At 46.2% G+C, this 71,727-nt stretch overlaps 1 protein-coding gene across 4 annotated transcripts; it reads left to right on the top strand.

Moving 5' to 3' along the window:
- The first annotated feature begins 28,331 nt into the window (after positions 1-28,331).
- On the top strand, positions 28,332-62,725 carry AQP1 (aquaporin 1 (Colton blood group)). Of its 4 annotated transcripts, XR_014556503.1 has the most exons (6): positions 28,332-28,564; positions 28,662-29,114; positions 58,355-58,519; positions 60,317-60,397; positions 61,270-62,087; positions 62,171-62,725. XR_014556503.1 is itself a non-coding variant. In XM_083704306.1 (5 exons), exons 2-5 carry the CDS (start codon positions 28,722-28,724, stop codon positions 61,441-61,443), a joined length of 813 nt encoding a protein of 270 aa, XP_083560432.1. In that variant the 5' UTR covers positions 28,440-28,564; positions 28,662-28,721; the 3' UTR covers positions 61,444-62,725. The 4 variants fall into 4 exon arrangements, 2 of the variants coding, with proteins under 2 accessions (XP_083560432.1, XP_083560433.1); XM_083704306.1 differs by having other exon boundaries at positions 28,440-28,564; positions 61,270-62,725; XR_014556504.1 differs by having other exon boundaries at positions 28,504-29,114.
- The last annotated feature ends 9,002 nt before the right edge of the window (positions 62,726-71,727 follow it).

Genomic DNA, 71,727 nt, shown 5'->3' with positions numbered 1-71,727 from the left:
CAAAGGGCCTTAAAGGTCAAGACCAGCAACTTGAACCTGACCCTATACTCCACCGGGAGCCAGTGCAACTGGTAAAGCAGTGGGTGAATATGTTCCCATGGCAGAGACCCCGTGAGGAGCCTCGCTGCAGCATTCTGCACCTGCTGGAGTTTCTGGGACAGCTTCAAGGGCAGCCCTGCGTAGAGCGAATTACAGTAGTGAAGCCTGGAGGTGACCGTCGCATGGATCACTGTGGCCAGGTCGGGGCGGGAAAGGTAAGGGACCAACTGCTTAATGTGGCGAAGATGGAAAAACGTTGCCTTAGCTGTTGCTGCAACCTGCACCTCCATGGAAAGGGAGGCAGCAAATATTACACCCAAACTCTTAACGGAAGGCACTGGCACTAATTGGGGCCCCGCAATAGAAGGAAGAAGGGAGCTAGATAGTTCTTATTTAATAGAGCCAGATTATGCTGGTTCCGAGGGTTAACCGTGCGGCAAGGTCCGTGTCCAGTCCGAGGCCAAGGAGGCTGTCCGTCAAAGCTGAAGCGGGGTCCGAGGCAGGGAGTCGGGTGAGGTCAGGAACTCTGGCGGAAGAGCAGGACAGCGTACAGGCAGGAACAGGCCACCAACAATGTTGCTCCCACAACCTGGGACTGGGGCTGGCTGGCTTTTATCTGCCCCAAGGCACAGGGCGGCCCCGGTCCACAGGTGACTCGCCTCTCCTGGCCTGGAGGCGAGCACTCCTCCTGCGGGAACCCTCCGCCTCTCTGCCCTGAGCTTCTCCATCTCAGGAGAGGCTGGAGGGTTACCGGACCCAGAGGAAACCTCAGCTTCCTCTGACGGGGCTGAGAGTGGAGCACCTGCAGGCAATGGGTCCTCCATCACCTCAGGAGCCAGGTGGAGGAGGGAGGCCAAGAGGCCGAGATGAGCCAATCTGGTGAAGATTCACAGGTCTCTCCCTCTCTTGCTGTGACTTTCTCCCCTTGTCTTCCAGAACCAGAAGGGGTATGAAAAGGGCGGGAGAAAAGTTGGCTGCACAAAGGCACAGTCTCCGATTGCTTGGAAGAGGCCCTAGAGAGGAGGGGAGGCACTGGCCGAGAAAGATGATAGTGGGGGGGTGCACTGCCCTGGGCAGCGTGATCCCGGTGGGGTGCAATCACGGCTGCCCCCTGCCAGCGCTGGGTGTCACGCCCCCACAGGTGGGGCGCCACACCCCCAGGACACACGTCACGCCCCTGTGGGTGGCACGCCATGCCCCCAGGATGTGACCACACCCCCAGGACATGCACCACGCCCCCAGGACGCATGTTAGCCACGCCCCCGCCTGATCTCCGCCCCCCGGTGCCAGAACATGAAGCTCCACCACTGAGGAGAGGCAGGGACTTTCAGTCTTGGCAACCGATTCATGAGGCCAGACTCTCAACCAAGTCTGTGAAGATCACGCTTTTGCTAATAAAGAGTTAACTCCAACCATGAATGGTGAGATGTACCGCTCGAATGCTAACAGCTGCCACCTGTGGCAATGACTGCATGTGCAGGAGTCCAGAAAGCCCTACCTTCCAGTAGCTAGTTTTGGGTTGTTCCCTAAGGTCTTAGCACCAGGCCCAGACTGTTCTCTCTTACAACATAATGTGAAGGAACCACCCTCTGAGCATTATACAACGCCATAGAACAGGACGTTAAAACTACTGATAAAAACACAGTTGAAAACAGGTATTGAACATATCCAGCTGACGATTAAAAATAAGCACCAGCTAAGAAGTACTGAAACATGTGTAACTTCCACGTGGCATGATATGCTTGCCTAAACAAAACATGTTTTAAGCAGGTGCAGAAAATAGTACAGCGTAGGAGCCTGTCTGTTGTCAATAAGCAAGGGGTTTCAAAGTGTAGGGGCTGCCACATTAAAAGACTGGATTCTTACAACTGCAGAACAAGTTGGGAACTGCAGTTTAAGAAGGATTTTTTTCTATATTTTTTATTAATTTTTCTCTTTTACATTATAGAATATTCATTTAAACAACCTTAAAAGATCAACGACTTCCCTTCTTCTCTTTCCATGGTTCATTTTGCATATCATAAATCCCTGCATATTTTACATAAACAAAACCATTCAGTATTCCATTATTACATTCATCAAAACTTGTTTACACTGTTGAATTTACAGTGGTACCTCGGGTTACATACGCTTCAGGTTACAGACGCTTCAGGTTACAGACTCTGCTAACCCAGAAATATTACCTCGGGTTAAGAACTTTGCTTCAGGATGAGAGCAGAAATCGTGCTCCAGTGGTGCGGCAGCAGCAGGAGGCCCCATTAGCTAAAGTGGTGCTTCAGGTTAAGAACAGTTTCAGGTTAAGAACGGACCTCTGGAACGAATTAAGTACTTAACCTGAGGTACCACTGTATTCCATTATTACATTCATCAAAACCTGCTTACACTGTTGAATTTATCTTAATGCTGCCAACGTTTTCAATTCTACACAACTTCCCCCATATAATCAATAAATATTTTCCAATTTCCTTTAAATGTATGTTCTTCTTGTTCTGCACTTAGCACAGTTTCCAAATCAAGCACAAGGGAAGCCTCACTTAGAGTGCATTGCAGTAATCCAACCTTGAATAAATGCTTTGGCATTTAGTTTAGCTCTGATAGGTACCTGTGGGGTGGTTTTTGTGTAGGTGTCCAGCATATGGGAGCAACGGGTGTGTGTGTGTGTGTGTGTGACCTCATGTCCTGTCTTTATCTATTTCCTATTCATCTATTTAAGCCAACACATGGACAGCAACATCTGAAAAGAACTGTAAGCCAATAGCTTACATTTATTTATCTCTTGTGTTTATATCTCACCTTTTTCTCTAAGGTTGGTATCCATGGTTCTCCCTCACAACAGCCGTGTCACGTAGGTTGGGCTGAGAGGCCGTGGCTGTCCCAAGTTCACCCAAGGAGCTTCTGGGCCAAGTGAGAATTTGAACCTCAGTCTCCAAAGTCCTTGGACGCAGGTGGCACTGAGGTCTAAACCTAGGGCTTGCCGATCAGAAGGTCGGCAGTTCGAATCCCTGCGACGGGGTGAGCTCTTGTTGCTCGGTCCCTGCTCCTGCTAACCTAGCAGTTTGAAAGCACGTCAAAGTGCAAGTAGATAAATAAGTACCACTCTAGCGGGAAGGTAAACGGCGTTTCCATGCGCTGGTCTGGTTTGCCAGAAGCGGCTTAGTCATGCTGGCCGCATGACCCGGAAGCTGTATGCCGGCTCCCTTGGCCAATAAAGCGAGATGAGCGCCGCAACCCCAGAGTCGGCCATGACTGGACCTAATGGTCAGGGGTCCCTTTACCTTTACCTCCAAAGTCCTAGTCCAGCACTCTAACCACAACACCGCACTGGCTCAACAATGGTTGCACAGACTTGCACTGCACCTCAAATATTGGCAAACGTTAAAATGAAATCTGGATGTCAAATGCAGACATTCTGTAGATCTTGAGTATCAATATGTCCGATTCCAAAAAGTGCTCCATTTCCAAATAACACTCAACGTACTCGTTTGCCATAATGGGAAGCTGTTGACCTGGAAGGGGAAAGTGGGCAAAAAGCGTGGGATTTTCATCCCCGTGAAAATATTTATGCTTTGGAGATCTGGGTGGTTGAAGGGCTCAGGAATAGGAAATGGAATCTTTCATCTCAGGGGTTATCTGAGGAACTGAGATGCCAGACCACTTGCAATCAAAGAAATTTGGTATTTCAGTATGTTTATAGATGTTCATCAGCTGTACGTGTGAGAAAGGAAATCCTTTTGTTAACATCTTTCATGTCTGAAATATACCGTTGGCCAGCACTTATCTCTTGATGCTGCTGAACCAAGGGAGATTTCCCCCCTCTAAATCTTTGTCCTAAACTGACTTCCCTGCAGTCTTTGCTTCTTGCCTTGATGTTGGTGGATAACGCAACCAAATGTTTCCTTTTCGTGTGAGCTTTGAGCGCTTCCAAAATCCGCTCTCATCCAACTTTCAGGGGTTTTAAATTCCAGATCATCCATTTTTATTTATTTGCTATATATTTGTGGGTATGGGGAATCTGCCCTGAGTCCCTTCCAATTCTTGGGCTCCTATATCTGTGGGGGTAGAACGCATGGGAGCATGCTTGCCAAACCAGTGCCTTTGTCTAGGTGATGACTTTGGCTGGCTAGTTAAGAGCCACGATTATTGTAACCAAAGAAGTTACACTTCTTTTCTTCTATGTTCTGGTGTTCCTTTGGTGTTTTCCTTTTTCTTTCTCCCTCTGTATTTGTTTTTATTTAGATTAGTTTCTTTTATCTTATCTTTTATTGTATTATGAAAAAGCTTTAATAAAATCTAAAGAGAGAGAGAGAGAGAGAGAGAGAGAGAGAGAGAGAGAAGGCGTATGCTGAAACTCTTCTGGGACAGTAATATTACAGGCTTGGTTCTTTGTTGTTGTTGAATGAACTGGGTATACGGTCTGTGTACATGATCATTGAGCTTAACGAATCAACAAGTGTACGCTGTTTCACACAAACGTTTGTACATGGGTGAAGGCAGCTGGTACAGTGGTACCTCGGGTTACATACGCTTCAGGTTACATTCACTTCAGGTTAAAGACTCCGCTAATCCAGAAATAGTACCTCGGGTTCAGAACTTTGCTTCAGGATGAGAACAGAAATTGTGCTCCGGCAGCACGGCGGCAGCGGGAGGCCCCATTAGCTAAAGTGGTGCTTCAGGTTAAGAAAAGTTTCAGGTTAAGAACGGACCTCCAGAACGAATTAAGTTCTTAAACCGAGGTACGACTGGACAGTCATACCTCGGGTTACAGATGCTTGAGGTTGCGGTTTTTTTGGGTTACGGACCTGCTGAAACCCAGAAATACCGGAACGGGTTACTTCCGGGTTTGGGGGGTCATGCATGTGCAGAAGCGCTAAATCGTGGTTGCGCAGAAGCGCTGAATCACAACCCGTGTGTGCGCAGACACACCGCTGTGGCTTGCGAATACTGCGGGTTGCGAATGTGCATCCCGCACGGATCACGTTTGCAACCCGAGCGTCCACTGTATTCAGTTTAATGTGTGAACCAGCTGATAGTCACATCAAGGTTTGCAAAGCCATTTCCGAGCCTTGGGGAGGAGAGGGGGTTGCGGGCTGACCCCTCCCACATTCGCGGGGGCTGGATTTTGGCCCCCGCAAGATCTAGGGAATCCCCGGGCGTGCCTTCGCTCCCTACCCGCCAATCGGCGGGCAGGGGAGGCGTGGCCTACTGTATTTAGGGCCAGGCACGCCCCGGGACCGCCCTCTTCACACCTCGGCAGCTGAGAGGTTTTCCCACCCCACCCACCCTCAGGTTAGGTAGACTTGACCTAGCTATGGACTTCGGTTGGTCGCCACAAGGGGCCTGGTAGGAATTTTTCCAAGTTGGCAAATTTCCAGCCTTTTGGTTTTTTCGCCTACCTCGTAGCAAACGTCACAACTTTCGCGGTATTGGCGGTTAGGCATTGGCAGGGGTCAATTGTTATGCAAATGGATGGGGGGGAAGGAAACGCCATCACCTTCCCCCAAGGAAAAAGGGTAGTCCGGTAGAGGACTCCGGGGGGCGTTGCCTTGTCCGAGACCTAGTAAGGTAAGGGCCTCTGGCACGCCCACGAGCGGTGACACCCGTGGGGTCCTAGTTGGCGTACTTCAACAGGACCCCCACGGTTAGTGTTTAACCCTTCCCGGTCACCATGCCGGGTAGTTGATAGGAGCCAATGCCTAAGGCCAATACCTTCAATTCTGTAATCAATAAAGTTGTGGCCTTTTACGCCCATTAACCTTAAATAACGTGTCCTATGTCTTCATTTCATATGGGGGAGGGAACTTGCCACGCCATGTAGTTTGAGCCAAGAGAGAGCGATACAAAGGAAACAGAAACAGACAAACTCGGCCTGCTCCCATTCCAGAATGCATTTCAGAATTCATCCGAGGAATTCAGGAATTGTGGGATGCCGAGCAAAAGAGTAAACCAGAGGAACAGGGGATAGAAGAGAACAAAGCAAGCCCCTCACCCCTACCTCTTTCTGATATAACATTACATATACAAGGGACGCGGGTGGCGCTGTGGGTTAAACCACAGAGCCTAGGACTTGCCGATCAGAAGGTCGGCGGTTCGAATCCCCGCAACGGGGTGAGCTCCTGTTGCTCGGTCCCTGCTCCTGCCAACCTAGCAGTTTGAAAGCACGTCAAAGTGCAAGTAGATAAATAAGTACTGCTCTGGCGGGAAGGTAAATGGCGTTTCCGTGCGCTGCTCTGGTTCGCCAGAAGCGGCTTAGTCCACATGACCCGGAAGCTGTACGCCGGCTCCTTTGGCCAGTAAAGCAAGATGAGCGCCGCAACCCCAGAGTCGGCCACGACTGAACCTAATGGTCAGGGGTCCCTTTACCTTTACGTACATATACAAAGTCCATTCCTAACTGCAGAGCTCCACCAAAAAGTATACCTCTTCCTGGGCTTTTTCTTCAGTTCCAGTATCTCTCTGGTGGGCGCCATTGCCATTCTAAGAGAACGAGGGACGTGTTCATGGTGAGTTCTGGCCCCTCTTTTTCTAGATAGCACCGCCTCTTCCTATCTGCCTTCTAGATCCTTCACAACCTCTCCAAGATTCATCCAGCCAATGGTAATGGAAAATCCGCTGGGAACTCTGAGTGTGCAGTTTATTTGCAGGCAGTTATTTCATTCTGCTTTTAGCAAGGAGTGGGAATTCTGAGTTCACCAAGTTTTATATATCTATATAATTCATGGTTAAGAATAGTCGGGGGGTTCATATTTGCCAAGTGGTACTGTAATGCCTTGATGGGTGACTAAAAAGGAGGAACTTTTTTTTTTTGCCGTGCTTGGTGACTCCCCAAGACAGAATCTGCTGGATCAGATCTTTCCTGCCTCGACTTGGAAACAGAAACAGCCACCTATTGTTCAAATGATGAAGTATTCTGCCGCTGTATTCTGTTGAAAGCGACAGCCACATTTTTATTTTTAACCAACAGGATTATCCATTTTGACGGATTTCTCCCTAAATGCACCGCGTTCCTTCTGATCGTTAATCAGAACCTTGCCCATTGAACGGGACCCAAAATACACACATTACATTTTCTCTGGAACTTCTCCAACCTTCCACTCTTTTATGATGAGGATTTGATTTTCTTCCTTAAGCACAGGACGCAAATGGTACATCATGAGCCACACATGAACACACGTCTTGAGGGCCTCTCTTTTTTGGGTGGGAGGAGGGAACACTTTCATCTGTGAACATAACAATCCATGCATCACTTGAGAACCTGATGGGAGGCAGTCATCCCTAGGTAATAGAGTGAGTGGGGAGAATTGCACAGCTAATTCTGAAAAGCTGCCTTTGGAAGGGTAGCCCATGAAGTAGGGGGTCAGCAAGTTGCGACCAGCAGAACAAATACAACCCAGGGGAGGACCCTCAGGTGATCTGCCAACATCCAACGAGGCAGAATATTGGAACCAGGACTGGCAATATATCAATATATCGTCCAAAACTGGTTTGAAGTTCATGTTGTGATATCGGTGTCATAATTTTTGACCTGGCAAACAGGGCCAGATTTAGGTTTCATGAGGCCCTAAGCTGCTGAAGGCAATGGGGCCCTTTATATGTCCAGCTGTCCTTTGTCAACAACAAATTGTTGCTGTTTTTTGTGTTGAATATATGCTATGGGGTAATTTATGTACCTAAAGGGTATCTCAAGCCATTTGCACATAACAGTCCATGCAGAATGTAGGCACCCTATACAGTGGTACCTCGGGTTAAATACTTAATTCGTTCCGGAGGTCCGTTCTTAACCTGAAACTGTTCTTAACCTGAAACACCACTTTAGCTAATGGGGCCTCCTGCTTCCGCTGCGCCGCTGCACGATTTCTGTTCTCATCCTGAAGCAAAGTTCTTAACCCGAGGTACTATTTCTGGGTTAGCGGAGTCTGTAACCTGAAGCGTATGTAACCTGAAGCGTATGTAACCCAAGGTACCACTATATATAGAAATGAGCATACCAGTGATATTCTAGGAAGCAGGTTAGCAGGCGGGGCCCATGACTTACATCATAGGAGCCTACACAATACAAAACACTGCTGCTGTGTATGTTTTTTCCTTTAATTTTTTTTGGGGCCCCCAAGAGAGTGGGGCCCTAAGCTATAGCTTGTTTAACTTATAAGTAAATCTGGCACTGCTGGCAATAGATGGTGAATCATGATGTGCATGTGCTATTCAAAAATCACAATGTGAGAAAAACCATGAAGCCAGCCAATGCTTCTCCCATTTCTTGCAGCCCCTGTTAGCTCAGCTGGCTTGCTAAGATGTATAAGACTGAATCAGAGAAGTGCTGGAGATGCAATGAGGTTGAGGGGATGTTCTTTCATATGTGGTGGGCCTGTAAAAGGGTAAAAGAATATTGGGAAATAATTCATAACAAATTGAAAAAAATGTTCAAAAGTACTCTCCCCCCCAAAAAAACCACAACAACCCAGAGTCCTTTTCGTTGGGGATAATTCAAATGGAAATTTCCAGGTGTCAAAAAAGGTTATTTATGTATGCCACTACTGTGGCCTGCGTTTTGTTAGCCAAAAAATGGAAAAAGAATGAGGTCCCAACTAAAGAAGAATGGCAACTTAAGTTGATGGAATATGCACAGCTCGCAGACTTAACATATAGAATAATTGAACAAGAAGAACATACGTTTAGAGAAATGGAATTTTTTTTATAGAATATACGGGGGAAACTGTGTACAATTGAAAATGTTGGCAGCATTAAGATAAATTCAACAGTGTAAATAAGTTTTGATGGATGTAATAATGGAATACTGAATGGTTTAGTTTGTGTAAAATATGCAGGGACTTATGTTATGCGAAATGAACCATGGAAAGAGAAGAAGGGAAGTCGTTGATCTTTTAAGGTTGTTTAAACGAGTATTCTAAATTGTAAAAAAGAAATAAAAATTATATATATATAATTTCCCTGTTTAGGGAAGCTTTTAATATTTGAGGAATTATTGTATTTTAATATTTTGCTGGAAGCTGCCCAGAGTGGCTGGGGAAACCCAGCCAGATGGGCGGGGTATATATATATATATAATATTCTGCTTGCTCAGCTCTCCTTTGCCTCCTTCTCCTTGATCATTTTGGTTGCCCTTTTCTGAACTTTCCCTACCTCCACAATATGCTTTTTGAGGCATACTGATGTCAGGGAAGGCTTAGAGGATTCACACCAATCAGGAAGCTAGACAAGAACTTTAGTAACTTCTTGTTTAACAAGACAGATGTGGATAACTGCTAAATCCCCCGAAATACAACCAAGTGCATTGACACCTAGTGGTGAAGTGTATACTGATGCTATCCACAGGATACAGCAAGCTCACAATTTACGTCGGGGTTATGTTCTGGGGATCGCGCCTGAAGCTAAAAATCACATATCGTCAAAACACAAAGGGTGCAATGGTGGTTGCGGTACTTATAATCACTACGTTCATCTATTCATATTTCCTAATACACTCTTACAACATATCGTACCAATTTTCCTTATTTCTTTGTTATTATTTTACACAGGGGTCACTCAAATGCAGCCATAGATGTCACACTGCTGTTATATTTTTGTAAATATATCTTAAACATGACCCATTTTTGAATGAATGATTGTTTTGTGTTACCTCTCAACCGATTAGTCAATTGTGCCATTTCTGCGTACAGTGGTGCTTGGGTTAAGTACTTAATTCGTTCCGGAGGTCCGTTCTTAACCTGAAACGGTTCTTAACCTGAAGACCACTTTAGCTAATGGGGCCTCCCACTGCCGCTGCGTGATTTCTGTTCTCATCCTGAAGCAAAGTTCTTAACCCGAGGTAATATTTCTGGGTTAGCGGAGTCTGTAACCTGAAGCGTATGTAACCCGAGGTACCACTGTATTCTAGTAATTTACTTTGCCATTCCAATCTCGTTGGAACCCTTTCCAATTACCCACAATATTCACATTTCTCTCAGTTGTGCCACGCAGCTCCGGGAACTGTAGCTCTGAAAGGCGTAAGGGTCTCCTAAAAATTCTCTGCGCACTTGACAAACTACAATTCCCAGGATTCTTCAGAGGAAGTCATGTAGACTGGGAGTGTTGAGGAAACTCTCCCTTTCCACGCCTGATTACTGATGGAAAGCATATGTGCTCCAAACGCACTGTATAAACTGTTCAATAACATTTTCTCCTAGTGGAAAAAGAAAAACCCTCTGTGTTTCTGCCAAAGAGACAGGGAACTGAGGCAATTGGCTGGAGAAGTGCAGCCAATGCAAGTTTGACCAAGCTGTGGCTCCTACGGGTGCCTGTAATAATAATAATAATAATAATAATAATAATAATAATAATAATAATTTATTTGTATCCTGCCCTCCCCAGCTGAAGCCGGGCTCAGGACGGCTAACAGCAATAAAATAATACAACATTCTAAAATGATGTAGAGGGAGCATGAATGGAACAGCAGAGATTAATGGAAATTATATCACCCTGAGCGTGAATGAGACGTCTTTAAATAGCTGTGGCTCACCACCCCAGGGGATCACGGAAAATGTAGTTTGAGAGTTGTTAGGCAGCCCCTGTTGCTCTCCCAGAGCCACAGTTCTCAGAGTTCACTGCCAAGAGGGATTGACTGTGAAATCTCTCTGCAGGGCCTTCTTAGTTGTGGCCCCACTACCTGTTTTAAGGTTTGGCACCCCAGTTAATTGACTGTCCAGCTATTGCTGCTTGACTGTGCTCAAGTCGGACTGTGCTCAAATGTGGCCAAGCGTTCCAAGAGGAATATGAGCTAAAATCATGGAAAGCAACGGAAAGAAAGTTAATATTCCTAGAACCATAGAACTGTAAAATTGGAAGGGACCCCAAGGCACATCTAGTCCAACCCCCCGCAGCGCATGATTTTAAGTGAATGCAGCAGACCCAAAATTTGGAGACGCCAAGGTACACCCACCATGACTCTATGTTAAATCATTCTCCCTGAAGACTGCAGATGTTCTGGCCTGCAATCCCAGCCAGCACAAAACACCTGCGGGGCATCATCTTTGGGAGCGGTTTTGCTGGCCATTTCGTATACCAGCATTTAATTTAAAAAGAAGCCCTTCCTGAGATAATATTCCCCCGGGGCGCTCAACCTCTCTCCACTGCACGTCTCGTCCGAGGTCTCTGATGGAGTTAACGCGAGGCCCCTTCAATCCTCTTAAGCGTCTTGCCTTTCAGAAGACAGTGAGATCATTTCATTGCAATTTCCCGTGGACAATCTTCCCATTATATGCAGAGGGACATCAATTATGGAGTTAGAGCGGATAGCTTTGTGTCTTCATAAAAGGCCATTTAACCTCGGGTTGCATGTGCCTCTCAAGACTCCGGATCTCAGGAACTGGCAAGACATCAAAGTAGGCTGGGCACACCAGTTAATTGACCACTCGGCTATTGACAATCGACTGCCTATTATTTGACTGTCGTCAGATATGGTCAAGCATTCCAAGAAAGCCGCTGGGTAAATGGTACCGAACCTTTTTTCTTTTAACAAAATCATTTTGATGCCCCTTGTTAGCAAGGGAGCAAATCACCTCCCTCTGTCTTTCTCCTATGACAGGGATGTCAGAAAAGTCCAGCAAGGACTGGAGAAATTCCAATGAAAGAGCAATGGCAAGAAAAACTGATGAACTATGCGGAGTTGGCAAAGCTGACAGACAGACAGGACAATAGTGATTTTGAAAAAGAGTGGGAACCTTTCATATTATATTTGCAGAAACAAAGAAAGGATATTGACTCGATGGCAGGATTTAAATAAACATTCAGAATTGTATGGATAGGGAACAAATAACGTAACAAAGGGAAAATATGATAATATTGTAAAAACAGCAGAATACAATGGAGAGGATAACAAATCAGAAATGGAAGTTGATGGAAGTCAAAAGAGAGGGAGGGGGATATGTTATATAAACTGTATGTTATTGTAATGGTTCTAAGGGGGTTGCTCGTGCGTAAGTTGCCGCCACTCTTGGCTTGGTTGCCTGGTTGAACCCTTTCTGTCTGGACAGCCTTTCACTTCGTGGCTGTCTCAGTCGCTGGCAGAATCTGTCAGTGGGCGTTTCTTGAACTTCTTCCAGCAAAGAAGTTCTTTGACGCCAAGTCTCCTCCTACTCTCCCTGCGCGGAAGTCTTCTGCGCAGGGAGGGTGTGGGCAGCGGAGGACCCGTGCTCTCCCCGCTGGTCTCCGGCGATGATTCCTGGAGCCTCCTCTCCGATTCCCCCATCTGCCCCCCTTCTCCACTGGTGTTACGCTGATTTCCTTCCCCAGCAGATGGGCTGCCTCTCTCCCTGCTGGGATCCTCTCCGGCATCACTCTGGAGCCTTCCCTCTGCCTCTGGCTCCAATGGCAGTTCCCTGACAGTTATGGATATATTTGTGGTGAGAGAAAAGAAAATTAATAATTTTTAATTAAAGAAAAGTCCAGCAAGAATGGAAATGGGAGTTGAAATTGCCAATGCTCTGGCCTTGTCCTAAATAAAAAACGATTGCAGTGAATATTATTGGGACAACAGTGTCAACAAACCTAGCCATTTGGATATTCCAGAGGTCAGCCAGGGCTTTAACAGGGAAATAATTCATAATTGATTGTGCCCAACCCCAACAAAATTGCATCGTGTTTCTTTTGCACTGAAATGAATGTGGTAGAATAACAGAATGACTATGTAATTTGCACAGTCAGTTACATACTTTACTCGAGTTACTTAAGTTTGCCACCATGGATGGTGAGACAAATGGCATAGGTTTTGGCAGAAGAGAAACTGCAGGGGAACAGCAACTGCATGTGAATAATAATAATAATAATAATAATAATAATAATAATAATTTTATTTATATCCTGCCCTCCCAAGCCGAAGCCGGGCTCAGGGCGGCTAACAACAGTAAAATAACACAGCATTCTAAAATCAATTTATTATAAAATCAGTTCAAATCAAATTGATGGCAACCATTGGGCTAGAGTTCTGTGAAGAATTACCAAAGGAGGGGGGTCAGGCTGTGCCTTGGCCAAAGGCCTGGTGTCAAGTCCCACAGGGCCTTAGTCTCGTGTGGCAGAGCATTCCACCAGATCGGAGACACAGCCGGAAAAGCCCTGGAAGTGACCGTCGTGCGGATCACAGTGGCTAGGTCAGGGCGAGAGAGGTAAGGAGCCAACTGCTTAGTTTGGCGGAGATGAAAAAATGCCGCCTTTGTTATAGCTACAATCTGCGCCTCCATGGAAAGGGAGGTGTCGAAGATTACACCCAAACTCTTAACGGACGGTGCTGGCACTAATTACACCCCTGCAAGAGATGGGAGTTGCCCCCCCCCAATCCCAACCCAGCCAAAGGACCTCTGTCTTTGAAGGATTTAACTTCAACCGGCTCCCACGTAACCATCCAGCCACAGCTTCCAAACATCTGATCATCTGAACATCTGATCTAATGAAAGGTTGTTCTTCAACCTTGGATTTTGTTGAATCACAGCTCCTATCATCACAGACCACTGGCTAAGAGTTTTAGTCCGACAATACTTGGGGACCCAAGGTTGTAGGACCCTGGTCTAGATGTTTTTTAGCTCCAACTCCCATCAGCACCAATCAGTATGGTCAACACTTAGGAATGATGGGAGTTGTAATCTAAAAATATCTGGTGAGTCAACATGGAAGATGGAACACTGCTGTGGAGCCTCCCATTGGTCACTGTTGCTTTTTTTGGGCAGGAGGCAGCTACTGTACCAGTCCCATATTTCATGGGTTGGTGCTCTGGACAGAGCCTTTGCTGGTGTCATCAGTTTCTCATTAGTGGAGACAGTGGAAACAATATTGCACAGCCTGTATCTATAACTCCAGGAATGCGTAACTGGATTACAGCAAAGAGGAATCCCAAGAGATGAAGGAGATTAAGGGAAGAAGAGAAAGGTCAGGTCAATGGAGATGGGGAGAAGATTGAAATGCGTAAGGAAGTCTCCAGAGCTAATTGGGGTCACCTACACTAGTGGAAAAATGCATGCTGGTTCAGCTGTCAGTCAATGTAAAGCCATCAGAAGTGGCCTGTTCATCATGTCAATGTAAACAAGCTGTGCAAGGCAACCACATTACTTGAAAAAAACACCCCACACATCTCTGATGTTCTATCTTGGTACCATGTTCTTTCCCCCCTCGCCTTCACTGTCCTTGCCTTCATTTGCCTACCCAGCCTTGAAATCCAATCAGCTGTGGTGATTTTCTTGGCAAGCATCCATGACATTCCCAAGTCCAAAGTAGAACTGTGGCCTTGGGGACAAAACTGTGTGGATCATCACTGCAGGATTGAAGGGCGATGTAAGCAAATGAAGGCAAGGAAGTGCAATGGTCTTCCAAGAGGAATAGCCTGTGGGATGTGTAAGTTACAAATGGGAAAAGGTGGAACCCTCTCGCCAAACAATTAAGACATAGGCTTATGGAAATGATGCTGATGATGAACTGATATCGAAGCATCTCATAGAATCGTAGAGTCGGAAGGGACCCCAAAGGCCATCTAATTAAACTCCTTGCAATACAAGCACTTTACAAAGTACAAGAGGACAGGTGCTTATCCCAAGGAATGTACAGACTAAGATATGATACACAATAAACACATGAGACGTAACTGGCTGTGTTCTTAGACAAATAAGATATACTATTCATAGTGTCAAATTGTAAATTTCAACAGAAGGGACTCATAAAGTTCAACAAACGAACAAAGCAGAAGACCCGGTGGATCAGATCATTCTATAGTCAGGTCCATCTGTGGAATGGTGTCTGTTCCACCTGTCTGTTCATAAAGTCCAAACCATCCACATGAAAGGTTGTTACAGTTCCACAAAATCCTTTCACAAAGTCTAAGACAAGGATTTCCGGATTTTCTTAACCTCATTCTGGAGGTCCATTCTTAACCTGAAACTGTTCTTAACCTGAAGCATCACTTTAGCTAATGGGGCCTCCAGCTGCCACTGCACCGCCGCTGCACGATTTCTGTTCTCATCCTGGAGCAAAGTTCTTAACCCGAGGTACTATTTCTGGGTTAGCGGAGTCTGTAACCTGAAGCGTATGTAACCTGAAGCGTATGTAACCCGAGGTACCACTGTATTGGCCTTGTTTTGCTGTCCTGGGCTTCATCATATGTGATATTACAGGCATAGTAGTAGAACTGTAACAACCTTTGTTGAACTTTATGAGTTACTTCTGCTGAACTTTACAATTCAATACTATGAGTAGTATATCTTATTTAGCTAAGAACACAGCCTGTTACATCTCATGTGTTTATTGAGTATGCTTTACGTGACCATAGGTTTGTTTGTTGTTGTTGTTAAGATATGATACAAGCAAGAATATGCATTTATCTGAGTTGCAGCAGTAAGATTTGACAGGATTCAACACTTTCAAAATGGCAGTCTTAGGTGACATTAGTTGACATTATTGCTCTCAGTGATTTTGCAGTAGTAAAGGTAAAAGGTAAAGGACCCCTGGACGGTTAAGTCTGGTCAAAGGCAACTATAGGGTTGTGGCTGAAGGAGCTGGCGTTTGTCCACAGACAGCTTTCCCTGTCATGTGGTCAGCAGGACTAAACCGCAATGGAACACTGTGACGGAAACCAGAGCACATGGAAACGCTGTTTACCTTCCTACCACAGTGGTACCTGTTTATCTACTTGCACTGTTGTGCTTTCGAACTGCTAGGCTGGCAGGAACAGGGACCGAGCAACGGGAGCTCACCCCGTTGCGGGGATTCGAACTGCCAACCTTCTGATCAGCAAGCCCAAGAGGTTCAGTGGTTTAGACCTCAGTACCACCCGCTCCCAGGTTTTTGCAGTAGTAATCGCTTGTACATGGACATTGTAAATGTTTTTTTTTTTTTTTAAAAAAAAAACAAGTTATAAAAAGGGGGCCTGACCCTTTTACCTCTGAAGGTGACCAAGGACTTTGTGACTGACTTCAACACAAACAAACACCATTCCAAAACTAGCTGTAGGAAATCCAGCATTTGGAATGTGGCTGTGTGTGTGTGAACCATCCCAAGTGAGACATATAGGAAAGAATTTTCAGGTTTCCGTTTGTGTCGCCTGAACAGCCTTGATTCCTTTTTAGGTCATTCTTAAAGTTGCAGGGCATCAGGAGCCACGAGTGGGCAAATGTGCCAATATTGAATCCTCCCTTTTCTAAGCCTAAATTCCTCTCTCCACATCACTTTGCTTCTTTAAAATGTCCTCTCGAAAATCCATCACCATGTAAGTGCAAACTTCTAATACACCTGTTTTACACAATTTTGCCTAGCATACACCTTGTCACAGAGCATTTTTCACCAAAATCTTGTCAGATGCATTCATTTGCATGTTTAACCCCAGTATGTGCAGTTTTGTGTACATTATTTGGTTCAATGCACTGACAAATTTAGGAAAACGCCGGTTTTGAAGGTCGGCTGTCTTTCTGGTTCATGAATTGCTTCAGAAAGTGAAAATCAGGTGGGTTCACCTTTAAATGTGAACTGGCCTCCAATTTCACTCCCATCCTGCTTAGGAATACAGATCTCTTTGCTCTGAAGGTGGAGAGGAGCTTGAGGAATTCCCAAGAGCAACAGAAATCACCAGTAAACCCATAGAGCATTCACTGCGACCTGAAATTATCAGTAATGCAGTGCTTTTCATTTTGGGTTAAATTCACTCTCAGTGTTGCCCATCTGAAATGCTATTGTGGTGTGTTTGATTCCTGAGCTGCTACAAGCGGCTTGTGGAAGCTTATTATGGGATGTGGGTTGTTTTGTTTTCTTAAGTTGTAAAAGCAGAAGAAGGACCTGCAACAAAATATCCATTATTCCGTTTACCCTTTGCCCCATTTCCCTCCCTGTCCCTGCTGGGAGGAGCCCACAGAGAAGAAACGCCATGGTGCATCTGCAGCAGCCCAACTGGACACCTTCATCTACCCCAGCTGCAACAAAACATGTCCCTCCCATATCAGTCTCTACATCCACAGCAGGTGCTGCAACCTTCCAAAAGTTTGACTTCCTCCCAAACGGCGCACTCCTCTTTATTGGCACCCTAACACTCATCTCAGTGGACGCGGGTGGTGCTGTGGTCTAAACCACAGAGCCTAGGGCTTGCCGATCAGAAGGTTGGCGGTTCGAATTCCTGCGACGGGGTGAGGTCCTGTTGCTCTGTCCCTGCTCCTGCCAACCTAGCAGTTCGAAAGCATGAAGTGCAAGTAGATAAATAGGTACCACTCGGGCTGGAAGATAAACGGCGTTTCCATGCGCTGCTCTGGTTCGCCAGAAGCGGCTTAGTCATGCTGGCCACATGACCTGGAAGCTGTCTGCAGACAAATGCCGGCTCCCTCGGCCTATAGAACGAGATGAGCACACAACCCCAGAGTCTTAATGGTCAGGGGTCCCTTTACCTTACCTTACATTGTCCGTATTTCTTACATTACAAGTGGGATTAAAATCCTGCTAACGTTTTCCTCTGCTTACAGTGGTCTCCTAAATAATTTATAAACGTTCCCTGTTCTTTCTTGAATTTCTCGTCTTCTTGGTCTCTGAGTTTCCCAATCAGTTTTGCCATTTCGGCATAATCTAACAGCTTAGTTTGCCACATTTCTGCTCAAACCAGGGCCACATCCACGCCATGCATTTACAGCAGCATCATGCCGTGTTAAACCGCCGTGGCTTCCCGCAAAGAATTCTGGGAGCTGTAGTTTGTTCAGGGTGGTGAGCGCTGTTGGGAGGCCTCCCGATTCCCCCCACAGAGCTACAGTTCCCAGAGCTCCCTGTGAAGGTAAAAAAGGTAAAGGTAAAGGACCCCTGAGAGTTAAATCCAATCACAGATGAATCTGGGGTTGCAGCTTCTACAGACAGGGGTACCTTTAACTTTAACACCCATCTCAGCTGCTTTCCACATCTATTTGTGTTTTATGAAACTGGGACCGTGGGCTATGCGCTAATGTCATCGCAAATGCTATGCATCAAATGCATAGGGTAAAAATCTGTTGAAAATCTTGGTCTCATAAATGCTCAGGACCTTTGCCTTAGCAGACAAAGTACCTGTTGCTTCTTTTTGTTCCTGAGTAGTGCAAATGCAGATTAACTGTGTGTTATAGTCTCCCCCTGAACAACAACACCCCAGCCTTAAAAGTTTCTTCTGCTGAAGTGGAATATGGATCCAGCTGCATCTTATGTGCTTTTATAAAAAAGCAGACATTATGGAAGCTAAACAGGATATGCAACTATTATTTAAAAACCCCGAAGCCAGCTGAATTTGAATGGATTTTGTGTTCCAAGAGCTTGCTTTTGTTTCTGCCCTGATCTACTCTGTTGAGAAAGTAGATGTCAGCATTTCAAAAAGTGGGAAAGGAAAACGTTTTGCAAAAGTGTTCAAGAGACCCATGAAGAGCCGTGGCAGTCAGATTGCTTGGATCATAGTATGTCAAAAGGGAAACATTTTGCATGCTTTTTGGGGGTGGGCAGGCGGGTTGGGGTTGGTTGTTCTTAAAAGAAATCTCAGCTTTGGCATCCTAGGAAACTTATTTTGTAAATTGAGTCAAGTCAGCCCATTTCCCTGCCCAGCTCTCTCTACTTTTTGGCAATACTAGTCAGTTTGGTGTAGTTGAACACCACTCCAGTCTCTGAAGGATGCGAAATTCCAGGGGTCCAGGCATATACCCATGCTTCTTTTTAGATATACGATATCTTTATTGTCATTGTCCCATACAGAACAATGAAATTGAAAATCTACATAAAACATTCAAAAACTCCTAAAAACTCTAAAACCCCATTTTAAAATACAATATACTATAGAGACTCCTTATGCTGCTTTTAGAACCAGAATTGCCTTTGGGTAGAAACTGTTTCTCAGGCGGCTAGTCCTACTCTTTATCACCCTGTACCTTCTTCCAGAAGGCAGAAGCTGAAAGAGATAATTTCCGGGGTGTGCACGATCCTGCACTATCTCTGCAGCTTTCTTATGGCACCTGGAAGCATAGATTTGATCCAAGGTGGGAAGAGTACACCCAATTGTTTTTTCCCTGGCCATGCAGCTCCCAAACCATACACACGGACCATAAGTTAATACACTCTCCACAGTACAATGGTAAAATGCCATCAACAAGCCCTTTGAGAGATTGTTTTTCTGGAGGATTCTCAGAAAATATAACCTCTTCCGTGCTCTCTTCATCAGGTCTTTGCTGTTTTCTCCCCAGGTTAGGTCATCTCTCAACTCCATTCCCAGAAATCGAAACACCGAGACCTGTTCCACGTACTTCCCCTCAATAATAAATGGCTGAATATTCAATTTACATTTCCCAAAGTCCACAATAATCTATTTTGCTTTCTTTAGGTTAAGGAGTAAGGGAATGAGAGACAGTGGAGATTGTGGTGTCCTTATGACACATGGTTTATTTACCCATATATAAAACCTAAGCCTGCAGTGGAGGCATTGTTGTTGTTTAGTTGTTTAGTCATCTCCAACTGACCCCATGGATCAGAGGACACCCAAAAAGGTCTTGTTTCTCCCATAACTGCAACCTCAAATTCAAGCAGGAATGAAACATTTTTTTCTTCCATGTCACATTTCAGCCCCAAAACTTTCACACAATCTCTGGCTTTTCCTTCCACAGCTGTGTGGAGATTAGAACCCAGATCTTTTTTCTGAACCATGCCTAACACACTATATGTCCTGTAATCTCTTCTCTTTCTCCTCCATTTAAAATGCTGACATTTCCTGCACACTGGGGGTTGGGGTTTGCGGTTTGGGTTTGCCGGCAAGGTCAGCTGACCAGCAGCAAGAGGGCAGGGCAAGTCACATGATCACAAGGCCATCAACACTCCAAAGGCCATGGAAAGCAGCTGCTATGATTTACAAACAGGTGAACAACTTCTTGGGAGAAAAGCAATGACAAACCTAGACAGCATCTTAAAAAGCAGAGACATCACCTTGCCAACAAAGGTCCGTATAGTTAAAGCTATGGTTTTCCCAGTAGTGATGTATGGAAGTGAGAGCTGGACCATAAAGAAGACTGATTGCCAAAGAATGGATGCTTTTGAATTATGGTGCTGGAGGAGACTCTTGAGAGTCCCATGGACTGCCAGAAGATCAAACCTATCCATTCTGAAGGAAACCAGCCCTGAGTGCTCACTGGAAGGACAGATCCTGAAGCTGAGGCTCCAATACTTTGGCCACCTCATGAGAAGAGAAGACTCCCTGGAAAAGACCCTGATGTTGGGAAAGATGGAGGGCACAAGGAGAAGGGGACGACAGAGGACTAGATTGTTGGACAGTGTTCTTGAAGCTACCAGCATGAGTTTGACCAAATTGCGGGAGGCAGTGGAAGACAGGAGTGCCTAGCATGCTCTGGTCCATGGGGTCACGAAGTCGGACATGACTAAATGACTAAACAAGAGCCAGTCAAACTAATTTTCTATGGCACCAGAGGCAACTAGCTGCCTGATGGTAGATCATCCTACCATCTAATCAACATTTGCCCCTTGTGTATACAGTGGTACCTCGGGTTCCAGATGCTTCAGGTTACAGACACTTCAGGTTACAGACTCCGCTAACCCAGAAATATTACCGCAGGTTAAGAACTTTGCTTCAGGATGAGAACAGAAATCGTGCGCCGGCAGCGGGAGGCCCCATTAGCTAAAGTGGTACCTCAGGTTAAGAACAGACCTCCGGAACGAATTAAGTTCTTAACCCGAGGTACCACTGTACATGCCATGGTACAATGTCTGTTGAATGAAATCCAATTCAGGCAGCCAGAAACATAGACTTACGCAAAGGAGATGAAGCTGTGAGAGTTGATGTCAACATGCAGGTCATTTCTCATGCTTCTCGGTATCCCAGGGCAACAGTGTACTTTGGGAACCATAGGAACTCCCTTTTTCCCATGGCTCCCAGCATCTCTAGTCTGCTGTGTCCACAGGTGTGCTTATGGTCCACCAGAGACAGCAGCGTAGCGTGGGTTGTCAGCACCCGGGGCAAGGCAAGTAATTTGCTCCCCATAACCCGAGGCAAAGCATGTAATTTGCGCCCCTAACCCGGGGCAAGGCAAGTAATTTGCGCCCCTAACCCCTAACCTACCGCCGCTGCCAGCTTCTTCTTGCTGCTGCCTGGGCTGGGGTATTCACAGTTCTATAAATCTTTGGCGCTGGCTTGCTCCATTAGTTTAACTTGGGGGGGGGTGAGAGAGAGATTGCAATCGTGCTATGTGCACCGAGGGGGGGGGCACGGTTGCAACGCAGTGGGGGGGAGAGAAGAAGAGAAACTAGCAGGAGAACCTTGATTTCCCTCTGCAGCTCTGTGGGGAAGGAGGGCGCAGACTGGGCTCCTTCCTCGCCACAAGATCCTGGCTGCGGGGCGCAATTCGGGAGGCTCAGCAGGCCCCGCGGGGCTCCTCCACGTTCCTGTCCCCCGGCCGGGCGGCACCTGCAAAGGCTGCGGGTTCCGCTGCACCTCCGTCTCTCTTTCCACTGGTAGCGAGAGGGGGGGGAGGAGGCCACCCAGGAGCCGGAACCGGGCGCCAAATAAGGAGAGTGGGGCGGGCCCAGATCCTGGCATTGTATGGCGCTTCCCCTCGGCCGGCAGCCCAGCCAAGCCCGCGGCGGCGGTGAGGCGATGCCCGCGCAGGGGGGCACCCACCCCTCGGCCCCCGCCCGGTGCCGCCGCCCCAGCACCTGCCCGCTCCTCCCAAGGGGCCTCCTCTCCCTCCCGCCTCTTCACAGCAGTCCTCGCGGGGGGGGGACAGGCTCGACTCTCCCCTCCCTCTTGCGCCCCATCCTGCGCGATCCTGGCCAGGCTCCAGCTCCGGACCTCCTTGCTGGCGCCTGCTGCTCCCCCTGGTCGCCCAGCCTGACCCCTCCTCCCAAAGGAGCTGAGCCCCGAGGCTCTTCGGCGACTCTGGAGGCGGCGAGCGCCCCCCCAGATGTTGCGCCCGGTGCAGCCGGCCCCCCCTGCACCCCCATGCTATGCCACTGACCAGAGATGCTGCCAGAACACCGGACCTTCAAGTTGCCGCTGTGTCGCATGAGCTAAAGGGGGATGGAGGAGTCCCTCCCTTGTGGGCCTCTAGGATAGCGGGGGACCGGTCCACTCCAGAACCAGACCCCCAATATTAAAGGGGAAGGCTTGAAAATGGGGGAGCACCAAAATCAGGAGGGGAAAGGGTTATGGTGACGGGGTGTGGCAGGGACAGAGAAGAAAGAACAAGGAGTGGGGTGGCAGGGAACAATTTCTACGGAGGAAGGAGCTGGAGAGGAAGAAAAATGGGGAGAACAGCTGTTCTAAGGACTGACAGAGGAAACAGAAAGGTCATCAAATACAAAGTAGGCTTTGTTTCATTGGGAAGAGGCTCCCTGAAAAACACAAACAGGAGGAGGGGAGAAAAAGCGGACAGGGCTGTGGAGCTGGCCTGCATCCTGAACTGGTGTGGTATAGCCTTTGCCTCTCCACACCGCTCAGGAGAAGGGGTTGTGGCTCAGCGGTACAGCCTCTATCTTGCACGCCAAAGATTCCAGGTTCAATTTCCGACATCTCCTGGGAGATGGCAGGGAAGAAGAAGAAGAAGAAGAAGAAGAAGAAGAAGAAGAAGAAGAAGAAAAGGAGGAGTTTGGATTTGATATCCCGCTTTATTACTACCCGAAGGAGTCTCGAAGCGGCTAACATTCTCTTTTCCCTTCCTCCCCCACAACAAACACTCTGTGAGGTGAGTGAGGCTGAGAGACTTCAGAGAAGTGTGACTGGCCCAAGGTCACCCAGCAGCTACAGGCGGAGGAGTGGGGAAGCGAACCCGGTTCACCAGATTATGAGTCCACCACTCTTAACCACTACACTACACTGGCTCTCGGGGTTTGGGCATGCACAGAAGTGATTCCCGGCACCGCGGACATGCGCAGACGCAATTTCCGGCATCTGGGCATGTGCAGAAGCGATTTCTGGAGCCGCAGAAGAGAGTCCCTGCGCCGTGCTGTGCCGGTTTAGTGCAGCATGCTGGGACTCGCCGAGTGGGTGGCTCAGTTCGGGAACGGCTCATGGGCCGGCTAGACGGCCTCCATGGGCCATTTCTGGCCTATGGGCCTGAGGTTGCCGGCCCCTAGTGGGCAGTTGGTCTGACTCAACCTAAGGCTGTTTCCTATTCACAGGTGAACCCAAATGGAAAGCAGACTGGTTGGGTGAAATCTCCATGGCCATTACAAGTGACTCACTCCAAATGTAATGGCCTGGGAATCCGATTCAGAGGCTGAACCGGAGGAACCCCAGCCTGCACAGGAGTCCCCGCCTCCAGGGCTGGCTGAGCTGGGGCGGGGCCTTGGATCTGAAGCACCTGCATCTGTGCCAGATCCTCAGGAGCAGGCACCAGGTGATTCCACTCTGGCTCCGGAGGTGGTTGAGGACACAGTGCCTACAGGTGTGCCTCTCAGGGGAAGGTGAATCTCCCCCTGGGTCCAGTAACTCCCCAGCCACTCCTGAGCTGCAGAGGCTCAGGGCAGAGAGGCGGAGGGAACTGGTTTCTCCCAGGAGGAGTGCTCGCCTTAAGACCAGGAGAGGTGGGTCTCCTGGGGGCCAGGACCACCCCTGGCCTCAGAGAAGATAAAGGCCAGTCAGCCCGGTCCCAGGTTGTGGGAGCAACGTTGTTGAATACCTGCTCCTGACTGGACCTTCCAGTGCTCCCGTCCCCACCCGGCTTCCTGCTTCGGACCCCGCCTCGCTCTTTGTGAACTGTTTCCAGACTAGTGACCCAGGACCGGACTTTGACTACACCAACGGTAAACCTTCCCCCCGGGACCAGCACACCAAAGTTGGAAGCAGCAATGCTACTGAATGCCAGTTGATGGAAAGCACAGAATGAGAGAGGGCTCTAGTGCTCATGGTCTCCTTGCTGGTTCCCCACAGGGATCTGGCTGGCCCCTGTGAGAACAAGATTCTGGACTAGGTGGGCCATTGGTCTGATCCAGCAGCTGCTTCTTCTGTTCTTAGATTCTTGCTCTATCTGGTGTTTTGTTGCGGTTTCCTGTATCAGGAAGGACTTGATCCAAATAACTGTATGGCAATATATTCTGAACATCTTCACTGTCCCTGAAGGACCAGGTGCGCAGCCTGGGAGTCATTTCGGGCTCACAGCTGTCCATGGAGGCACAGGTCAATTCTGTATCCAGGGCAGCTGTCTACCAGCTCTGTCTGGTATGCAGGCTGAGACACTACCTGCCCGCAGACTGTCTCACCAGAGTGGTGCATGCTCTGGTTATCTCTCACTTGGACTACTGCAATGCACTCTACGTGAGGCTACCTTTGAAGGTGACCCGGAAACTACAACTAATCCAGATTGCGGCAGCTAGACTGGTGACTGGGGGTGGCCGCCGAGACCACATAACACCGGTCTTGAAAGACCTACATTGGCTCCCAGTACATTTCCGAGCACATTTCAAAGAGTTGGTGTTGACCTTTAAAGCCCTAAAGAGCCTCGGTTCTGTATACCTGAAGAAGCGTCTCTTACCCCATCGTTCTGCCTGGAGACTGAGGTCCAGCGCCGAGGACCTTCTGGCGGTTCCCTCAGTGAGAGAAGCCAAGTTACAGGGAACCAGGCAGAGGGTCTTCTTGGTAGTGGCGCCCGCCCTGTGGAACGCCCTCCCACCAGATGTCAAAGAGAAGAACAACTACCAGGCTTTTAGAAGACATCTGAAGGCAGCCCTGTTTAGGGAAGCTTTTAATGTTTGATGCATTACTGTATTTTAATATTTTGTTGGAAGCCGCCCAGAGTGGCTGGGGAAACCCAGCCAGATGGGCAGGGTATAAATAATAAATTGTTGTTGTTGTTGTCTAGTCCAGCATCCTGTTCTCACAGTGGCCAACCAGATGCCTGAGGGAAACCAGCATCAGGATTCGAGCACAAAAGCCTTCTGTCCTTCTGTGGTTTCCAGTAACTGCTTTTCAGAAGCATTTACTGCCTCCTACTTTTGGGGCAGAGTATAACCATCATGGCCAACAGCCAAAGATAGCCCTCTGTGATTTTGCCCAATCCTCCTTTAAAGCCCTCTAGGTTGGTGGCCATTGATGTGTCCTGTGGAAGTTAGTTCCACAGTGAAAAGAAGTACAGGAGCATAGGGAGATCTTGCAATCTCAGCAGGGCGCTTTTGGCTGGGATGACGCTAATCCCAGGTTGGTTCCTGCTGTTTTAGATTTTGCTGAGATCTCATCATGCTGTTTCTTGGAGGTTTACTCCTCACACAAGATGGAACGGGCTAGGGTTTTCTTTTTTAAAATGCAGCTAGGTCTCTGTAAGGCAGCAGTTCTCAACCTGTGGGTCTCCAGATGTTGTTGGACTACAACTCCCATCATCCCTGAACTCTGGCTTTCCTAGCCAGGGGTGATGGGAGTTGTAGTCCAACAACATCTGGGGAACCACAGGTTGAGAAAGGCTGCAGTTATGTTAAAGGTAAAGGACCCCTGGATGGTTAAGTCCAGTCAAAGGCAACTATGGGGTTGCAGCAGTCATCTCGCTTTCAGGCTGAGGGAGCCGGCATTTGTCCACAGACAGCTTTCCAGGTCATGGGGCCAGCAGGACTAAACCGCTTCTAGCGCACTGGTGCACAGAAACGCCATTTACCTTCCCGCCGGAGTGGTACCTATTTATCTACTTGCACTGACATGCTTTCAAACTGCTAGGTTGACAGGAGCTGGGACTGAGCAACGGCAGCTCACCCCATTGCGGGGATTCAAACCGCTGACCTTCTGATCAGCAAACTCAAGAGGCTCAGTGGTTTAGACCACAGCACCACCCGCATCCCTAGGTCTCTGTGTGTATACTCTTTAGCATCCATCAGCTGGCATTTAAACTGGGGGAAGTCCAGTTCCAAAACATTCAGAAATCAAAACACAGCTTCTGATTGGCTTCAGGAAGCTCCTGCAGCCAATCGGGAGCCTCGTCAGACGTCTGACTTCCAAAAGAATGTTCAAAAACCGGAACACGCACTTTTGGTTTTCGATCGATCGGGAGCCTATTTGTTCGGGAGCCAAGGCGTTCAGGATCCAAGGTGCGACTGTATAATCATAGACTTGCAGAGTTGGATTGTCTTGTTCAACCCCGTGCAATGCAGGAATCTCAAGGATCCACGACAGAGGACCATCCAACCTCTGCTGGAAAAGCTCCTATGAAAGAGACCCCACCATCTCCTATGAAGTCCATTTCAACTCTTCCCCATCTATGAAATAAATAAGCAACCCAATGTTCTCTCATCTCATCCGACGTAAGCTGTATGGACACTGAATGCTGCTGAAGCTGAAATTTCAATGGAAGTTGGGAGGACACTTTCCAGGAAGAACTTTTAAGATTCACAGGGTGTGTGTGTGGATTCTATATATCTTTGCTAGTGAATGCCCAGAAAACCTCAATGGAAGCCTCTTAATCCTCCCATTAGCAAGGGTCTCCTGAAGGCACATGGTGCATCAGTTTTGAGAAGTGGAGTTAGACATGGGTTTGGTCCGTGCCTGGGAGCCTGACGGTGCGAGGCCGTATGTGTCTACTGCAAAGTAAGCTTCATTGAGTTCACTGGGACTTGCTCCCAGGTAGGTATAGGATTGCAAGCCTAAGCCATTCTATAATTAGAAAGATAAGAAGAAATAACAACAACAACAACAACAACAACAATTTATTTATTATACCCCGCCCATCTAGCTTGGTTTCCCCAGCGACTCTGGGCGGCTCCCAACAGAATACTAAAAACACAATAAAACATCAAACATTAAAAGCTTCCCTAAACAGGGCTGCCTTCAGATGTCTTCTAAAAGTCTGGTAGTTGTTGTTTTCTTTGACATCTGATGGGAGGGCGTTGCACAGGGCGGGCGCCACTATGGAGAAGGCCCTCTGCCTGGTTTCCTGTAACCTCACTTCTCGCAGTGAGGGAACCACCAGAAGGCCCTCGGCGCTGGACCTCAGCGTCCGGGCAGAACGATGGTGGTGGAGACGCTCCTTCGGGTATACTGGGCCGAGGCCGTTTAGGGCTTGAAAGGTCAGCACCAACACTTTGAATTGTGCTTAGAAACATACATATACATATACATATACAAAGTTAGAGTTGTCATCAACTTTTCTCCTTAAGATAATATTTGAGATGATCTCGAAGGGTTCTGCTCCAGCTATGTGAGGAATTTGAAGGAATGAGTTTGGCTAAAGCTAGCACAGCTTCATAGAAAGTTTCATACATAGTGAGGCATGAGGAAAAATACAATTCAGTTCTCATCCAAAGACAATTCTATCCAATTTGTACATTCTAAAACAATGTGAGGAAGAACACCATCCATCGGAATTCATATTTGACTGAATTTTGCAATGCATTTCTGTCACCAAAGAATGGTTGCCAAAAATATAAAAAATGACACTTTGTGTGTTCTCTAAGTCGTGTTTCTTTTATTAAGGGAAAGTGTGCTTGAAAAGCAAACATATTTGGGAAAACAATGTGCCATAAATGTATGATATTAGGGGGAAATGCTGCCAAAAAAGTCTGTGTCAATCATTACTGCATGCAGACAAGTATTGATTAGGAGAAAGGAACACAAAAAATGATGGTGAATTTTCATGAGGATTTTGAAACATGTCTGTGTGTATCTGGGAGACCAGGACTCAACCACAAAACTCACTGGGTGACCTTCGGTCAGTCACTGCCCTTCAGTCTAACCTACCTTAAAGGGTTGTTGTGGGGATTAAATGAGGCAGGAGAGAACCATGAATGCCCCCTCAAGCTCCTTGGGGAAACAGGTGGGATATACATGCAACAAACAACAAGAGCAACAATATATCCAAACTTGGTGCAGAACTGAATTTAAGGCTGGGAAAACGAGAAACGGAGGGGACCAAAATTTGCAGGTGCTTCCATCCCTAGTTGGGATCGGTGGCTAATCGTAACAACCTTTTTTGAATAATCGAAGCAGGCACTGCCATGTCTGTTAGCAACTCTTTAGCATAAGTAAAACCACTTACCTTGGAAATTGCGTAACCCAAATTTTAGAAAGAGCTCAGTCCCCTTAGAGTGCAATGGACTCCTATAACCCTTATGTTTGATAACAGGTGGGAAATGTGAAATGGATTTTTCCACTCCCTTTTATTGCAGCAATCAAACTTTTCTTTTTAGTATTCAATTTGCTGTCCCTCCTTGTTCACCAAAGGGGAGAATAAATAGCCCCCGAGCATGTAAAGAGACCCAGTTAGTTCAGAGAGAAAGGCAGGGAAAGAGGGATGGAAGAGGAGAGAGATTCAAAAGCCTGGTAAGAGCTTTCGCTCAGGTCTGCCTCCTGCCTCCCTCGCTATCTGGAGAGCGCAGCGAAGATCTTAGCAGCTCTGCAGACAAACCCTCCCAACGGCTCTTGCAGTGAGAATGCCTTTAAAAAGCACTTGGGAACAAGAGCACAGCAGAGTTTGTGAAGGAAGGCAGAGAAGTTGCCTGGGCGGGGGAAGCCGGTGGAGGAAGGAGGGAGGGGGGAAGAAACAAATTGGCAGGCAACTTGTGGTGCCTTGCATCCGTACCAGAGGCAGCATCAATTGTCAATGTTCCTTTCCTCCCTTTGTACAACACCCCTTTCCCTCCTACAGACCACCCAAAGCCCTATAAATAACCAGAGCGCTCTCTTCCTGCCTCAGACTCCTCTCTCTTCAGCAAGGAAGCCTGCGAGCGAGAAGGCAAGAAGGAACAGGGCAGAGATGGCCAGCGAATTCAAGAAGAAGAAGTTCTGGAGGGCGGTGGTGGCTGAGTTCTTCGCCATGAGCCTCTTCATCTTCATCAGCATCGGCGCGGCGCTGGGCATGAATTTCCCCATCCCCAGCGCTAACGACACCGTGCCGCGGGTCCAAGACAACGTGAAAGTCTCCCTGGCTTTCGGGATCTCTATCGCCACCATGGCCCAGAGCGTGGGGCACATCAGCGGCTGTCACCTGAACCCGGCCGTGACTCTGGGCCTCCTGCTCAGCTGCCAGATCAGCATCTTGAGGGCTGTCATGTACATTATCGCCCAGTGCTTGGGGGCAGTCGTGGCTACAGCCATCCTTTCCGGGATCACGTCCGGGCTGTCAGACAACTCATTGGGGCTCAATGCGGTAAGGCAACCCATCCCAGACTTCCTTCTCTGCTCCTCCTCCTCCTCTGTACCTGTACCTGTCTGCGGATTAAGGCTCCAGAAAACCACAAAAGGGGATTTGCTCTACTCAGCTGCTTTGGGGGGCAGGTTATAAAAACATAGCAGAAATTGATAACTGAACAGGTGATGTGTAGGGAGAAGGGATGGCATTTTGAAATGAAAGTTGGAGATCTTATTGTACTTAGGAACAGCAAAGGAAGGAGGAAAAATAGAAGGATCAACCGAGGGGTGGGTGGGAAGTCAGCTTTTAAAATTGCATAAAATTTGTACTAATTTGGTCACAGTTTGTTAAAAAACAATGAGAAATCAATTTTAAAAACTGGCAAAAAAACCCCTCAAGAAAACCAATAGCCTCAAAAGGCCAGATGTTTGGCCACTGGTTTCCAGAGCCACTTGTTAAAAGGGTGTGGAGGTTGCTGGGTCTCTTTCCAGGGATGTTGGAGTCGTAAGGTGGCAAAGGTAGCAGATGTTCCAGAAGGCAGCAAGCTTTTATTTCCATTGGTCAAGCAGAGCCCTGTCGCTTCTACCCACTCTGCAACAGGACAGGGTTCAGCAGGTGCCCCACGTTCTGGCTAGATGTAAAGGGAGGCGAATGGGTTTTGCAGAACGAAGGCATCTGGGGAGAGGCAGCTGACAACTTCTCTCTTTTACAGGAAGGTTCCAAGCTTGGCAGTTGTGCTGGCTGTCTCTGTGGCTGGTCACACTGGGTGGGAATTTCCATACACAGCTGTGAATGGCCATACAGCCCTGCCAGAAGAAAGTTGACAATCCCATTAAGATTCTCTTTCTTTCTTTCTTTCTTTCTTTCTTTCTTTCTTTCTTTCTCTCTCTCTCTCTCTCTCTCTCTCTCACACACACACACACACAAGCTATGGAGACAAATGTAACAGGAGTGGCAGATGGGATGGATGTAAAATGAGAGTTCCCCTTGAAGACCATATTACAGGTGTTCAGGATTTCCATGGTTTTTCTTGGAAATAGCTTCCTGGCAGGTAGAAATTCAGCTGCCGGTGGTAACCGATTCCCCATCATAGCATTTCATTCCAGGGGGGAAAAACCACACCTGTTGATTTTCTGCCTGGCAGCTGCTATTCTGAAAAGCACAGGAACTGGGAGACACCTGCTTGTTTCAGTCTGGCTAATACCCCTTAGGCGTTGTTTTGCATGGGCTTTGACCGAATGGATTTACTGGTGAAAAGCACTAACTCTTGGAGAGCGAAGGATTCAACCCTACCCTTTGCCGCCACATGCATATCTTGTAATCGTCAGCAACTGTGTATTTCTTATCCTTTTCTCTGGTTGCTTACTACGTTGGAGGTATTCGGTGTCACCAAAGCCATTGTAGCGCTGTCCAGTGTTGAGTTTGAGTGGGCTGAAGTATCTTTAAGAGTGGCACTGAAGGGAGAATTCTGCCAAAGGCACCCTTTTCCTTACCCAGATCAGTAACAACAGTGGCTGGTTCCTCCGGTCCTATGCTGCCAAGTTTCCACAAGTGGGAGCTGCAACAGAAAGTTGCAGTACATCCTTAACCCCTAACAGGACTGCTCCTAATCAGAGTCCCAGTCATGCCTTTCCATTGTTAGGGGCTAAAGCCAATTCACTCTACTTTCTTGGCTTCCCGTCGCTCTTTTCCAACTCAGCAGTTCTTGACTTTTGGTGATCCCTGAGCGTGTCGAATCTTCATTAGCCTTGCTTTTGTTGCGGGGGGGAGAGTTGGCCTCTTTCCATGTTTTCATTTTATTCTTTAAAAGATCACCTGCCCTTTTGCAAACCTTGAGGCTCCTCTGAGCACGCTTCTCTCTGGTTTGCCTCCAGTTTTGCTGGCACTCCAGTTTTGCTGGCACTGGAGGAAGCAGTGGGTTTGGTCCTGGGGTACATGCCTACATAATACCTGTACTCCACACCTGTAGAGGGATTTGAGCACTGAGTATCTTCTGCTCTTTGCTGACTGAAGTAGAACCATAGGAACACTGGCATTTGTTGGAGGCAATCTGACTGGTCATGCTCTACCAGAAGGGATAATTGCTACAGTTGTCTCTTGAGAGCTGACCCATCTCTCGAAGTAGATAGGGCTCATCTCCTAGAACAGGGAAACCGACGCCCTCTAGATGTTGCTGGACTACAACTCCCATCATCCCTGACCGTTGACCATGCTGGCTGGGACTGTTGGCAGTTACAGTCCAACAATATCTGTAGGGTCATAGGTTCCTATACCCACCCTGGATTCGGGGACAGCCATCTCCAATTTGGCATCCTCTGCTGTTGTTGGACACCCCCCAGCCAGCATGGTCAATGGACACACTCAGATTGATATTGGACCACAACTCCTGTGGTCAATGGACAAGGACCATGGGAGTTGTAGTCCAATGTCGATCTGAGTGCACCAGGCTGGGGGAGAGACTGTTCTAGGACCAGAAACCCAGAGATTTAAGAGCTGCTTCTTCCATTAATACTTGTGGGAGGTGTGGGGTGGAAGGCAGCATTCAACCAACACGGGGGGGGGGGGGCTGAAAGAAGGAGGGGGTCCCACCCATGTCCTGAAGCTGCTTTTTCCAGAGGCCCAGAGTCATAGCAAACTAGGACGTGGGTGGCGCTGTGGGTTAAACCACAGAGCGTAGAACTTGCCGATCAGAAGGTCGGCAGTTCGAATCCCTGCGACGGGGTGAGCTCCCGTTGCTCGGTCCCTGCTCCTGCCAACCTAGCAATTCGAAAGCACGTCAAAGTGCAAGTAGATAAATAGGTACCACTCCGGCAGGAAGGTAAATGGCGTTTCCGTGTGCTGCTCTGGTTCGCCAGAAGCGGCTTAGTCATGCCGGCCCATGACCTGGAAGCTGTACGCCGGCTTCCTCGGCCAATAAAGCAAGATGAGCGCCGCAACCCCAGAGTCATCCACGACTGGACCTAACGGTCAGGGGTCCCTTTACCTTTAGAGTCATAGCATGTTGTCTTCATCTCCACCGAGGGCCAAAAAGCAGCTAGAGGAGGGGGGAATCTTAAGCTGAAAGACACCTTTCACTAAGTTGCAGCTTGCCTTGGAATGTTGTGTGTTGAGAGAGAGAGAGAGAGAGAGAGAGAGAGAGAGAGAGAGAGAGAGACCTACAGAGAGTATCGCCCAACTCCACTTAAACATGTCCTTTGGAGCCTTAGAGAGCTCTCCAGAAAATTGCAGCGTCTGGTCGCCCCAGCCGCCTCCCTCCCACCAGCTGGCTTCCGTCCAGCGCACCAGCGGAGCAGTACTTCATTCAACTTGTTTTTATTATTGCTTGTTAGCTGCCCTGAGCCCAGCCTTGGCTGGGGAGGGCGGGGTATAAATAAAAAATATTATTATTATTTTTATTACTGCTCCAGACCTTTTAAACATTTACTCTGCCTTAAACAAGCCCCCTCCTTCTCCGCGGCTACTGCAGACGGGCTCATAGGTTTTGAGGGAGGGGTGTCAGAAATTGTGGTGGGGGCGCGAGGGTGTGCAGAAGGATTCTGTCCCTCGTAGGAGGCGTACAGCAAGGCTAGGGGATGTCGATGGGCTACAACTGGGTATGTACATCCCCCTGAGGTCCTTAGAGAGAAAAGTGGGATATAAATGCAAATGACAACAATGACAATCATAATATTAATTTCAGTTCCATTTGTTGTTCCTAGTCTTGAGTTTGGTTTACCACTTTTCTATATTGCTTTGTCCTCAAAAGCACTCACGGAAATTTGCCAGCATTTCAGTGTGCGTTCCTCCTAATCTACACATTTTTGCACCTCACTAAATTTCATGCATTTTTGTATGTGATTTTCACCAAATACACACATCTTCACGAACGTGTCTCTCCAATAAGCCAGGCGGATTTTTGTTGTTGGGGGGATTGCGTTGCAAAATTCAGAGAAGGGAAAATTTCGGATTGCTGTGTCTCATTTTGGGCATTGCTATTGGAAAGTGCGAATTTAAATACCAAACTGAATTTCTTCCCCATCCTCGTCTACTTTTTTTAAAAATAAAAAGGCACATTAATTGCTTCCACACAATTAATGTGAAGTGCAGTTTGACCCTGAGACCCTGGAAAACACCCACCTGTCAGTTAGAACAGGCAACACCTAGAATTTTTATCCATCTGCTGCTTTTATTCATTCTTTATTGTCAGTTTTCTAAAAGTATTTTTCTCTTGCAAGCCAAGTTGGAAAAACAAAGGGCCGGCCAGCAAACTGTATAAGTAAATCAGCAAATAAATTAGCGGAACGACCGCCTGACTCAATAGAAGGCAACCACAAATGTCCATGATGAATCAGAAAAAGTTTCAGCCAACGCCCAGGAACATAGGAAGCTACGTTATAATGAGTCAGCTCAGTAGAGTCTACACTGGCTGGCAGGAGCTCTCTGGGATTTAAGATGGGGAGCCCCCACCCACCCCCTACCTTGAAATACCAGGAACTGAACCCAGAACCTTCTACTTGCAAACCTCAGAGCCACAGCCTGCGGTGAGCCATACTGGTGAGATCAGAAAAGCTTCTGGTCTTATCAACACTTGTTTTGCTTTCCTCAGAATTGCACAGGCTTTTATCCTCAGGAGGAAATTAATCTTCACTGATAATTATTTTGCTTTGGGCTCAATGAGGGGTGAGCTCTAAGGCCTTATCAGCTGTGGCTGAGAGATCTTCTTCATCAAGCTCTTTGTGGCTTAGGGCCCTTGTGCTTATGGGACTGTCTCTCTTGATATGCCCCTCAGAGAAGTCCATGAATAATCATAGTTTAGAGGTCCCGGGCCCTAAGGAAGTTAGATTATCCTCCACCAGGGCCAGGGCCTTCTCAGTGGTGGCTCCGACCTGGTGGAATGCTCTGTCCCAGGAGACCAGGGCCCTGCAGGATTTAACTTCCTTCCACAGGGCCTGTAAGACAGAGCTATTCTGCCTGGCTTTCAATTTGAACCTGGCCTAATCTTTTGTTCCCCTTCCTTCCCTCCCCCTCCCCTTTTTATGAAGATTACCCACTCTGGGACCCCACAGCTAATTCTCCCCTGGTGTCCTCGCTGGCCCAAGTGGGACTAATTTAGCCAGCGAGTCCTGGTGATCATTTAATGTTTACTGGATGGATGTCCCCCCCAAATTGATTTTTTATTTTATTGTTATTTACACTTTATACCGTATTTTATGCTGGGTTTTTTTTTGTAGCATCAATTAAGTGTTTTAAATTTGTTGTTAGCCGCCCTGAGCTGGGAAGGGCGGGGTATAAATACAAATTTATTATTATTATTACTATTATTATTAGCCCTAAACTCTCAAGAAGACCTCTGGTGCTGGTGAAAGACTTTCCAGGGATGTCAACTTGACTAAAATATTGGGGGGGAGGTAAACTTCACCCCACATAATCGATCCCATGACGCGATGCACACACACCATTTAAATGGCAATGCCCATCTCTTGGGGGGCAGCGGTGAAGGGACCTCAGCCCCTAGGAGTTGGCTCCTACAAGTCTTCCCAACACCCAAACAACAGCTTGGGACCACAACATGGTTGTAGCGTCATATCCCCGCAGGGCCCCAATCCAGTTTACATTTCACCTTGAGCTCATGGTTCTGCTCACTCCTCGCTGAATCCCCACAACAGCCTTGTGATGTAGGCTAGGTCCTAGTCCAAGGCTGTAACCACTACACTACACTGCTGGCCTAAATATGAAAGCCTGCTTACTTTGAAGCAGTTACAGATAGGTAGCCGTGTTGGTCTGCCATAGTCAAAACAAAACAAAATTCCTTCCAGTAGCACCTTAAAGACCAACTAAGTTAGTTCTTGGTATGAGCTTTCGTGTGCATGCACACTTCTTCAGATACACTGAAAACAGAAGTTACCAGACCCTTCTATAAATCTGACATCAGGAATCACAAGACAGAGAAACCAGTAGGAGAACACTTCAATCTCCCAGGACATTCTATACAAGATCTCAAAGTAGCTGTTTTACTACAAAGGAATTTCAGAAATAGACTGGAAAGAGAAGCTGCTGAATTGCAACTTATTACCAAACTGAAAACCATGGAGAGACCTGGTCTGAACAAAGACATTGGATTCTTATCTCATTATACATGAGAAAGCCATTTTTCACCTTCTCACCCCTTGCTTTTTCCTGTAAGACCTATTGCAGTCGTCAAGAGTCATCAACAGGCTCATCACAGCTATCTGCCAATCACCCATTCCCACCAGCCTTCTGAGTAATACCCCTCCCCACCTTCTCACTATATAGAAGGGTCTGGAAACTTCTGTTTCAGTGTATCTGAAGAAGTGTGCATGCACACGAAAGCTCATACCAAGAACTGACTTAGTTGGTCTTTAAGGTGCTACTGGAAGGAATTTACTTTGAAGCAGACCCCGCTGAAATGACAGGCTGACCTTCCAGCAAGAATAATGAAGGCCTGGCCCATAGCCAACTGCAGAGCTGCTGTGTCGGGCGGGGTGAATCTGTCAACTGGACTTCAATTCCCATCACCCTTGACCATTGACCATGCTGGCAGGGGCTGATGGGAACTGTAGTTGCAAATCTTTGGTTTCTCCTTTTCCCTGTCTTCAGTTCTCCATAGTCCCACATCAATTTACAACATTCCGTTTTAAGTGCCTGTGAAAATTCACAAGCATTTTAGTACAGATCTTTCCTGATTATCTACTGCGTGCAGTTCATTTTTTGCAAAACAATTTCCCCCTGACATTTCCCCTGTTCTGTGCATTTGTTATGCCTGCTGTCCCCCGGCATATTCACCCTTGTACATATTACTTGCCGGGGTTGGGGGTTGGGTGGGGGGGTTTGCATTGCAAAATTCGGTGAAGCCTGAATTGATTCCTTCCCCCTCTTTCTTTTTTCCCCCTTTCTCCTTCTGTGATGGAACTCCTATTTGGGGACTTCCCTGGCTTTTTTCTGGCCCATGTAGGACCCGTCTGGATAGTTAGCCTTGGTGAAGACTTGATGTTTTCATCCCCCCAAAAAGATTTTGATTTGAGTTTGAGTTTCTACTGAAATGAGGCTAAATTTTAATGTTGTATTTTAAGCTTGTTTTTTAAGTTGTATTTCAAGCAATTGTTTTTATATCTGGTGTTAGCCGCCCTGAGCCCAGTCTTGGCTGGGGAGGGTGGGGTATAAATTATTATTATTATTATTATTATTATTATTATTATTATTATTATTATTTGCGAAGGATGGCTGTCTTTCGGTTTGTGTATTCCCCCCGAAAAGTGACAATTTAGGTAGGTTTGCCTTTAAATGTGATTCAAATCAATTTCCCTCCCCTCCCTTTCCCTCCTGCCACCCCCATTAACCTGAAACAGCTCAGAGTCGGTCTCTAAAACTGAGGCTTGCTCATTCTCTCCGAAACCACCGCTGTAGAACTGGCCCACGCAGCAAAAAAGAAGGTAAAGACCGTGCTGGTCGCGATGCCAAGGGATGCTGTGTCCTCCAGAAAACAGTTGGAGGAGCTGACAAGAGCTATTAAAGATGTGTGGTCTGGTTTCCAAGGGAGCACGGCTTCCCCAGAGTCGTCATAAAAAAACCCTCTGGTGTTCTGGGATTCCTCAGCTTGGAGACAGCTTTTCCCTTTCAGAAGAATCTTTATTTGCACCAGCCACTAGCCACAGCAATAAAATAAAATACAACATACGGAAGATAGAGGTAAAAACTTAGCTATACAAAATACATTCTAGAGCAGGCATGGGCAAACTTGGCCCTTCAGATGTTTTGGGACTACAATTCCCATCATCCCCGACCACTGGTCCTGCTAGCTAGGGATCATGGAAGTTGTAGGCCAAAAAACATCTGGAGCAGGCTTCCTCAACCTCGGCCCTCCAGATGTTTTGAGACTACAATTCCCATCATCCCTGACCACTGGTCCTGTTAGCTAGGGATGACGGGAGTTGTAGTCCCAAAACATGTGGAGGGTCAAGTTTGCCCTCAAATAATAGATATTATTCTAATTGCCCCTGCTAAAAAATTTGCAGTTTCTGCTGTCACTTGATGATCTTGATCTGCCAGAAGAAAGGATATAGTAGCAATGGTTGAGTGACCAGGTACGAATAGTCATGGAGGGGTAATAACTCTACTCCTCAAATCTTTATAAAGAATGCAAGCTAGAAGCCCATGAGCTACTGATTCAATACTGCCATCTCCATGTGGACATAACCATTTTTCCAGCAGGATTTTTTTGAAATCGACCCTCAAGTACAGCTAAAGGCAGGTATATTTAATCTTGTGTGAGAGCTCACCTGTATTTTGGAATGGTCAAATTTTGCAAATAGGGTGCTGACGTGTCAAAATGACTAGGTGGGAAATAACAGTACTGTGGACAAAATGTCCTTATCGTGGCCAAATTATTCTCTTGCTCAGTATCATATAGGCACTGTCTAATTAAATTATTTACTTTACTGAAGCCCAGTGCTAATAACGGTTGTGGTGATAAACCAGAAAAATAAAGCTTTTGGTTGACAGTTTTAGTCCAAGCGCTCTCAGGACAATCTTGCAATACTAAGGGTCATAGACCGGTGGGGTTTAAATTTGGCTGATGCCAATAATTAAATGTCCTTTACCAAATCTGTAATTCAACTGAGGGGACATTAGCCTCCAAGAGCAATGAAGCATTTGGAACACAGGATAGAAAAGGAAAATGTTTTCCTTAGGAATTTGATTGAACAGCTTCTGTAGAAAGCTCCGGAAAAGCAAGCGGTTGTGTGAAGAGGGTTCGTTTCTCCTGAATTTTCTGCTCCTTTATCATTTTGGTTTGATCTTCTTCTTCTTGAGCGAATGCAAACTGGGAGTCACAGCCGCTCCTGGGAGACAGGGTTGAAGCCAACTCAGGGAGCGAAAAAAGGAACCAGAGTGAGGCAAATTCATGCCAGGCGCTTAAGCCACTCATGGCTCCCGACAAATAATTCTATGAGCTGTAGTTTGTTATGGGTGCTGGAGTTGTTAAGAGGCTGCTTATTCCCCTCAGAAAACTTCATTTCCCAGAGTTCCCCATGAAGAGCGATTTATTGTTAAGTCGCTCTGGAAATTGTAGCCTTGTGAGGGGAACGGGAGATCTCCTACAGTTCTCAGCACTCTTCAACCACAGCTTTGGGGGAAGCCATGACTGTTTAAAGTGGGGTCATAGTGCTTTAAATGTAATATGTGAACGTGGCCCATGTGGGCAAGGCTGTCCCTGGATAACTTAGTCAAGACTCATCATTTCCCAGATGTTTTCCCTCAGGAGGAGCGGCCATCTTAGCTCCAAATGTCACACGCGGTGAAAACCTAGGGGGCTGTAGGATAAATTCCTCCCTTTCCAGGTCCCATCGGCACCAAATATTTAAGACAGTCTCACACCACGTTAAGCAGGCCTGGCTCCCCCACAAAGTCTTCTGGGAACTGTAGTTTATTAAGGGCGCTGAGATCTGTCAGGAGGCCCCAAATTCTCCTCAGGGAGCTACATTTCCTAGAGCGGTTCCAAAACCAACTGCTCTTCCCAGGGACCTGGGGAATGGTAGCTATGGCTACGGCTTCAAATGGTTTAGAAAGAACATCATAAAAATTGCAAATGTGACATGTTAAAACGACTGTAGGAGCTGAATCTCTGCTGGGTCTCAACAAAAATTACCCTGTGCATTTGCATTAGGGGAAGGGCAAAGGAATCTCTCCAACTGCATTATCCCCGCATGAAGGGACGGACCGAAGTGCTAAAAGTGGTTCTCCGGGGAGAGAAAATACATGCCCAATTATCTCGCGGCATCAAGCTGCCAGCTCCTTACCTGAATATGAAAGGTCCAGCTTCCCCCATCCCCCAGTTGCCCAGCTCAGTTCCCCTACTCCATCCTCTCCCTCCCTCCTAGGTCTCTACAGACCTCCGCCTGCAATCCTGCAACCCACTCTATATTTATACGGTTTCGAACTATATTATTAACTGTCCCCGGAGCCTTAAAGTTTCCACAGACTTGCAAGAACTTAAAAATATAAGAACTGCTGGAGTGGATCTGGCCAAAATGAGCCAGCCAGATGTCTCGAGAAAATTCAAGGCGGGGAAAGATGTGGATATTCCCAAGTTTGTAGAATCTGCAAACATTTGGGCACTGGAGTTACAGTGTCTCTGAAAATGGAATTCCTATGTTTTAGCTCTTTCACCTTTTTTAAAAAAATGTTATATATTATGTAATATAATGTACTTTGAATTATACTTTTCTTTCCACCTCCTCCACCTCACAGAGGGATGCTTCTCTAAAAGCCTTAGCAACTAATGAACAGAAGCAATAAAGCGTTTGAATTTGTATAACCCGCTGCAACAAAATGTTGCAGCCTGAAGTGCTTCTGTTCAGGGTTCAAGCCACCCTATTCCATGCTTCCCTGGTTTTCTATTCTTGCAGCTCCACCGACAGACACTCACCATTCTGTAGCCACTGAGCCACTCATATTTCATTGGTGTGTTTCTTTGTTTTTCCTGCAAAGCTTAGGATCCCTTAAACTTTCTGATCCCTTCGTCTTGTGCACGCAAGGCACCTCTTTTTGCTGCATAAGGATTCACACTCAGAGAACAGAGCTTAGTATTAGCATCTGTGATGGCTGATCTAGGGCATCTTAAAACATAAATGCATCCATTCATCCATGAACTCACGTCAACACTGGCTTGGAACAAATGAGTTTTGACATGCCTTTGAGAAACAGCTAAATGAGGGTTTCCGTCGATCATTCAAAGGAAGACATTTCAAAACCAAGGATGCCACCATCCAACAGATCCAACAGATCTTGCCTCATTGGGAGGCTGTATACAGGATAGAATCTTTCCTAGGGATCACCATCTTTGGTGGGGAGTGGTCTTCTGGGAGAAGCATAAAGGTAAAGGGACCCCTGACCATTAGGTCCAGTTGTGACTGACTCTGGGGTTGCGGCGCTCATCTCACTTTATTGGCCGAGGGAACTGGTGTACAGCTTCCGGGTCATGTGGCCAGCATGACTAAGCCACTTCTGGCGAATCAGAGCAGTGCACGGAAACGCCGTTTACCTTCCCGCTGGAGCGGTACCTATTTATCTACTTGCACTTTGACGTGCTTTCGAACTGCTAGGTGGGCAGGAGCAGGGACCGAGCAACGGGAGCTCACCCCGTCACGGGGATTAGAACCGCCAACCTTCTGATTGGCAAGTCCTAGGCTCTGTGGTTTAACCCACAGCGCCACCCGCATCCCTCTGAGATCTGTTAGAAGACCCCAAATTCTCCTCAGGGAGTTACAGTTCCCAGAGTGATTCGAAAACCAACTTCTCTTCCCAGGGAGTGCAAATACTTTGATATGGGCTAGGTATATTATTATTATTATTATTATTATTATTATTATTATTATTATTATTATTATATTGTCTCCATTGCAGGCAATGTAGAAAAACCTTATTAGGGAAAATGGGGTGCTGCCCTACTAATCAGTGTGCTCTCAGCTAGCCTCCATCGGCCTCCCATCTTAGTTACAACTAGCTCAGTGGAGCAGATGCCTCAATTATCACCAGCCTCCAGCAGTTGCCTTCGCTCCTGGGCAATCGTCCAGGGGGCACAGATGTATTTTTCATGAATTAGCGTTTCAGCAGCTGCAGGCCTTTACAGCATCCGATGCCAGTGAGTTCCATAAGTTAGGGTTGCCATATTTTGAAGAGGAAAAAAAGAGGACACATTTGCCAGCTTCTGCTTTTTAACTGTGGTGACTCTACCCGTGAAAAAAAGGATGTGTCATGGAAAAGAGGACATATGGCAACCCAACGAGGTTCTTGGTGCATGGTAGGACGCGGGTGGCGCTGTGGTCTAAACCACTGAGTCTCTTGGGCTTGCCGATCGGAAGGTCGGCGGTTCGAATCCCCGCAATGGTGTGAGCACCCGTTGCTCTGTCCCAGGTCCTGCCAACCTAGCAGTTTGAAAGCACATCAGCACAAGTAGATAAATAGGTACTACTGCAGCGGGAAGGTAAACAGCATTTCCATGTGCTCTGGTTTCTGTCACGGTGTTCTGTTGTACCAGAAGCAGTTTAGTCCTGCTGGCCACATGACCCGGAAAGCTGTCTGTGGACAAATGCTGGCTCCCTTGACCTGAAAGTGAGATGAGCGCTGCAACCCCATAGTTGCCTTTGACTGGACTTAACTGTCCAGGAGCCCTTTAAAGGTAAAGCGACCCCTGACCATTAGGTCCAGTCGCGACCGACTCTGGGGTTGCGCACTCATCTCGCTTTATTGGCTGAGGGAGCCGGCATACAGCTTCCGGGTCATGTGGCCAGCATGACTAAGCCACTTCTGGTGAACCAGAGCAGTGCATGGAAACGCCGTTTACCTTCCCGCCAGAGAGGTACCTATTTATCTACTTGCACTTTGACGTGTTTTTGAACTGCTAGGTTGGCAGGAGCTGGGACAGAGCAACAGGAGCTCACCCCGTCGCGGGGATTCGAACCGCCAACCTTCTGATTGGCAAGCCCTAGGCTCTGTGGTTTAACCCACAGCGCCACCCGCATCCCACTCCAGGGGCCCTTTACCTTTACCTTTTTACCATGGTACATGCTCATTATGCATGGCTGAGCTGTTTGACGCAGCACTAAGTGGATGCAGCAGGTCTCAGATAAAATGAAGCCACTTTTTCTAGAATGGCAATATACCTCTATTCTCAGCAGCCAGGTTGGGAAAATAAATGCACTGTCTAATGAGCACAGAGAGAGAGATACTCCCTTTCCCTCTGACATATGCTTTGCATTAGAGGTGGGAAAATGGAAGGGGTCTCCATGGAAATGGGTAGGGCGGCAGCTGTTGTTTTTCAGCAAGAGCAAAAGGGGAGGAAGTTTATGAAGCCTAGAACTGGTGCTGTAGGAAAGGGAGGGATAGGAGGAAGTGAATGTCCGCATGGGAAAGAAATGCAACAATAGCAGAGCAGGCTGGAAGTAGATTTTCCGGAACTCTGCACCAAGAGAGAAAGAGAAACACACACACACACACACACACACAGAGAGAGAGAGAGAGAGAGAGAGAGAGAGAGAGAGAGAGAGAGAAGTAGAAAGGGCATGTGATTTAAAAACCCAAAGCTGTCTCCTGGAGCCATTGCCTAAGCAGCTGCGATACTACGGAATCTTCACAAACATTCCAAGTGCTGAGGTTGGAGGGAGACGCAGGGAGTGTTGAGATCTAATGCTTATAATAGGCGAGGGAGCCTCACACAGGATCTAGGAACAGATCGAGCTTTGTGAAGTTCTGCGAGGTTGATGCCAAGTGCCAGGATCCTGTCAGTTCATTGGTAGGCATGTAATAGAAATCTTGGCCTTGCAGGGTGACTCAGTAAGAAAATAATAATAATAATAATAATAATAATAATAATAATAATAATAATAACAATAATTTCATTATTTCTACCCTGCCCAGCAGTATGCCCTTACTGCAGAAGGAGAAGCCTAGTTCATTTTCAGCAGGGTGGGCCGTAGTTCCCTTCTGCTCTAACCATTGCACCTTTAATTGATGCATGATGGGCAGGAACGCAATAATTGAAGTTTTTCCTGGCAGGGAGGTACAGTGATGGGAAACGCCTGCCGTGCCCAATCTCTGCCAAAACTGCAAAGGAAGGTGGCATCCTGAGATCTCAGCAGCAGATTATGGCACTATGGCATCTCTTTCCTATAAATCCTCACCCACCTTGATCTGTGGTGCATGCCGATGCAAAACCCAGCAGTTTTCTCTCACCCTGTCTGGCACATGGGCCACTGAAATCTTCTCCGCTGTGGTCTTCCATTGTCTTCCCACACATCTATCCAGGACTGTGCTGGCAAAATCTCCCTCATCCCCTCTCTTTGCATGCACCACGTGGGCCTTGACTTCCAATTCAGTCCTGGATCTACTATAGACTCCATTCTTACACCCAAGGCTTTTTATCTCGGCTCTCCTGCTTTCATAGAATCATAGAATCATAGAGTTGGAAGAGACCACAAGGGCCATCGAGTCCAACCCCCTGCCAAGCAGGAAACACCATCAGAGCACTCCTGACATATGGCTGTCAAGCCTCTGCTTAAAGACCTCCAAAGAAGGAGACTCCACCACACTCCTTGGCAGCAAATTCCACTGTCGAACAGCTCTTACTGTCAGGAAGTTCTTCCTAATGTTTAGGTGGAATCTTCTTTCTTGTAGTTTGGAACCATTGCTCCGTGTCCGCTTCTCTGGAGCAGCAGAAAACAACCTTTCTCCCTCCTCTATGTGACATCCTTTTATATCCTTTGATACATCCCAGCAAGGGAAGGGAGATAAATCTGCTATGTTTGCATTTCAATGCCAGCCTACTAATTCTGCCTTTCCGAAGCAGTATTTGACCGGCAAAGCAGCTTGCCTTGGGAATTTGCACTTCTCCAAATGTTGTGATCAGTTCCCCACCCAAATAATGTGTACCCAAAAAGTGGGGGCAAATTGTCCATAGATATGCATATCATAGCAAAAGCAACATATAGAAATGCATTACCGTATTTTTTGCTCTATAAGACTCACTTTTTCCCTCCTAAAAAGTAAGGGGAAATGTGTGTGTGTCTTATGGAGCGAATGCAGGCTGCGCAGCTATCCCAGAAGCCAGAACAGCAAGAGGTATTGCTGCTTTCACTGCGCAGCGATCGCTCTTGCTGTTCTGGCTTCTGAAATTCAGAATATTTTTTTTCTTGTTTTCCTCCTCCAAAAACTAGGTGCGTCTTGTGGTCTGGTGCATCTTATAGAGCGAAAAATACGGTATATTAGGGGGAATTGGTTTGTAAAAGTGTGTACCTCAGGTGAAATTGCATAGAAAAAAGTGTGTATATTAGGAAAGATTTGTTGGTGAATTCTCAAGACGACTTTCAAAAAGAATAATCTCCATCTGATGTAGAAGTCTGGAGAACCAAAGGCTGGAAGAGTCTCTGTTCCGAGTCTGGGAGGTGCTGATCATATCACTCAGATCGGACTCAGCAAGGATCAAATCCCTCAAGCATCCGTACTTGTAACCAAGCCTAAGGGCATTGAGCTGAAATAACCACACATAAGAGGCAGTGGTGGTGTAGTGGTTAGAGAGTTGGACTAAGACCTGGGCGGCAAGGGTTCAAATCCCCACTTGGTCGTGATGCTTGGGTCAGTCACTGCCTCTCAGCCTGACCAACCTCACAGGGTTGTTGTGAGATTTAAAAATGCGGAGGAAGAACCATGTATGCACCCTTGGAAGAAAAGGGTGCATACATGGTTCTTCCTCCTCATTTTTAAATCTCACAATTGAGAGGAATGTAAATGCAAGAAAACAAACAAATATATAAATTCTGCAGCCCAGCCTCTGATTTTCTTCTCTTCGTCTGTTGCTTCCTCTGTGCTAAATATCTGATTGGAGGATCCTTGGGGTAGCGACTTTTTCTCTTTTACTCTGCAAAGGGCAGGCATGTTGGTGGTGCTACATAAAGAATCACCACCTAAGGAGGTAACTTTTGCACTCCTCATTTGCTTGCATCCTGGGACTCTACTTTCTCTCCATCTTCCATTATGAGACACACTTTTAAATTCGTACCAAGGATTTTATTCCCCTTCCTAATCTTATTCCATATACTATCTTAAGGTAAAGGTAAAGGCAAAGGGACCCCTGACCATTGGGTCCAGTCGTGGTCGACTCTGGGGTTGTGACGCTCATCTCGCTTTATTGGCCAAGGGAGCCGGCATACAGCTTCTGGGTCATGTGGCCAGCATGACTAAGCCGCTTCTGGCGAACCAGAGCAGTGCACAGAAACACTATTTACTTTCCCGCTGGAGCGGTACCTATTTATCTACTTGCACTTTGATGTGCTTTTGAACTGCTAGGTTGGCAGGAGCCGGGACCGAGCAACGGGAGCTCACCCCGTCGTGGGGATTTGAACTGCTGACCTTCCAATCAGGAAGCCCTAGGCTCAGTGGTTTAGACTATTTTATTCCCCCCTCCCAATCTTATTGCACATGCCATCTTATTCCTTCCTAAACCTGGGACTTTCTTTATGGCAAACATATATGCATAGTCAACTGAGTTATGAGCGCTTTTTGCCTGGCAATTGCAAGTCAATGGGTTTTTATTATTATTACTTTTGATTGCTGTTGTTGTTTGCAGATGTTTTTGACATTTTTTTTTATTATGATTGATCGTATACAGTTATCAGTTTCTTAATGGTCTGGAGGAACGTTGAAGTATTTGGTTTCCTAAAAAGAAAGTGGAGCAGTTCCCTTTTATTTGTGATGCTCAGGTGGTGAGTGCTGTTGGTTAGGAACAGGTACAGAACCGCCCACATACAAATGACAGGTGCCAACAGGCTCAGCGGAACCCCAAGGTTTGCAAATGCTAAAAAGACAAAAGAAAGAAAGAATAGAAGAATAGAAACCCTAAAAGAGAGAGGAAGGAAGAAACCACCAACAGCCAGATGAGAAGTGGTTGCTTAGTGGCTGTGGCAATGTTGATTGAAAGTTGGGGTGCAAGGATGGAAAAGTGGGAGGAAAGGGGGCAGAATGGAGGGGTCAAAATCCCCCAGAAAGGACCATTCCACACTGCAACACTTGTTGTGCATCCCACCTGTATATTAATTTAAACACAAAATTCATTTCAAGGTGATTGCTTCAGGGCTTCGTTGGAGCTGGAGATGAAGAGGGCTGGGTTTTAGGAAGGGAAACTGTTTTTAAGATTGTAGAAACATGGAATTGTAGAAGAGTTGAAAGGAACCCAAAGGGTCTGTGCAGGAATTACAGCTAAAGTATCCCAGAGAGAGGGCAAGGGCAGTCTTTGGGCTTTCAAATTCCTGCAACACCCTGAGCAAGGTCAAAATTTGGTGCCCCTACCCACTACCTTCCATTCTGTTCAATTCACTATGTCATGGTGAGAACGCCCTGATAGATTACGGTCGGAGACCAGCTTATAAGACACACTTGGGGGTACAACCCCAAAAGGAAAACAAACATTTAAAACAATGTACAACAATAAATTTAAAATTTATAAATGTGATAAGTATATAGACACTTAAAACTTAAAGATAAGCTACCGCAGAGAGATGACCCAGAGTCACCCATGGTGATCAGAAGGTCGGCAGTTCAAATCCCCGCTATGGGGTGAGCTCCGGTTGCTCTGTTCCAGCTCCTGCCAACCTAGCAGCTCGAAAGCACACTAGTGCAAGTAGATAAATAGGTACCGTTTCAGCGGGAAGGTAAATGGCGCTTCTATGCACTCTGGTTTCCATCACGGTGTTCCGTTGCACCAGAAATGGTTTAGTCATGCTGGCCACATGACCTGGAGAGCTGTCTGTGGACAAACACTAGCTCCCTCGACCTGAAGGCAAGATAAGCACAATGACCCCATAGTTGCCTTTAACTGGACTTAACCATCCAGGGGTCCTTTACGTTTTTTACCTTTAGGGGGGACTGTCATTCCTTGGAGGCCTTTAAGCAGAGGTTGGGTGGCCATCTGTCATGAATGCTTTAGCTGAAATTCCTGCATTGCAGGGGGCTGGACTAGGTGACCGTTAGGGTCCCTTCCAACACTACAATTCTACAATTCTAAACAGATCAGGAGACCTTTCTCCCACCAAACAGGTAACTGTGCCCAGCTGGGATCCAGGCTAAAGATTTGTCAGGGATGGTGATGGAGGACTGGACAAACTTCTTGAGACTTGCTTGCCAAACGAAACTTTGCCTTCCAGACTGAAACAGGAGAGGAAGCCTTTGAAAGTGCCAGCGGAAGGGCTTTAACTTAGCAATCTAGGCCAGGGATGATGGAGAGGCCAAGGGAAAGGTGAACAAATCCGCCCCTAAGTGTTTCCCTAAGTGTTTGATATCAAGGCAGGATTACTACTGGAATGACTGCATTTTTAAAAATGTCTCGATCCAGATCTCAACGAACTGAGTGGCAAAAGCTTCTGGTTCGCAGCCAGCAGCTAAAAGTCGGGGAATGTGTCAACACTTAAAAGGCTTGGCTCCTTGAGATGCCTAAGCTGGCAAACACAGTTAATGGAGTAAAGCTACTTGTTTCCTCTTCCAGCTAAGTCTCTCTTCCAACTGGCCTCTTACAGTTGGGTCTCCCACCCATCCACCCCACTTCAAATGCTTTTGTGAGAAAAGGTCGCAGCGGGAGATGTCAAGAGGTAGGGAAAATTGCACACCCAACACTTAAAGCCCATTTAAAACACATGGGGGAGAAGCCTGGGAAGTGTAGTTTGCCAATCACAAAGCGACAATCCCAGCACCCTTAAAAAACTACAGTTCCCAAGGTTCTTTGCAAGAAGTCATGTGCTTGATTTGTGCTTTAAATGTATGGTGTGTGTTTGTAGCCCTGAGGATGCCCTGAAAGAAAAAAGGCTTGGGAAACTCCTTCAACTGTCGGGAAACGCTAATAAAGGTAAAGGTAAAGGTACCCCTGCCCGTACGGGCCAGTCTTGACAGACTCTGGGGTTGTGCGCCCATCTCACTTAAGAGGCCAGGGGCCAGCGCTGTCCGGAGACACTTCCGGGTCACGTGGCCAGCGTGACAAAGCTGCATCTGGCGAGCCAGAGCCGCACACGGAAACGCCGTTTACCTTCCCGCTGGTAAGCGGTCCCTATTTATCTACTTGCACCCGGAGGTGCTTTCGAACTGCTAGGTTGGCAGGCGCTGGGACCGAGCAGCGGGAGCGCACCCCGCCGCAGGGATTCGAACCGCCGACCTTTCGATTGGCAAGTCCTAGGCGCTGAGGCTTTAACCCACAGCGCCACCTGCGTCAGGAAACGCTAATAGTGTGAGGGATTTTTTTGTTGTTTGGGGTGGGGTGGGGGGAAGCAGGCTAAGGCCTCATCCACAATTGGACCGTGCCTAGAAAACACAGACCCTCTAAGTGTCTCTATTTTCCAGGGACAGTCCCAGATTTACAGAAGCTGTCCTGGTTTCTCACTTGATCCAGGAATGTCTGGCTTTTCCTTAGGACATCCCTATTTTCATCGGAAAAATATTGGAGGGTACGGAGTTATGCAACCCCTGAGCCAAGGAGATGAGTAACTAGACAACCTTTAGAAGAAATCTGAAGGCAGGCCTGTATAGGAAAGCTTTTGAATGTTTAATTATGTTTTTATATATGTCGGAAGCCACCCAGCATGGCTGAGGCAACCCAGTCAGATGGATGGGGTATAAATATTATTACAGTGGTATCTCGGGTTACATACGCTTCAGGTTACAGACTCCGCTAACCCAGAAATATTACCTCGGGTTAAGAACTTTGCTTCAGGATGAGAACAGAAATCGTTCTCCGGCGGTGTGGCAGCAGCAGGAGGCCCCATTAGCTAAAGTCGTGCTTCAGGTTAAGAACAGTTTCATGTTAAGAACGGACCTCCGGAACGAATTAAGTACTTAACCTGAGGCACCACTGTATTATTATCAACATTATTATTATTGAATAGGACACCCCTATTTTCATTGTAGAAATGTTGGAGGTATGAAAGCACGGGGCTGAGTGTTTTGCCTTTGCCTCACCACTTTCCCCGGAGAACTCACTCTTTAGTGCTAAATCGGAACAAACAGCAATTCGCGGAAAACCTGATTGCTCTTTGTTCTGGTTCCGCACTGATCTGTGGGTTTTCCCAGGGCAAACAGAAGAATGGACAAGCCCCCCTGTTGATAAGCATGAGCCACTGATGTAGTGACTTGAATGCAACACAGGAAACCCCGGCAAGCGTTGCTATGTTAGGAAGATTGTTTATGCAGCAAGCTGAAATCCATCGTTCGGATGACACACACAGTTGTGGTCACTTAGGGTGCCATGGCAAATTTGGGACAAACAAGGGTGTTCAGCCTGATTGATGGGGCTTCTCCATCTGCAGGTTCCCTGGATACGTTCCCCTTCTTTTCTTCGCTTGTCACACCCGTGTCCTTGGTGATGACATTTATTCCCCTAACATTGGTTTGGTCGCAATCCATTGTGGTTCTGTTTCAAAAAAGGAAAAGTTGGGGGTGGAGAGCGGTTCATATTCCCCCTTTGCTGTTCTTAAATCGCTTTCTGAGTAAGTGCCTATTTTAGTAGTTGCATCTGTACCTATCTTGCTGAGATCAGCGGAGTTTTAATTTATTTCTCCCCATGGCAAAACGCTTCGGCTTCCAGCTTCATCAGCTACTACTTTCCCCCTTTCCCCTCTTTCATAATAGTAAAACTTTGGGTCACCCAAACACACACACACACACACACACTGGCAGGAGATTCAGGCTGGGCCAATAGAAATTCCGTATTTTTTGCTCTATAAGACTCACTTTTTCCCTCCTAAAAAGTAAGGGGAAATGTTTGTGTATCTTATGGAGTGAATGCAGGCTGCGCAGCTATCCCAGAAGCCAGAACAGCAAAAGGGATTGCTGCTTTCACTGCACAGCGATCCCTCTTGCTGTTCTGGCTTCTGAGATTCAGAGTATTTTTTTTCTTGTTTCCCTCCTCCAAAAACTGCTGCGTCCTATAGAGCGAAAAATATGGAACTTGATTAAGCATGGATTAAGCAATGGGGGGGGGGGCATTGCCCCAGGTGAAATTTCTTCAAGGAAGCATTTTGCTCCACATGCCAGCCCCACAATGCATTGCAAATCCAACACCACATCCCAGCCTCGCAAAGCAGCATGATCTGGACTGATTCTGTCTGATCTGAACAGATTGAAAGGGCGAGTGCTTGCCCCACTGCCCCCTCCTCATATCGCCCCCCCCCCGTGCCCCACCCCATTGGCATTCTGGTGCACGAACACCCCGGGTGCCATGAGGACACGCTCTGGCACTGCTAGAGCATATCTGCCTTGCACGCATGAGATCTTCAGCATCTCTCTAAATCCTCCAGCATCTCTCTAAAACCCTGGGGAGAAAGCTGTTGCTTGTCTGCATAGACAATAGTGAGCTAGATAGACAAGGTAAATGGTCCCCTGGATGGTTAAGTCCAGTCAAATTTGACTATGGGATGCGGCACTCATCTCTGCTTTTGGTGTTTGTCCACAGACAGCTAGGTCTCTGTAAGGCAGCGGTTCTTAACCTGTGGGTCCCCAGATGTTGTTGGACTACAACTCCCATCATCCCTGGGCTCTGGCCTTGCTAGCTAGGGGTCATGGGAGTTGTAGTCCAACAACATCTGGGGAACCACAGGTTGAGAAAGGCTGCTGTAAGGTAAAAGGTAAAGGACCCCTGGACGGTTAAGTCCAGTCAAATTTGACTATGGGGTGCGGCACTCATCTCTGCTTTCAGGCCAAGGGAGCCAGCGTTTGTCCACAGACAGCTTTCCGGGTCATGTGGCCAGCATGACTAAACCGCTTCTGGCACAATGGGACACCGTGACAGAAACCAGAGCACACGGAAATGCCATTTACCTTCCTGCCGCAGTGGTACCTATTTATCTACTCGAGCTGGCGTGCTTTCAAACTGCTAAGTTGGCAGAAGCTGGGACAGGGCAACAGGAGCTCACCCCACTGTCGTGGGGATTTGAACTGCCGACCTTCTGATTGGCAAGCCCAAGAGGCTCGGTGATTTAGACCACAGCACCACCCATGTCCCTGAGCTAGATAGACAAATGGATTGACCCAGTTTAAGGCAGTTTTTTACGATCCTAAAGATGCTGGACTCAATCCCTTTTCAGCCCAATACAGCAAGACTCTTCTTGTGTTCCTTCCCTCCCTTCCTCCTCCTCTATTTCCCCAACATAGCATTGCCCATGGCAACCATTTGATTATTTGGGAGACGTCAATTGGATCCTTTCGGGGGGAGGGCTAAACTTGCTCAAAACGATCTGAAGTCATTGCAAACGACTTCATTTGCATGACCCCCTCCAGGGTGGCTGCAAGTGATTCGAACATCCTCTCCAATAAGAGCCACGCAGGGCCCTGTTTCTTGACAGAAGCTTGTTCCATGATCCAGCTATTAGTTCAGTTAAGGCAAAACCCCATGCAACACATTTGCTTTTCCCAATAGTGTTCTGGGATCCATAATGATCCCCAGCTCGGCTTGCCACACAGATGATGCATCACCTCTTGGTACATATAAACCAGGGGTCAGCAAACGTTTTCAGCAGGGGGCCGGTCCACTGTCCCTCAGACCATGTGGGGGGCCGGACTATATTTCTGGGGGAAAAAATGAACAAATTCCTATGCCCCACAAATAACCCAGAGGTGCATTTTAAATAAAAGGATACATTCTACTCATGTAAAAACACGCTGATACCCGGACCGTCTGCGGGCTGGATTTAGAAGGCGATTGGGCCAGATCCGGTCCCCGGGCCTTAGTTTGCCTACCCATGATATAAACAATGAGCCGCTTGCGGTAAACTTTGCTGCTGTTTCCAAACTGCTTGTGTTTGTGCAGGGTGAGTTGTCAGTGTAACATCTGCCTTGCAGAGAAAATTTAAGGAGGATTGAGCTGGAACTGCTAGCCCACAAAATTCACGGACCACTTTACGTTTCCTTCATCTTACAGTTTCTCTCGAGAATCAAACTCCTTGCATTGTTCTCCTGAGATGCAGTTCAGTTGGTTTCTTGAACACTTTTCCTTTTGTGGTTGTGTTTTCCCACTGTAACCTTCTAAACTATGGTTTATTTATTGTAACCCATCCTATTGAAAACTGTCTTGCTAAACCTACCCGCTCACACCCTTTAGTTTGCCATGTCCAAAGCCTTTTTGATTTATTCCCAGCTGTCTTTCGCCTCCCTCCGTGAAAAGCATTCCCACAGGGATGAGACAATGGCATCCTCTAAATGAGACAACTCAGCAAACGGAATGGTTCTGTGCTGGCAACCATGAATGAGAGACCCAAAGAAATACAGATAGTTACTGTCTGTCTGCTGGGCTCATAATACTCTTCTTTTTATATACCTTGAAGCTAAAGGGGACCATAATTCTTCTCTTTACAGTCTGTTACCCCCACCCGCAACTAAGACACACAAAAATGATTCCTGGTGTCTTGCCATGCTCTAGAGTTATGGGGGATCTGCCGGTTTGTTGTTAGTTGAGGTTGGCTGAGGAATGAGCCATGCTCTCTCTCTGACAATGACTGGAGCACCTTAGTCTGAAAGTGAGGGGCTGCTTGCTTGTCCCCCCCCCCCCGAAGAAACCCCACCCCAGACATGGTAGTTGCATAATAATAATAATAATAATAATAATAATAATAATAATAATAATTTTTATTTATACCCCAGCTTCCCTAGCCAGAGCTGGGCTCAGGGCAGCTAACACCAGTAAAATCACAGTAAAAACATAATAGGGGAAAAACCCCAATTTAAAATACAGATTAAAATGCAGTTTAAAATGCAGCCTCATTTTAATAGTAGCCCATAGATCAAAACCATAAGGGGAGGGAAACATAAGGGTCAGACTGAGTCCAAACCAAAGGCTGGGTGGAACAGCTCCATCTTGCAGGCCCTGCAGAAAGATGTCAAGTCCTGCAGGGCCCTAGTATCTTGTGACAGAGCGTTCCACCAAGTCGGGGCCAGTACTGAAAAGGCCCTGGCCCTAGTTGAGGCCAATCTAACCACCTTGTGGCTCGGGACCTCCCAAGTGTTGTTTTTTGTGGACTTTAAGGTCCTCTGCGGGGCATATGCAAAGAAGTCCCAGAAGTAGTGCAAACTTGGATAGAAAGCTCTACCTCCTGCTCTTGCCGATTGCATGAACTGGGCTCTACTGGGGAATCCAGTTAGGAACGTCACTTGTTGAAATAGAGAAATCCTTCCAAGCTTTTACAGAACCCCAATTAGAAACGTCGCTAGTTCTGGGTTTGGAAGAATGTCAAAACGCATCTCAAAATTTCCCTGTGGGCAAAAATAGGAGGCACCTGCTGTGATGCATTGTGGGGTGGTCTCCAGTTCAAGATACTGTTCTTCACCCCTGTCCCTAAATGATCAGCACTCGGTATGTCCTGAACATTCTCCCTTCTCATTAGGCTGTTTTTAGACACCCCTCCCCTGGTTTTTCCACCCTCTAAAGGTATTTTGCACTTCTGCAAACTTTAGAGTTTGCTTGAGCCTGCTGACACATCTGTGTATAGATAGTGCTGTTTCTGCTGCAGAAACTGTGGCGTTCGTAGAATCCTGGAATTGCAGAGTTGGGAGGGACCCAAAGGGTCATCTACTCCAGCCCCCTGCAATGTGGGAATCACAGCTCAACTTCAGAAACAGAGCAATAGATTCCATGCGGACTGTCACCCAGCCTCACCCACCTCAAGCCTGGAGTGGTACAGTCCATGAAATGTTCAATGCCTTGATTCTGTTGAAATTGGACCTCGCGATGTGAGAAAGGGCCAACAGATGGTGTGGAATTCATGGTGCCCAGATGACCCTGTTCCTCTTCTTTCTCCTTCTTCTTTCTTTGGCAATCATTCATAGCCAACTAAGCTTGTCTTCCATGAACACAGTTTTAACAATGAGTCCATAAGTGACCGTGGAGGCCAGTTCTGGATCCACATGTCCTTCCACAGTGGGGACACAGGTTTCCGGGCGGGAGTTGGTCACGGTGTGGATTTGCCAAACGTGCCTTCCTCTTAGCACGTTTCTCCCTTGCGTCCTGAGTTTGAGTGTCTTCAAAGCCCATGACACCTTTGGTAAAGGCTGTTCTCCAATTGGAGGGCTCACAGGCATTTCCCCCCCAATTGTTGGTGTTTATACTACATTTTTTAAGATTTGCCTTGAGAGAGTCTTTAAACCTTTTTTGTTGACCATCAGCACTACGCTTTCCATTTTTAAGTTTGGAATAGAGTAGTTGCTTTGGAAGACGATCATCAGGCATCCAAACAACATGACCAGTCCAACAAAGTTGATGTTGAAGGATCATTGCTTCGACACTGGTGATCTTTGCTTCTTTTAGTGCACTAATATTAGTTCACCTGTCTTCCCAAGTGATTTTTTGGAGACACCACTGATGGAATCTTTTGAGGAGTTGGGGATGGCGTTCATAAGTGGTCTATGTTTCACAAGCATACAGTAAGGTTGGTAGTACAATAACATAGTACAGTGGTACCTCAGGTTACAGATGCTTCAGGTTACAGACTCCACTGCCCCAGAAATAGTACCTCGGGTTAAGAACTTTGCTTCAAGATGAGAACAGTAATCACGCAGCAGCAGGAGGAGGCCCCATTAGCTAAAGTGGTATTTCAGGTACCAAAGTTTTAGGTTAAGAACGGATCTCCAGAACGAATTAAGTTCTTAACCCGAGGTACCACTGTACTGTCCTAGTGGGGTGGTTTGACCTCTGATTTGCATGTGGGAATTGCAAATTCGTAAGGCCAGAGCCATAAGGCAAGGTGAGGTGGCTGCTTCAGGCAACAGGATCCAATGGGACAGCAGATCCCGGGGTCAAACTTTCTCCCCTGCCCCTGTTCCTGATGTAGATCTTCCATGACCCCTTCTTCCCTGGTGGGGAAGGGTGAGGATGCCATTTTAGGGCCCACCTCGGGCGCCAAAATGTCTTAGGCCAGCCTTGTCCCTCCTTAAATCCTTCCTGCACGTGCAACCCATCAAAGGAAGAAGAAGAGGCTTCTCCATGGCGTGCTAGCTTTGCAAGCCGAGGGAGATTTTAACATCTGCTAGAGCTCAGTTTTATAGACGTTTAATAACCCTGTCCAAACATTTCCTTTTGCGACCTTTTGCATTCTGGTTTACTGAAGTTTTATGGGTACACTCAAAGTTTTTAATGCACCATGGCCATATTTTGCATGCAATTGAAATTATTGCCGGGGTGGGCTTACTGTTATAGATTCTTGATTCAGATTTTCATAGTGTTTTCTCCATCAGTTGTGTGCGTGTGATGAACCAGCCAATCCCAGTTTATACAAAAACGAATTTAATCGCAGATATCCTGTTACCTAATGAAAGGCTGTTTTGATCGTAAGGGATCATGCTTTGCACACTATGGTATCCTCTTGCATAACAAACAAATAGCATCATTTTTCCTGTCGTGTTCAGCAATCTTCCCCTCCCCATTTGCTACCCTTTGTAAAAATAACAATGATAATCTAACAGGGGCAGAGGATATCTAGCTGCTAGGAAAGAATGTAGGCTGGTTTACCTTGATCCGGTTCAATTTCCTGTTTCTTTCTTTTTATGTAAGCGAGATAGCAATGGATATGAAACATTCTCTCTTCATTACTCTCACGCTTCCTTAAAATTCTGGAAGTGGGTCTCCTGTTATGGGAGAAACATGCGCCAGAGCTTGTTTATGCAACCATAACACAAAGGTCAGGTTAGTTTATGAGCAGAATTCAAACTCCTGGCTTTGACCTATAAAGCCTTAGGTGGCTAAGGACCTCAATGCCTCCAGGACCACCTCACTCCACATGAATTGAACGGGACCCTGAGATGGTCAACTGAGGCTCTTCTCCACGTGCCCCTTCCAATGGCAGGTCCTGAGAGTGGCAACATGAGAACGGGCCTTTTCTATGGTGGCTCCAACACTTGTGGAATGCTCTGGCACCATCCTCAACTATTTTTCGGTGCCAGGTTAAAAGCTTTCCCTTTTATCCAGGCCTTTTGTCCTTAATTTGAAGGGCACCAGGCTGCAGGTTCTGTAGAACCCGTATAAATTGGGTTTTAGGTGTTTATTGATTTTGTCCGTTCTAACTGACTTTAATGTTTAGACCATTTTTGTAAGTCGTTTTGGAAGACAGACAGACAGACAGACAGACAGACAGACAAATAAGGGGTGTCATCTCAAAGTTTTCATTAGGAGATAATATCCTCGGTCCAGGACTTTATGACCTAGTTTTCTATGACGTAGTAAACCTGGGTCTGTTCCATACCATATTAGAGGCTGACATCTTGGGGTGCTTCTCCGTATTAAAACAAACAAAAACTAGATGTTCAGGAGAGAGATTCTGCCTTAGTTCCCCCCCCCCCCCGATAGGCTAGCTTTCTGTGAGCAGACTGAAAATTATGGCTATTTCACCCCAAATGTGTTGGCTCCGCTAAGCGCGTGTATGGATATTGTTAGCGAGGCAATGGGAGACGATGATGGCTCTAGATATGAGTGGATCCGAAAACATGAAAGAAACCAGCAAATGTTGAAAGGCAAAGCATTCTACCCAAAAGCCATGCATTAAAGTCTTCTCTGAAGCCACAGCAAATACTTATCTCCAGGAAATTGCGCTTCAAATTTTGGAGAACAGATTGCTTTCAAGTTTTTCTGAGCACGATTTCCTGTGCTTTTCCTATCCCAGACTGGGCACAAGATGAGTTCAACATGTTGTTGTAATGTATGGCTTTGTAAAATAAAATCCTGGACGTAGCAATAGACTATGCTATCAGCTTGTTTCAATAATATATTGAGCCATTTCCCACTTCTTCTTGTCTTATTGTGTAACTGGTGGTGGCCTTTGCTGTGCCATGAAGATTTGGAGAAGAAAGAGGGGAACGAAATGGGCGGTTTCCTAATAATAACTTTACGGTGTCTCCTGCAAATCTCCTAGGAAGCTCTTATACAGCTTCTCAGATTCACACAATGCCATTTTTCACACTGGGTGCATGAGAACAGGGCTGCTGCTGTTTCCAAGAATCTGCATGTGTAGAATTGCTTCGTAACACAGTGAACATCTGCTGTCCTCACTCCTCGAAGTGAAATGCACACATTCACAGCTGTGCATTCTCAAGCTTTGCCACATCGCATTTTCCATAGTTGATTTGTTGTGTTTGAGATCATTCCCGAAGTAAATCAAGGAGTACCAGAAGCAGGGCGTTTATCCTCAGATGCAGGGAAAATTGACATTAACGTACTAACAAAGTGGGGGCTCATTTACCTAGAAAAGTGCATTGAATATAACTTAGCATAGTCTGAAAATTTCCAAGAAATAGCTTTAGTGTATCCAGAACATTGAAGGCATTCCCTCCCTTTGGGGATGTAGAAAAATGAAGGCTAGATGTTTGCTGCTGACTTTTATCCTCTCAGATACAGATGACTTTTTACATCAGAGAGCAGATGTCTAGTTCCAATTAACACATTCCCTAGGAAAAGGTACCACTTGGACATATTTGTGCAAGCCACAACAGCAGCAATTCATATCTGGTTGGCTGGGTTCATGCTTCTATGTTCTATCACCCAATTCTGTTTTGATCAGGATGCTGTTCTCAACAACTGGGACGGTGAACCTGTTACCTTTCCTCTTTGGACAGTGCAAACTGTAGGCTCATGCCAATCCATACCACTTGTTGCAAGTAGAGATGGGAAATTTGTTTTGGTTTTCATTTAAATGTGACCCTACCTAATTCACAGTTTTGGAAGCAACACACAAAGTAAAACGCTTCTCTGAATTTTGCAATGCAGTCCTCCAGCCAAGTAAGGTTGACAAAAGTGCATACACTGAGCTGAAGTGTGCACCTGTCTGTGAAAACAGCGTACATAAATTGCATTGCATTAGGGGATGTTGTACTGCAAATGTATGTATGTATGTATGTATGTATGTATGTATGTATGTATGTATCTCACGCAAAAAAAGTGCACGGTAGGAAAAATTCGCCTTGAAATACTGATGAATTTCCGTGAGGGTTTTCTCTCTCTTTAAAGCAAACTGATGTGGAAAACTGAAATTAAGAGAGGGAAAACGAGAAACCAATAGAAGCCAAAACAGATTTTCCCACCCCTAATGGTTGGTCTGGTCTACAGAGTGAGGGAGTGAGAAACCTAAGTAGGGAGTTGAGAGGAATGCTTTCTTGAGTTTCAGACTCAGACTGTCCTTCAGATCCTGTACTTCTTCAGATTTCTAAATGCAGTCCTCGGTTCAGAAGCACGCTAACATTTTTAGCGACTGCCATTAAAATAAGGGCACAATGATGTGCTGCGAGTTTTACATTACATCATTTTAATTTAGTCTGTCCACTGTTTATCTGGCCAGTTCTGTTTGCATATCCTTGCATTTCCTACACAAACAGCCATGGCTGGGTGGCTGATAGATTCTTCAGTCAAGGACAGACAATTTGGAAATGTTGGTAGCAGACTTAATTATGTTGGCTTGGACAGCATGCACAGAAACTTTGTTTGTTTCAGGTTCTCCTTGTTAGGTTCTAACCTATAATATCCATCGTCCATAAGATTTATTGTATTTCTCCTAAACTTTGGACTGGCCCTGCTCACACAGAGGAGTTCTGGGTTCTGAGTCATCAAGTGGCAAAACGCTTATGCGAAGGAGACCCTAATACTGAACTGTTGTTTGTGTGAAATTCTCCATCTCAGATACAGGATTCGCAGGTAGAATATTGCCTCCTTTAGCATGTAAGAAATAACTTCTCCTTCTCTTGGCTTTGCCCTCTCACAGCTAGCAAATGGAATCAATCCAGGACAAGGCCTTGGCATCGAGATCATTGCGACCTTGCAGTTGGTGCTCTGTGTCCTTGCCACGACAGATAGGAGGAGGACCGACGTCACTGGATCGGCACCCTTGGCCATTGGCCTCTCAGTGGCCCTGGGGCATCTTCTTGCTGTGAGTATAAGCTTGGATCAGAGAACGCTTTGCAGTCTCCAGGATGGCAAAGCACATTAAGGCATCCGCTTGTGAACTGTCGAGGATGAGCAAATGCATAACACACACACACAGGCAGAAGAAGCTGCCCATTTGCAGAAAGCCTGCATATGCTAAGTTGTGCATATGCTAAGTTGTGAAATGAAATAGAAATGAACTGCATCTTGCTATAGGGGAAGTTGCCAGGGACTTCTGTGCCAGCTTAGTCTGCTGCCGGGTGCTTTGGATAGATGACTTCAGTTACTTCAAACAGAGCTGAAAACAAAACTAGGTCTCTCCACACACAGCCTGCATTCAAGCCTGTTTCCTCCTGAAGAGAGATATTTAGCACACCATCCTCTTTGGTGGCTTGAGAGAGAACCAAGACTAACTCACACAAAATGGAGATTTGCAACTGAATACCCCTTGTGCATGATCTAAGTTAAACACCACGTGGGAGAGTAGCAGAGATACATCAACAGTTCATCATTTACCTGTTAGACTCTCCTTTGTTCAGCTACAGTGGAAGTTTCCATGCTGTTTATTTAGCAACACAAAATACAGAGTTATACAGAGTTGTTTTCCACTTCAGTGTGCAGTTAAACAATTATACTTAACAAATGAGAGTTCCTCTGCAAAGCAGGACACAGGTTCATCTTGAGTTGTATTCAAAAAAGGATGCAGTAAAGACTATAGAACCAGGATCAGCGGGGGTGGAGGTGCTGATCCAAGGGTCTCTCTCCCCAGAATGGCCTTTTGCTCATAGGTGCTGCCACCTTCACACAACTCCTCTGCTCTGGGTTTAGTTATAAAATGGCATAGAAGGTACCTCATACCCAGGTCAGACTATTGGTCTGAAGAACACTGTGATGCCCACCTCTTCCCGATCCATATCCGAGTCCTGACAAACATAAACACATAAGAGGAGCCCACTTAGACCACTATCCTCTTCTCACAACAGCCAGTCAGATGCCCAGGAAAGTTGATAAGCAGGACTTGAGTACAACAGTGTTCTCCCAGTGTGATTCCTAGAATTGGGTGTAGAGAGGTATACTGACTCCGCAATGAATGCCGTCAGGAACCGTGCTGAGGAGGGCTGCACTGAGGAAGAATTGTGGGAGCCACCCCCTCCTTCTGATCCTGATCCTGAATCTTCCCAGGAGCAGGAGGACAGTATAGATTTGGAACAGTGGTTTGCAGAGGGGCATAGTTCAGAAGGCAGAAGCTGGGAAATACTGGATGGGGAACAGCTAGCAGTAGAGACACTAGAAGAGAGAGAGAGAGTTAACAGATTCACAGTCTCTGGGTAGTATCCACCCCCCTTCCTCAAAGTCCCGGAGAGCTCAGAAACTGTCAGAACAGAAAGCACAGAGGCTACAAACTCAGATTACAAGATGTAGGAGTGACACAGATTGATAGGGATGGAGGGAGGGGTCACCTTAACTGGGAGCACTGCCATTCTGGTTAGATGCTTTCCTTTGTCCTTCGCTTTGTTTATTAAAGAAATTAACGGGTAAAAATTCCCTTTCGTTTGATCTGCTCATTTACGGCCACGGGGGAGGAAGTCGATTCCCCGAAGCCTGACAGATGCTCTCTTCGAGGGATGCTTCCTGAGATCTTTTTCACTGGAAATGTGGGAAAGCAGTTTCAACGTGCAACTGGATATGAATTAACTACCCGTTTGCATTTGGGTGGTAGACAGGGTCTCTCAACAGACTGACAATACCTGATAGAAAACCTGCCTCCTTGTGATTGTCGCTCTCTCTTCACTCACCTTAGATTGACTATACTGGTTGTGGAATCAACCCTGCAAGATCTTTCGGGTCCGCTTTGATTACCACTAACTTCACCAATCACTGGGTAAGTGTCAGGTCTTAGCACTGAAATGGGTGCCCGTTTGCAGAGCTACCGTATATGCTACTTGTGGTATGTGCTGGAAGCAGAGGAGAGTTCTGCTATGACTGTCAGTTGCCATTTCCGCCCGCTGTTTGTGGGTTGCCCATATAGGAGATATGATAGCCATCTCCAAGTATCTGAAGGGCTTTCACAGTGAAGGTGGAGAAGACTTGCTCTCTGCTTCTCCAGAGGGTGGGACCAGAACCAGTGGATTCAAATTACAAGGAGATTCTGGCTAAACATTAGGAAGAACGTTCTGGCTGTTAGACAGTAGAACGGACAGCCTTGGAAGGCTTCATTGCGGTTTAAAAGAGAGGTTAGAAGGCCATCTCTCAGGGATTATTTATCTGTGATATCTGCATTTGAGGAGGGTTGGACTAGACACACCTGTTTGTTTGTTTGTTTGATTGGTTGCAATATTACAAAAACAAAAAAACAACAACACAGAGACTGGATTAAAAAGGGAAGCAAATAACTTAGCAGTGTGCTGTTACTAAGCTATGGGCAAAACTAAAACTAATCAGATCTTCTTAGCTTCTTTTCCCTGCTGGTGTCACCCAGAACTAATCACCTGCATACAACCAGCTCTAAATCACTTTAGTTCCTGCTCACATTATGCCACCTATTGACTACAGCACTATTCATCTTCTTCTCTAAAAATCTTCTCCTGGGTGGAGACAGTTTGAGGACTTCTCTTCATTGCTAGGAAATGACGAACTGGGAGAGGGTGGAAATGTGACAATTGTTTACGCCTCTGAAATAACTGATGGCAAAATGGCAATATTTCTTTGTGAACTGCTCTGTCAAATGCGTTTTCTGTTGACCTTGCATTTCAGATTTTCTGGGTTGGCCCGCTGATTGGAGGGGCCAGCGCTGCCCTCATCTATGACTTCATCCTGGCTCCTAGGAGCAGCGACGTAACCGATCGCATGAAGGTCTGGACCAGTGGCCAGGTGGAAGAATACGACCTCGATGCCGATGACTCCAGGGTGGAGATGAAACCAAAATAGAGGCGAACCGAGACAGGAAGAAAAAGAAGACAAACAAAACCAATCTCTGAAGATTTTTATCAGTATTATAGACTCTTTGTTAAAGCAACAAGCAATTCTTCCCAAAAATTTTATAAGTCATTAGAGTTTTCCTTCTCTTATTTCGTGCCTATTCTTTCCAGACTTTTAGATCTGTGGCTGCACAGTGAAACAAAACAAAATTGGTGGGGCGGGTGGGAAGGAGATGACTATGTTTTGTACTATATATGTGTGAAAGAGCTAGGGAGAAGATTTGCAAGTAATGATTCTGGAAGCCCAGGTTTAGATTTCTTAATCCAAAGGGACTGGTTTCTCCTGCAGTTTGATGGGCATATTGCAATGAAGCCCATACGAACAGCCTACAGGCAGTCAGAAAGGGATATCTGAAGAGATTTCACCTGCCAAATTCTAGAAATGAAAAATAAATAAATCAATGGAAGTGCCTGGTGAGAAGATTTTGAACACGGAGGGCCAATTTTCATATTCTACAGATTGTGCCGATCTCTAGAAAGTGTCTGAGACACCAGAAGTGGTTTGTTGTTTTTAAAAATCACATGCAGACCCATTTAAGAACAGGCTCCAGAAGGAAGTCGGTGTTATTTAGTGCTATTTTTCCAGAAAAAGAGGTGCTGGAACTCAACACGAACATTTCCCTTGTTTTCTTATAATGGCAATGGCGCCCACCCAACTGGGTTCTGGTGAGTTCCAGCTGGAAAAAAAGCCCTGGTGTTACTTAGGTTCATACTCTTACTTACAAATAATATGCGTTTATATATTATATGCATGTCGCTGCATACAAAATCCAAAAGAGAGGCATAAACGCTAAAGTATGGAATATCTCTTATTTCTTACAACTTGAAAGGACTTCTCTTCCCCTTTGTAGACATCTGTTGGCAATTTATTTATTTTCAAAGCCACACCTTGACGAAAAGTTGGCAGGGGCCAGGTATAATTTTTGTCACCTGGCCCACCGATTGCCTTAGAGATCAAAGGGTAGCATACAAGCTACAAGGAAATTCCCAAGTCAAGCGTCAATGAAATTAGTGGGGGTTAATGCAATTGGTTTTTCAAAGCTCCTCTATATTCCCAATGAGGTTTGTGCAGGATTATCACTTGGTGGGTTGTGCCAGTAAACTTTATTGTATGTAATTAACGTCAGCCCAGGTTTATTCATGTCTGTTAACACGCATTCCTCTTCACGATGCACCATTAATTCTGCCGCATGTAAAAACACTACCGACTCCCAATAAATGTTTACACCTTATAGTTTTGCATGTATGTAAACTGTATCTGTACATACCCATATTATAAATCAGCTCCCCCTCCCTGCCCCACCAACCTGCTTTGGGATGACATCAGTCATCAACTCCAATCAACATGGCAGTGGGTGATGGGATTTGTAGTCCAAAACATCAGAATGGGGCCAGAGAATACACGTCTAAAGAATAAATCAAATATTTTCACAATTTTTCACAAATTCCAAATCAGGAAAAACTTCCAAATTCTTTTATTGTTCAAAAGTTTGCTTTGAGGGATACTTAAGGTAAAGTATCAAAATTTTGTGGATGGATTTTATAGCAAAGACGTTGTGCATTAGCTTGAACTCATTAGATTTGCAAGTTTATTTAATAATAATAATAAATTTTTATTTGTACCCCACCCTCCCTGGCTGGAGCCAGGCTCAGAGCGGCTAACATCATATAAATAATACAATATGCATAAAAACAAGCAGTCAATCGATTAAAATGCATCCCAAAATTAATTCAAATAAATTAAAATTAAAACTGGAAAAATGGCAATCCTCAGGTTAAAATTGAAAGCAGTTAATACTCAAAAGAACCAGCTGTTTCCATTGATATTATAAGGACCTGTGAAACCTTTCTCCCCCATGCTGACATCCCACCAGCAACGAAAAATGCGATCCTATCCCGGGTTAGGAATATTGGAGGAAAAAATAGATGGGGATAATCTGAACTGGATTTCTACAAATGAATTTAAATTAGAAGAATGTACTGGAGATTCTTCATCCTGGAAAAAAAACACTTCAGCCCTAAATCCTCAATAAACAGCAGTAACCAGGAAAAAGATACGATGATAATTTGTCCTTTATCTCTCTTTCAAGAGCAACATCCATTTCCCAAGGTATTCTGGAGTAGTTCAGTTCTCACAGCAGCCCTGTTAGGTAGGCGAGATGGAGCGATAGGGACTGTTCTGAGGTCACCCAGTGGGCTGAGCTATATGGCAAAGCGGGAATTTGATTCAAATTCTCTGTAGTTTACCTCTGGCACTATTTTACTTGACCTCTCTGGCTCAGATTAGCAAACACTCAAATCTTCATAACCGTCACAACACCCATATAGGGAAGTCACTCCCCTAAGGAGGAAAGATAGGGGTTTTTTTTTAGTTCAGAGAAAAGGTAACTAAGAGATGGGGTGGGAGAAGACAACACATATATATTGGCTCCCAGTACGTTTCCGAGCACAATTCAAAGTGTTGGTAAAGTAAAGGTAAAGGTACCCCTGCCCGTACGGGCCAGTACGGACAGACTCTAGGTTTGTGCGCTCATCTCACTCTATAGGCCGGGGGCCAGCGCTGTCCGCAGACACTTCCGGGTCACGCAGCCAGCGTGACAAGCTGCATCTGGCGAGCCAGCGCAGCACACAGAACGCCGTTTACCTTCCCGCTAGTAAGAGGTCCCTATTTATCTACTTGCACCTGAGGGTGCTTTCGAACTGCTAGGTTGGCAGGCGCTGGGACCGAGCGACGGGAGCGCACCCCGCCGCGGGGATTCGAACCGCCGACCTTTCGATCGGCAAGTCCTAGGCGCTGAGGCTTTAACCCACAGCGCCACCCGCGTCCCTACAAAGTGTTGGTGCTGACCTCTAAAGCCCTCAACGACCTCGGTCCAGTATACCTGAAGGAGCGTCTCCACCCCCATCGTTCTGCCCAGACACTGAGGTCCAGCTCCAAGGGCCTTCTGGCAGTTCCCTCACTGCAAGAAGTGAAGTTACAGAGAATCAGACAGAGGACCTTCTCGGTAGTGGCGCCCTCCCTGTGGAACGCCCTCCCAGCAGATGTCAAGGCAATAAACAACTATTTTACTTTTAAAAGACACCTGAAGACAGCCCTGTTTAGGGATGTTTTTAATGTCTGAAGCTGTATTGTTTTTGATATTTGGTTGGAAGCTGCCCGGAGTGGCTGGGGAGACCCAGTCAGATGGGTCGGGTATAAATAATAAATTATTATTCTTATTAACTCTCCAACATGCTAACTCTACAATGGCTTGGCTTCATCTAAGAAGCCCCACACTTCCACTGTCTCCCAAGACAGATGGATTGCCAACCATGGTAGAATTTAATAAGATTACGCATGGAGAAAATGGATAGATATATTCCTCTCTCTCTCTTGCAACACTAGAACTCTCAGACATGCAATGAAACTGAATGTTGGTAGATTCAGGACAGATAAATGGAAGTATGTCTTCATGCAGAATATAATTAAACTTTGGAACTCACTGTAACAGGATGCCATACTGGCCATCTTTGAAAGAGGCTTGAAAAGAGGATTCAACAAATGTATGGAGAACAAGGCTGTTAATAGTTCTCTCTCTCTCTCTCTCTCTCTATATATATATGTATATATATATATTACCTCCACTGTCAGAGACAATATGCCTCTGAGTATCAGTTTCTGGGAATCGCAGGTGGTCAGAGCATCCTTGCATTCATGTCCAGTTTCTTAGTTTCCCACAGACATCTGGTTGGCCACGTTGAGAACAATATACTGGACCAGATGCTGAACTGCGTTGTTGCGATGTACGGAAGCCCTCAGGAGTCAAACTGTTTTTTAAGTAGGGCTTCATTCCAATTACTGTCTTGGATCCCCATAAACCAGTCTTCTTAACATCCAGGGATCAGCACACACAGGCAGGACTGCATACGAAGTGGGGACGTCTACCAAGAAGAGATAGGGGGAAGCAGGTTTCAGGCACCTGCCAGTCTTGCCCATAAGTTTCTCTGTTTGTATTCTGTTTCCTTGAATAAAGAATCAACTTTACTGATCGTCTCTCAGTCTCTGTGCTGACCTGCAGCTGAACCAGACCTGTCACAGAGCAACTTATAAAATACAAAGCCTTTTTTTTACAAAAATCGGAAAGTACAATGCAAGACCTAGGACCCACGTACCTACGGGACCGCCTCTCCTGGTATGCCCCGCGGAGGACCTTTAGGTCCACAAATAACAACACTTTGGAAGTCCTGAGCCTCAAGGAGGTTAGATTGGTGTCAATCTCAGCACTGGCCCTGACTTGGTGGAATGCTCTGTCACAAGAGACTAGGGCCCTGTGGGACTTGACCTCTTTCTGCAGGGCCTGCAAGACAGAGCTGTTCCGCCTGGCCTTGGGTTTGGACTCCGTCTGACCCTTATGTTTCCCTCCCCATATGGCCTTGATTTATCGGCTACTTTAAAACGAGGCTGCATTTTAAATTGCATTTTAACCTGTATTTTAAAATGTCCCCCCTTCCCCCCTATTATGTTTTTACTGTGATTTTATTGGTGTTAGCCGCCCTGAGCCCAGCTCTGGCTGGGGAGGGCAAGGTATAAATAAAATTTATTATTATTATTAAGATTCCTAAAAAGTTCAACGCCACAATAAGACAGGCAACAGCTAGCTCTAACCCCACCCCACCAAAAGATGGGCAACACAGAATTGGGTACCTTAACTACCAAGGGCCTTAGTGTACTAAGATGTCTCAATGTTGTCGTGGGGGCACATTTCCCTAGGGACAGCATTCCACACACAGGGAGGCACCATTGAAAAGTCCAAGAAAGTTTGTTGCGCAACTACAACTTTTCAAAGAGGTTTTTTTTAATATAAAAAAGACAACTTACTTGGGGAACTGGCTCTATGATGGCACAGAGGCTAGCCAATCAGAGCTGTGCACAGATGGCTTTTGCTGGAAACACAGCAGAATTGGTTCCTCCTGGGCTCGATTTTGTAGGTAAGATGGCGCAGGTGGCCCCAACAACTTCATGGTGGCTTGACAGCGCTAATAATAGCCTTGCGTGCCCTGAAAACAGCAATGCTAATGAATCGCACTAGGCAGGAAGTTTCTATTGTCTTCCTGATACGCAACAGCTGCCCGCCAGTTCTTTTGTTAAAATGAAACATCATCTTTCATAACATTGCCGTTTGGGGGGAAGGGGCTTATGTTTCTCTTTGTCCTCTGGCAGTCTTGCGTGTTGGACTCAGATAAAACCAGGAAGTGAAGAAACAAAGACAATTGTGACACTGAAAAGAAAGGGAGGGGGGAGACAATGGCCTTTGGTTTGGTTCTCCAAGGTTTGCATATAAATTCCAGCGTGGGTCCCATCAGAACAGAACCAAATTAAGAATTCATTAAACACATGAAGAATCGAAGTAGGAGGTTTAGGGAGGAACTCATGGAAGACAGAGCAAGCTTATTGTCTTGTGCTCTGGAGGCTAGGACTCAAACCCATGGATCCAAGTTACAAAAAAGGAGATTCTGACTAAATATCAATAAGAATTTTCTGACAGTAAGAGCTGTTGGACTGGACTCCCTTGGGACATTGTAGACCTCCTTGGAGGTTTTGAAGTAGAGGTTGGGTGGCCATCTGTCATGGATGTTTTAACTGAGATTCCTGAAGTTCTATAATTCTATGGGGTACGTTGGCAGGACACGTGCTGTGCATGCAGAGGGTCCCAGTTTTCAGTCCCTGATAACTCCAGCTAAAACGATCAGTTGGCAGATATGACAAGTCCTCTTCCAGAGACCTTGGAGATCCAGTCAGAGTAGACAATGTGGGCTATCATCATCATCATCAAACCTTTTATTGGCATCACATACATACATCCAAAACAAATCAATACAGAATTACCGCTTGTGCCCCAGTGGCACAAAACATTTGCTAAAAGAAAGGGGGCAGAGCAGTCTATCGTCACATCTCTAGGTCTCCGGGGAGATCAGACGTCTGCAGTGTGTTTCGACGACAAAAAACCAAATAGAGATATTTAGCCACTAACTTGCTGAGCTCCTGAGCACACCCCAGTAATAGAAAATGTATGACCTCCGACTCTGGTTTCCATTTGGGGATACAGAGTTGATCTAGAAATTGCTGGCGGAGATCAGCATATAGTTTACAATTGAGAACCATATGTGTAAGGGTTTCCACCAGGTGGTCTTCACATGACCAAGTTCTTCATCCTCCTCCTCCTCCTCTTTCTCCAATCCTCCATTCAAAGATCCCAGGGCAGTTCACAGGATAAAGTTACAAAATTTAGTTATTTAGTTGTTTTAGTCGTGTTCGACTCTCCGTGACCCCATGAACCAGAACATGCCTTGGAAACTCTCACTTTTCTTCTCAAAGCTTCTCCTTATTTATGTCCATGGAGTTTTCTTGGCAAAATGCTGGAGTGGATTGCCAGCTCCTTCTCCAGGTGGATCACATTTAGTCTAAACTCTTGGCTATGACCTGTCCGTCTTGGGTGGCCCTGCAAGGCATAGCTCAGAGCTTCTCTGAGTTATTCGAGCCCCTTCGCCACGACAAGGCAGTGTTCCACGAAGGGGAAAATTACAAAATAAGAACCCACAAAAAATTGACAAAAACATTTTCATCCTATGGTTGGGGAAAGCATTCTGCAAATGGGGAGCCCCTTACCAAAAAATGCACCAACAGATGTGGAAAGGTGAAAAACTGAATTTAAGATAAGGATATAGGTGCAATGGCGGGAAACCAACATGGACAGATCCTTATTCATGACCCACCATGACAAATGCAAATCTGTGGGTAATGTATTGCTCCCAGCTGGAGCTGGAAAAAATATGTTTTTTACCCAGCTTGCTTGATGCTGCAAAAAGGAATGGCAGGATCTGGCTTATATTGAAGGCCTTTGGGACAGCGCCTTTGGCTGGCTAAGACCTTGGAGAGTTCCTGCTTACGCAGCTGGAGAAGTTAGTAGCTAGTCTGAGAGTATATAAAGCAGTTCCTTATATTCTTGGGGAGATTGTCTTGCAAATTTCCTACTGGTTTGACCTGCTATCATTCTTGTTTCTGATATCATTTCCAGCTAAGGACAAAACAAAGCCATGCTTTCCGCGATTGCAACGAATAAACATGGTTGCCAGCCAGAATAGATGAAAAGCAGGAAATGGTTCTGAAAAATGTATTTCTGATAAATTTCCAGTCTATAAACATGGGAAGGGAAAGGCCAGCACAGTTCCAATTTCAGCTCGCTCTTCTGAAATATTGGGCTGTGCAATGATCTCCAAATTGGCCCTCCATGGGGAACACACACACAGACACATCTCTGGCAACCTACAGAGGATATTGTGGAACTCCAAGCAACTGATGGATTTTGTGACAGGCCAGAGCACCACAATACGTGCCGATGTTAGTGCAGAATTTGGGACAAAGAATCATAGCTGATTTGGGCTTGAATCATCACAGTGCTTCTAGTTTACAGGGCAGATGGGACCCAACAATGGCAAAGGGCAAAGTGACCTCCATACCCCGCAAGTGTCCTGGGAAAACTAGGACAGCTTGTTTTAGATACCAGAAAGATCACAAGTTCACTGAGGACTGGAGAAAGTTTACGATTTATCTGGAAAATATCTGTGATGAACAGACAACGCTAGTCGGTTTTAAAGAGGCTTTGTGATGAGAAAGGGTATTGTAAAAGAAAACGAGATGAAAGGATATTATTAACTGGCAATATATTATAAAGGAAATGTGTAATAAATATAAAATATGAGGATTGTGGGAGGAGCTGGTGGAAGTCAAAAATCTGTAATTTGGCAAATATGGTTATGTTTGAATAATTTGTAAAAGAGAAATTTGTAAAAAAAATCTAATAAAAAAAGGACAGCTTGTTTTTATCATGCGAAAGCATGGTGGCCATTTTGGGCACTGTGATCTCATGGAATTTCACAGCGAGATCTCGCCTTGAAAAAGCTCTTTCTTCGAGGCTGTGATCTCACAAGGTGCCCCAAAATGTGTGTTTTGGGGCACCATTGTTGTTGTTGTTTAGTCGTTTAGTCGTGTCCGACTCTTCGTGACCCCATGGACCAGAGAACGCCAGGCACCTCTGTCCTCCACTGCCTCCCGCAGTTTGGTCAAACTCATGCTGGTAACCTCGAAAACACTATCCAACCATCTTGTCCTCTGCCGTCCCCTTCTCCTTGTGCCCTCCATCTTTCCCAACATCAGGGTCTTCTCCAGGGAGTCTTCTCTTCTCATGAGGTGGCCAAAGTACTGGAGCCTCAGCTTCACAATCTGTCCTTCCAGTGAGCACTCAGGGTTGATTTCCTTCAGTATGGAGAGGTTTGATCTTCTTGCAGTCCATGGGACTTTCAAGAGTCTCCTCCAGCACCATAATTCAAAAGCATCAATTCTTTGGCGATCAGCCTTCTTTATGGTCCAGCTCTCACTTCCATACATCACTACTGGGAAAACCATAGCTTTAACTATACGAACCTTTGTTGGCAAGGTGATGTCTCTACTTCTCAAGATGCTGTCTAGGCCTGTCATTGCCCTTCTCCCAAGAAGCAGGCGTCTTTTAATTTCGTGGCTGCTGTCACCATCTGCAGTGATCATTGAGCCCAAGAAAGTAAAATCTCTCACTACCTCCATTTCTTCCCCTTCTATTTGCCAGGAGGTGATGGGACCAGTGGCCATGATCTTCGTTTTTTTGATGTTGAGCTTCAGACCATATTTTGCGCTCTCCTCTTTCACCCTCATTAAAAGGTTCTTTAATTCCTCCTCACTTTCTGCCATCAAGGTTGTGTCATCTGCATATCTGAGGTTGTTGATATTTCTTCCGGCAATCTTAATTCCGGCTAGGGATTCATCCAGCCCAGCCTTTCGCATGATGAATTCTGCATATAAGTTAAATAAGCAGGGAGACAAAATACAGCCTTGTCGTACTCCTTTCCCAATTTTGAACCAATCAGTTGTTCCATATCCAGTTCTAACTGTAGCTTCTTGTCCCACATAGAGATTTCTCAGGAGACAGATGAGGTGATCTGGCACTCCCATTTCTTTAAGAACTTGCCATAGTTTGCCGTGGTCGACACAGTCAAAGGCTTTTGCATAGTCAATGAAGCAGAAGTAGATGTCTTTCTGGAACTCTCTAGCTTTCTCCATAATCCAGCGCATGTTTGCAATTTGGTCTCTGGTTCCTCTGCCTCTTCTAAATCCAGCTTGCACTTCTGGGAGTTCTCGGTCCACATACTGCTTGAGCCTTCCTTGTAGAATTTTAAGCATAACCTTGCTAGTGTGTGAAATGAGTGCAATTGTGCGGTAGTTGGAGCATTCTTTGGCACTGCCCTTCTTTGGGATTGGGATGTAGACTGATCTTCTCCAATCTTCTGGCCACTGCTGAGTTTTCCAAACTTGCTGGCATATTGAGTGTAGCACCTTAACAGCATCATCTTTTAAAATTTTAAATAGTTCAGCTGGAATACCATCACTTCCACTGGCCTTGTTATTTGCAGTGCTTTCTAAGGCCCATTTGACTTCACTTTCCAGGATGTCTGGCTCAAGGTCAGCAACCACACTACCTGGGGTATACGAGACATCCATTTCTTTCTGGTATAATTCCTCTGTGTATTCTTGCCACCTCTTCTTGATGTCTTCTGCTTCTGTTAGGTCCTTTCCACTTTTGTCCTTTATTATGGAAATCTTTGTACGAAATGTTCCTTTCATATCTCCAATTTTCTTGAACAGATATCTGGTTCTTCCCATTCTATTGCTTTCCTCTATTTCTTTGCATTGCTCGTTTAAGAAGGTCTTCTTGTCTCTCCTTGCTATTCTTTGGAAATCTGCATTCAATTTCCTGTATCTTTCACCATCTCCCTCGCATTTTGCTTGCCTTCTCTCCCCCGCTATTTGTAAGGCCTCATTGGACAGCCACTTTGCTTTCTTGCATTTCCTTTTCATTGGGATGGTTTTCGTTGCTGCCTCCTGTATAATGTTACGAGCCTCCATCCATAGTTCTTCAGGCATTCTGTCCACCAAATCTAAATCCTTAAACCTGTTCCTCACTTCCACTGTGTATTCATAAGGGATTTGACTTAGATTGTATCTTACCGGCCCAGGGGTTTTTCCTACTTTCTTCAGTTTAAGCTTGAATTTTGCTATAAGAAGCTGATGATCTGAGCCACAGTCAGCTCCAGGTCTTGTTTTTGCTGACTGTATAGAGCTTCTCCATCTTTGGCTGCAGAGAATATAATCAATCTGATTTCGATG

This window comes from Podarcis gaigeae (assembly GCF_964106915.1).
Source record: "Podarcis gaigeae genome assembly, chromosome: 12".
Lineage (NCBI taxonomy): Eukaryota > Metazoa > Chordata > Lepidosauria > Squamata > Lacertidae > Podarcis > Podarcis gaigeae.
Note: the sequence above shows the minus strand (reverse complement) of the source record. Positions and strands in the feature narration are given on the sequence as shown.

Coding starts and splice junctions, on each gene's coding strand:
- AQP1 (XM_083704306.1), top strand. CDS start 28,722: ATGGCCAGCGAATTCAAGAAGAAGAAGTTCTGGAGGGCGGTGGTGGCT. Junction 29,115..58,354: donor ACTCATTGGGGCTCAATGCG/GTAAGGCAACCC, acceptor GCCCTCTCACAG/CTAGCAAATGGAATCAATCC. Junction 58,520..60,316: donor CCCTGGGGCATCTTCTTGCT/GTGAGTATAAGC, acceptor CACTCACCTTAG/ATTGACTATACTGGTTGTGG.